The sequence below is a fragment of the Musca vetustissima genome, unplaced genomic scaffold (assembly GCF_032173495.1).
Source record: "Musca vetustissima isolate MV318-11 ecotype Yass unplaced genomic scaffold, APGP_CSIRO_Mvet_v1 utg5221, whole genome shotgun sequence".
Lineage (NCBI taxonomy): Eukaryota > Metazoa > Arthropoda > Insecta > Diptera > Muscidae > Musca > Musca vetustissima.
The window spans coordinates 211,969-284,057 of NW_026880300.1; the positions used below are offsets into that span (position 1 = coordinate 211,969).

At 34.6% G+C, this 72,089-nt stretch overlaps 2 protein-coding genes across 2 annotated transcripts; both read left to right on the plus strand.

Moving 5' to 3' along the window:
* The first annotated feature begins 9,537 nt into the window (after positions 1-9,537).
* On the plus strand, positions 9,538-38,029 carry LOC133325836 (serine-aspartate repeat-containing protein I). The gene is made up of 12 exons (XM_061534555.1): positions 9,538-9,652; positions 10,225-10,434; positions 21,178-21,273; positions 21,502-23,228; positions 23,508-24,197; positions 29,929-30,603; positions 30,850-31,515; positions 31,962-32,705; positions 35,663-35,984; positions 36,050-36,222; positions 36,280-36,735; positions 37,586-38,029. The coding sequence occupies exons 2-12, from the start codon at positions 10,374-10,376 to the stop codon at positions 38,027-38,029; spliced, it is 6,054 nt and encodes a 2,017-aa protein (XP_061390539.1). The 5' UTR covers positions 9,538-9,652; positions 10,225-10,373.
* A 25,497-nt stretch (positions 38,030-63,526) lies between these two features.
* LOC133325839 (ecdysteroid-regulated 16 kDa protein-like) lies at positions 63,527-64,065 on the plus strand. The gene is made up of 2 exons (XM_061534559.1): positions 63,527-63,608; positions 63,671-64,065. Exons 1-2 carry the CDS (start codon positions 63,527-63,529, stop codon positions 64,063-64,065), a joined length of 477 nt encoding a protein of 158 aa, XP_061390543.1.
* Positions 64,066-72,089: the final 8,024 nt, after the last annotated feature.

Genomic DNA, 72,089 nt, shown 5'->3' on the forward strand with positions numbered 1-72,089 from the left:
TGTTTTCTGATCTGTGGTATACAAAAAAGAACATCATATTTATAGAAGACATTTTTCAATGTTAACTAATGTATAGGGATTTTTAGTTGAAGAACTAAGGTAAAGAACTAGGGCGGTATGATAATGAATAGGAAACTGTATGGAATGCAATAAGAAACAAAATAATGAAATCATTTATATCTATGATGATGGTGCCAGTGTCAGAGCTATCAATCGTCACGACATTTTGCAAGTAGGATGAATGCTGGCAAAAGAAGGTCCCTATTGGTAATGATCGGTTCATATGAACCAAAAACGTTATTTTTGTCTGTTTCTATGGTCCCTCTAGAGGCTACAATTATGACCCGAACATCACGGAATTTTACACAGAGAAAGGGGTCTGACCATGGAATAAGCATACTTGTTTTGATAAATATCGGTTGATATTCGACCCAGACTTTTGTGTTAACTATTATATAACCTGTATTATACGGCGTATATGTTTACCCCTGAAGAACATAGATCTGAGAAGTTGCAAGCATATCAAAGAGGAGTGGGTTATCTTTAAATTATATTGTTGTGTGTACTTAGATTTGGGAGATTTACTTAAATACTTACAGGTGTCTACATATTCTGATATAGTTTAGTATTACCATTACAACACTAAAGGACAGGAATGTAGTGCTGATGGCTATGAAATTTTACATAAGGTTTCGGTTATGGTCAAGGACGACGTCTATAATAATTATTAATGATTAGATGATATTTCGGTGATAAAATGTACAGACATTTTTATTTTTTAAGGTTTTCTTGTCGCTCTAGATCCCACAAAAATAAGTCGAACGTCAACTAATTCGAATGATTGTCATTACAATGAATAGTCGTAAAAATTGAAATTGACATGATTCTCATTACAATGAATAGTCGTTGACAAATGAACAAAACTTTTTTGTGCAAAATAAATAGAATTTCCGTAAAAATATGATTCGGAAAATATACATCATAGGAACTGTTGTCCTCTAAACAGTCAAGAGAGTTCAAATATCACGAAATATTACCCAGGCTCGCAGTATAAACATTCATTTTACACCCTTAATAATAAGGCTATATACAGCCTGTCTGGATGGAGTGCACAATACATTGCGTCCAAACTTTCCACATCATAATATTTCTTCCAGTCCTTCCCGATTCGATTTTTATACGCTCCACCATAGTATGGAGGGTATATTAATTTTGTCATTCCGTTTGTAACTCATCGAAATATTCATTTCCGACCCTATAAAGTATATATATTCTTGATCAGGGTAAAATTCTAAGACGATCTAGCCATGTCCGTCCGTCCGTCCGTCTGTTGTAATCACGCTATCTTCTGAAGGAATTGAGATAGGGTGCTGAAATTTTGCATAGGGTTGTCTTTTGTCTGCAGGCAGGTCAAGTTCGAAGATGGGATATATCGGTCCACGTTTAGGCATAGCTCCCATATAAGGTTACCCGCCAAATTTCGGTATTTTGGGGCTCTTGAGCGCGTTTTTCAGCCGAATTCGCTGAAATTTGGTACCTTGGGTTATTATTGGATACTAAATGTCTCCACAAAAAATTATAAGTATAGGTCCATATTTTCTGGTCGCCCCCATATAACGGTACCTCCTAATTTTCAGTATTTTGGGGGTTTTGGTCGTATTTTCCCACCGAATTGGCTGTAATTTATTATTTTAAGTTCTTAATAGGTACCAAATCTCTCAACAAAAAAATTATTAATATAGGTCTATTTTTTCGGATAGCCCCCATATAAGGATACCCCCAAATTTTCGGTATTTTGGGGTTCTTGAGCGCGTTTTTCAACCGAATTTGCTGTAATTTGGTATTTTGTAGTCGTATATGGTAACAAATCTCTCTACCAAAAATTATTAATATTCGCCCCCCTTTTTGGGGTAGTCCCCATATAACCCCCTTTTTTATATTAAAATAGTTATCTGATTTGTTCCGTTTTGAGTTTGGTTTTAAGACTCTATTTATAACCATTTCACCTGCGGAGGATAGCGAGATAAAAAATTAGAACGTAAGGTTCGATAATGAACTATAGCCGCACTTAGACCTAGCCCCTGTGTTGAATTTTCAGAAGGAGTGGACCGATATTCCCAAATCTTCGAATTTGAATTATCAATTAAAATTTTCTGAAATCTGTATTGTGGTTAACATTATGGTTTACATAATCCGTTTTTAGACATGTCGGTATAGGTCCACTTTTTGGTATGTTCCCTATATTTTCATTTCTAGTACCTTTCAGTATATCTATGGTGGAGGGTATCCAAAGTTCGGCCCGGCCGATTTTTCACTTGTTTCGATTTTTTTAGAACTTCGAAAAAAACTCGGAACAATTTGTTAGCTAGGAAGTCACATTACCAGGTAGGTGGCAATGCCCTATCTTGTAACAATTACACCATGGCTCGATCCATATGTAGGTCGGGTGTATACATTTTACTACGGTAAAAATGTTTCCCATCGAACTATTGGTTTTAGACCCCATGACCAAATCCGTCTTAGACAATTTGGAATTAATTTACAAATGTCCGAACGTCTGCCTGTCAGGCTGGTGCGCACTATACCTTTGCGAAGGAAGTAATCGATTTCATTCAAACTTTGCAATATCCTAATATTTATTCCAAACTTAAATAAAATTCGAAAATGGGACTTCTCCTCCTTCGGGTACCTCCTCAACAAAATATTGCCAAATGTTGCTGAAAATAAATTTTTAATAACACGCGAACAACAACATCATATATTCAGGAATATAATGTTGAAAGATGGGTCATATCGGTCCACTCATTCTAGTACGTCCTCCACAAAGGGTCAAAAATTTGAAAATTTATATATCTCATACGAAGCGAACGGAATATTAAACTTTGCATTGTGTACAAAAATGGGACACGTCCCATTGTCAATACGATTTCCTACGAATTCATAACACACTTTTACCAAACCTAGATCAAAACCGAATATGAGGTACATCGGTTCACTTTTTTTGGTACTTTCCCCACAAAGGGTCAAAATGTTAAAAACTGTAAATTTAATTTGAAGCTAGTGGAGTAACAGATTTGATCCATTGGTTGCACATTGTCATATTTTACCAAACCTACGGCGATGTGGTCAATGGGGGCAACATCTACTGGTACCTCCCCACTGATGGTCAAGTCTTTGATAAAAACATATTTAAAAAAAACATACATATGAAGCGAATTGTGTGTATTTTCGTAGACAGCCGTAAACCCTAGGCTGATTTTATATGTCTATCGGCAACACCAACTGACACTTTTTTAAGGTCTGCCATCCAATGAGAACTCAAAATAACAAATTAAAACCAGTAAGGAAAGTAGTAAAGTCGGACGGGCCGACTATATGATACCCTTCACCACTATGGGTATATTAAACAGATGCATCCTCACAGACCTCGGATTATTATTATGACATTGGATGAACTAAAATATGTGACGACTTAGATCAATCCATATACATGTAATTCGTTTGTTACAATGGGACAAAAGTAGTAAATCGATTTCAAAACGAGAATATGTATGTGAGCTATATCCAAATCTGAACCGATTTCCACGAAACTTGGCAGACATGACTCCAGACCCCATTCAGAACGATGTGCCAAATTTCGTGCAAATCGAAAGATATATAGGGTCATGGATGCAACATTTAGATTAAATCGGACGAAAATATATATGGGAGCTATACCTAAATCTGAACAGATTTTCACGAAACTAAGCAGACATTATTCTACACTCAATTCAGTACGATATGCCAAATTTCGTGCAAATCGAAATATATATAGGGACTTTAGTGCACCATTTACCTTAAATCGGACGAAAATATATATGAGAGCTATATCTAAATCTGAACCGATTTTCAGGAAACTTAGCACACATTATTCTTGGCTTATTTCAGTAAGCTATACCAAATTACGTGCAAATCGAAAGATATTTAGGGACTTTGTTGCACCATTTACCTTAAATCGGGCGAAAATATATATAGGAGCTATATCTAAATCTGAACCGATTTTCACGAAACTCAGCACACATCATTCTAGGCTTAATTTAGTACGATGTACCAAATTTCGTGCAAATCGAAAGATATTTAGGGACTTTGGTACACCATTTACCTTAAATCGGACGAAAATATATATGGGAGCTATACCTAAATCTGAACTGATTTTCACGAAACTTAGCACACACCATTCTAGACCTAATTCATTAAGCTGTGCCAAATTTCGTGCAAATCGAGAGATATATAGGGACTTCGGGGGACCATTTACATTAAATCGGACGAAAATATATATGGGAGCTATATCTAAATCTGAACCGATTTTTCCCAATTTCAATAGGGTTCGTCATTGGGCCAAATAAGTGACCTATGCTAAATTTCATCCAAATCGGATCATAAATGCGACCTGTACTTTGTTCACAAAAATACATGGACGGACAGACGAGAGACGGACGGACGGACAGACAGACGGACATGCGTAAATCGACTCAGAAAGTGATTCTATCCATATTCTCAAAAGGAACCATGTGTCTATCTCGTTTCCTTTTGCCTGTTACAAACATATGCACAAAGACATAATACCCTGTACCACAGTGTGGTAAAGGGTATAAAAACTGGAAAACATCTCCTGATCATAGGCCGATAGTGGCAATTTAAAGTATGATGGGGGTAATAACAAAAATTCGATCAATACTGATCAATTATATTGAAATCTATAACTAAAAAATTACAATTTCACAATATAATTTACCAAAACTCCAAAAAAAGTAATTAATAAATTATGAGGACTACTGTATAAATTTGACCAATAGGGATCAAATTAAAGTCAATTTGGTTGAAAACGTGCCCAAAATTCCTAAAATCTTGAATATCACATTTTTAATACCTCAGCCTATGACATATCGCATGTAGTATACAGTAATCCTAATTTTTGTGGGGGAGGTTGGTATAAATATTAAGGTCTGTATGATTTAAATCACACCGGATTTACATATCGGTTTATATTCTGAATGTGGATGCTCTATATTTCTGTATTTCATATGACATTTAAAAATTCTACCTTCTGTGGGGGAGATACTCAAAGGAGTGGTTACCTTAAATATTAATAGTTCTGCCGTGATAGACGGTCATGAATAAATTAACATAGAATTTTACCTTTGAACAAGCATATTTGGAATACCCGGTGAATATTTCGAGGTCCCATAATCGAAGTGATGCCTCCCCACAAAAATCTCAACATTTTCTCTCAGAGCTCATGCAGAATACCTCGCAACTACAATTCAACTACGTCAACACAATTCTTTCAAATTACATTTTATTTCGCTGAGATTTATGACTACAAATAGACGTTTAACCTTTCGCCAAGAGTTTATTAGAGCTTGTGTAACGGCGACGGTGCTACTTTATAATGACAGCAAACATTAATTTTGGGCGTTGTAAACAAGCTGCAGTATTTGTTAAAAGTCAAATTTTGCATTTTGCTAAGAATTTTGCCTTCTTTTTTGTTTCGTATTTGCAGCAGTGTTATTTCGTATTTCCCTTCTTCCGGCGTCACATTAACAAAATAGAAAAAAAACATTTTGATAATTTTCACAAGAGTCCAATCATAAACGACAGCTGTTGTGTAGGTTTTCAATACGTTGTTTTTTTCTTGGGGTTGTTGTTGTTATTATTTTTAATTTGAAAATTAGAAATCTGTTTCGCTTTTCGTCGCTAACCACCTAAGCAGGCTATTTAGCAATTTCTGTGCAGATTTCTTTCTTTTTTTTGTTTTTGCTCTTTTTTTGACGATTTAATGTGACGTTTGTCGCGATGAAATTAAATCATTTGTGGCACATAACAAATCACTTTTGGGCTTTACCATGGGGTTCTATGTCGAATCTTTGCAAATATCTCAAATTTTTGATGGTAAATTGTCTTGTTCTTCTTCCCCAAAATTCAGCATTTAGTGTTATTTTGTTTTCACACTTTGCCATAGATATAAGTAACTCGGTCCAATGTCGGTGGACTTGAGCATTGCTGTTTTCAATTAAGAAAAAGCCATTCACGTCAAACCATTGGTAATGGTGGTCATTGTCGAGTGTACACCCCAGCCTCTTTTTGTCACTTTGTTTGCTCTTTTGTTTTTTGTTTTTGGCCAAGACGTTACAGCCAATATGTTGCTGCTGCCGTGATGAGTCCACGCAAAAGAAAACAACGAACAGAGAACTTAAAGAAATCGCTTGTCTAAATATAAAATTTGAGCAACAAGTGTATGACGGCAACAGACGACAAAAACAAAAATGTATTATTTTGAATATCTTTGAGAAAAATGTTTGCCCCAAAGAATTATTGTTCGAATATCCCTGAGTACTGAAATATTAGGTGGATCATTTTTATTGACAAAATTTAATATTACGATGTGCAAATTTTCGATGATATTGGATATCCCATTCGCTTCATATGAGGTGTACAAGTTTTCAAATTTTGACCCATTGTGGGAAGGTACCTGAAGAAGTGGGCCGACGGGTCCCATCTTCGGACATAATTTAAGTGCGAAAAAATATTAAATGAAATTGCAAAGTTTAAATGAAATTCCATATTTAAATGAAATTCCAAATGAAATTCCCTAACTTCATATGAGATGTAAAAATTTTCAAAAATTTGACCTTTGTGGGGAGAAACAGAGGGCCGATAAGCCCCTTTTAATGGTTAAAATATTAGGTTGTGCAAAGTTTAGTTCAAATCGGCTACTCCGTACACGTGATATTATAAAATAAATTTTCAGCAACATTTTTACCATTTTGTGGGGAGATACCAGAAGGAGTGGACTAGGAATAAGTAAATCGACTCTAAATTAATCCATTAATCGACTTTTTGTATTGAAAAGTCAAGGTCGACTTTTGAAATCGCAATGTCGACATTTTAAGATTTTCCATTTTCTTCATAACTATTTGCTTTATTATCACATACCCCAAATTGATTAAAAATTACACATTCCAGAATTTTATATTATCTGCTAACAATTCGTATAAAAAATCCTTGTAAAAGTCGAAAATCGATTTTGAACGGGTTTAAAAAAATCTATCAAAAACTCGACTTTTTAGTCAAAGACAAAAATCGACTTTTTGGCCTAAGGTCTAAAAGTCGATTTTTGGGTTCGACTTCGTATCTCAATAATGGGCCTTTGTCTTTTTTGCAATATTAGGTTCTCACTGAGTGGAAAAATTTCCTAACAAAAATGAACAAAATATGTATAGCTCCCAAATGTATAGCTCGAGATTTTGGTGGATGTGGATGAAATTTGGCATTCGGTCTTTGTGTGAAATTATTTTTCAGTCGAAAATTGTCAACATATGTTTATAATTTCATATAAAGGTTCAGCGGCATTTCCTGTATTTTCATGGTAATGGGCGCATTTTTGACTAGCTGAGTGTAATTTTGCATTTCGTTATGTATAAAAAATTAATTTGTAACATTTTTTTAAACACATACTTGTTGACTATTACCTCCAAATAAAGGCCTCGCCTGTGTTTAGTTATGTTGAAGGTTCTAGCGGAGCTTCTGTAATTTGGAATTTCATGTTCAGAGGATGAAGAATCGCATAAATATAATGACAAAGTTCTGACAAGTTTGGCCCTGCCGAACTTTAATATTTTTATATCATCCACCAATCTGTGGTACAGAGTATTATGTTTTTGTGCATATGTTTGAAATAGGCAAAAGGAATCGAGATAGACCTATGGTTCCTTTTGAGAATATGCATAGAATCACTTTCTGAGTCGATTTATGCATGTCCGTCCGTCCATGCATTTTTGTGAGCAAAGTACACGTCGCATTTATGATCCGATTTGGATGCAATTTGGCACAGGTCACTTATTTAGCCCAAGGCCGAACCCTATTGAATTGAACTGAGCAAATCGGTTCAGATTTAGATATAGCTCCCATATATAGATTCGTCCGATTTTAGGTAAATAGTTCACCAAACTTCCAATACTTTGAAACAAAATTTTGCACAACGTACTGAATTAGGTCCTGATTGAAGTATGTGAAGTTTTGTGGAAATCGGTTCAGATCTAGATATAGCTCTCATATATAGTTTCTTCCGATTTTATGTAAATCGGCCATCATACTGTCAGTATTTGTCCGATAGAGACAAAATTTTGCACAGCGTACAGTTTGATGTATATGAAGTTTTGTTGAAATCGATTCAGATTTAGGTCCGATTTCGTCCGATTTTTATGTAAATGGTGCATCAAAATTCCAATATTTTTTAGATTGAAACAAAATTTTGCACAGCGTACAGAATTAGGTCCTGTTAGATATTTGTGAAGTTTTGTTGAAATCGTTTCAGATTTAGATATAGTTGTCATATATAGTTTTGTCCGTTTTTTTGGTAAATGGTGCACCAAAATTTCAATATTTATTACGATGGAGACAGAATTTTGCAGAGCGTATTAAAATAGGTCCACATTGATGTATACGAAGTTTAGTGAAAATCGTTTCAGATTTCGATATAGCTCCCCTATACCGATTTTTGGTAAATGGTGCATAAAACTCCCAAGGATTATCCGATTTATACAAAATTTAATTTAATAAAATTGTGAACAGCGCTCTGTGCTGCAGCACACCAAACGGTATATGCCACGGTTGCTCAGTTAGGTCCACATTTACATATAGCTCCACATACATTATGTTGCTCGATTTCATACAAATGGTACACAAAAGAATCCGATTGACATAAAATTTTTCATAGATTTCAGAATGGTATGTGCATTGAGTTTTTTATTTGATTCACATATCTATGTAGATCACACATTTATTTATGTATCCAAAGTGGTGAAGGGTATCATATAGTCGGCTCCGTCCGACTTTTGAACTTTCCCTACTGGTTTATCTATATATTCTGAAGGACCAACATAGTTGTAAATGTGGTTTTGTATATAATAATAATAATTAAAGGAATAATGTAAGATATTGGCCTGGATCTTCTAGGAATGTATTTCAAAAATATTATAGAATATTTAGGCAATTTCACAAAGGCATAAAATGTGGTGTAGGGTATACAAATTATTGGCTTGTTTCGTTAAATATGGACTTATTTTTCTTGATATTGGACTATGTTTTCTGAGAGATGATCAGTTCAATAAAAATAGGAATGAATGAGTTATTATAATTTTTTTAAATAACATAAAACCACCCTAATATATTGTATTTGTCACTCATAATGCCAAATATAAAGTGACAAATTTGATGGCACACAACGACGAGCGCATCATCAACGAGCTCCTGCTCTCTATTCATTTAACCGTACCCCATTCTCCCCCATCGCCCCAACCTACAAACGAACATTAGATGTGAATACGAATGTTTGTCATCATCACCATCGCCGTGTGTGTCGCATACTTATTGAGTGAGTAGTGGCAACCAAATCGCTCTCAACGTGAAAATGCACTCAAAATGAAAATATATTTTCTGGTGCGGCTGTCGCTGCTATTGGTGGGGAAAAAATATCATTTCGACATTTCGTTTCGTTTGCTGCGAAAAAATTGAAAAAATTTTCGCGGTCACTAGGTAAATTTGTGGCGTCTCCTTGTTGTGTTACGAATTGGTTTTGGACCGGGAGAGATCGACTCGTATACTCGTACTCGTACATATTTAAATTTTTATTGTGAACAAGAATAAAAAATATATAAGAATTTCTATTTTTTATTAAATAGAAAAAAATAAATAAAATTATTATTCATAGTTTTGAGAAAAATAAAGAAAAAAATAGTCGAACAAAAAATATGATTACGCATAAAAAATATTGAAACAATGAGTTAAAAAACGAATTTGAAAATTTCAATTCAGTAAAATAAAGTTTTTCGAGATAAAAAGAAAAGAAAAAAATTTGACGAGCTATTAAAAAAAAAATATTAAAAATTTAAAATTTTTGTGTTGTTGTGGCTGCAGCAGTCGTTGAAAGGGACACCAAAGGATTAACCCAGAAAACGATTGTTCAGCTGAAATTTAATGAAGAAAAAATATTTTAACGAATTTTAAACGGATTTATTTTTTTTAAACGAACAACGAACGAAGTGAAATAATTTTTTTATTATAAAAAAAATATTAAAAATATTATTTAAAATATATTTTTAAAATATTTTTGTGATTTTTTGTTTTGTTAATAAAAAATAATAAGAGTGATTTTAATTTTATTTTAATTGTTTTTTCCCACAGAATACGAGAGTGTTATAAATAAAAATAATAATAAATTTAGATTTTAAATAAAACATAAATTATAGTAATTTATGAGGTGATTTAAAGTACTAACATTTCATTCAACTACAACTGATTCCTGGGATACTGGAGTTTTATTGTGAATTGTTATGGGGCGGATTACATTTTGGTTCCTATTGGGACTAACGTTATTCGCCGTCTCTACTCAGGGTAGGTATTAAAAAAATTAAAAATAATTTATTGTAAGAAATATAATAAAAAATATTTAGTTATAAAAAAATTAATAAAAAATATTTCTGTTTAAAAAAAAATATAAAAAATATTCCCCCCTCTTAAAGAAAACACCACACAATAATTATATAATCAAAAATTTTTAAAAATATCCATACACGATGGCTGGCCACTGCCGCCGTCGCAGCATCATCGGCCATAAAACCAGACAAGAAAACTGCCAAATCCCTTACGCGTAGATTGTGTAGCTAGCCTAGGCTAGCCAACGTTCTGCTTGTCTCTAAACATTTAATATAGTCTGCAGAAGAAGAAGAAAAAATTGCCTGTCAGCCACAACGGTTGGGGTATAAATATAACACCACCACCAAAAAAACCATTCAAGAACCAAAAAATAAAATATTATGTTTTTTGCTCATCTTCTTCTTCTCCCAATTTTTTTTGTCAAACTTATGAAAGAGCCAAAGAAAATTATTATGCAATTTTTTCTCGTTTGCTTTTGCTTTCGGTTGGTCCACCACTTCGTCCAACCAATTCATATTTTCTTTTGTGCGGATACTAAAATGCCAAGTAGCAAAAGAAGAAGATGAAGAACACCAGCAGCCATCAAAAGATGCCTCCCTCCCATTTCCCGCGGATACCTCATCATCTCAGTAGACAAACCAATGACAACAAAACTCAAAAAATTTTATTTTTGTATAAAAAAATATATTTTTTTGAAATATATACACACATGTATTTATGTGTGTACGTTAGCTGCTAGTACAAATACTTTAGACTTGTTCGATCATACTCATATTTTGCATTTTGAGTATATTTATATGTGTGGTGTTCAGTTCAGTTTTTTGTCTTGAGAAATATTGAAATTTCCTCTATACCACTGTCAAATAAATGTACGTTTGGTGAAAGTTAAGACCAATTTTTCTACACTCACACATTTATATATGTTCATTTTAAATATATATCTAAATATATATTATTTGTTTTTATCTCAAATCATCCATCTCGTTGAGTAGAATGTTGAAATAGCTCATTAAAAACATAATTTTAATATTATGAAAATTGTATAGAATAGAAAATTCTTAACCCTGAGACCAGCTAGTTTTTTGCGAATATTGAAATATAAGGATCGAACCTAATTCAATGTGTATGCGTACGAAATACCCATATTTTCGCCTAAATACGCAAGGCTATTATGTTTATTTTTGTCAATTGAAAAGGGAGGAAATGGAGAATTTTATTTAAATTTATCGAAAATTAGTCACTTTTTGAGGTAAATAAAAAATAAGCATACGATCCTTAAAGCTCGAACTAAAAATTATATTCCCCGAAATTCGTATGTCTAAATCTGAACCGATTTTAACAAAACTTCGCAGACATCAGTCTGACCTAATTAAGCACTCTGTGCACGATTTTGCCAAAATCGGTCAAATATTATGATTTTGTTGTATCATTAACAAAAAATCGGACGAAACTATATATGGGCGCTATATCTAAATCTAAATCAATATTGACAAAACTTCGCAGACATTAGTCTGGACATAATGCAGTACTCTGTGCAAAATGTTGTCCCAATCGGACAAATATTGGGAGTTTGGTGCATCAATCACATAAAATCGGATGATACTATATATGGGAGCTATATATAAATCTGAACCGATTTTCTCCAATTTCAATGCCAAATTTCATCCAAATCGGATCATAAATGCGACCTGCACTTTGTTCACAAAAATACATGGACGGACAGACGGATATGCGTAAATCGGCTCAGAAAATGATTTTACGCATATTGTCAAAAGGAACCAAAGGTCTATCTCGATTATTTTTGCCTGTTACAAACATATGAACAAAGACATATTACCTTGTACTGCGGTGAAGGGCATAAAAAGATATCAACAGACTGACATATATTCTCACAGGACATCTCAGCCTGCAGACACATTTACACAAGATTGGGTGTGAGGGAAGCAGCAGGTATAGAGTGTGTTGAGAACCCAATTATTTGGAAATGATGCTTCTCACGAACTAACCGAAAACAAGGTGTGAATGGAAACTATTAAAGGACAAGGTGTGAATAGAAACGCTAGAACGCAAAATTGAAGTGACCAATCTCAAGATGGTTTCTTCTAACTTTCTTTTCACTTTTCACTGCCTTAAGTGTATGCCCATGCGCATTCCTTGAGCAGTTCCTCATCCTCGGGTAAAATATTGTAATATTCGGGTCATTATTGTTATCTCCTGAGCGATCAGAAAAAAAAACAGACAAAAACGTTTCTAAGGTGTCGTCTTTGGCATACACGTAACATTGCGTGGCCAGATCGATTCAGCTAGCCGAGATATCGGTATAATAAAATGTTGGCCCATGACCAATATTCGCTGCGTTACAAACTCTTGTGTCTCCATAAACGTATAATAGTTTCACATCATATTTGGAGTAAATATGGTATAGTAAAATACAGTCAAATGTCAAAACCAAGATTGAATTAAAAATTCGCATTGCTGTTAATTTATCGATAAAATTAAATCAAGAATACTTATATGTTGACTTTATTCTCTAAGCGAGCTCGATCTAATACTCAATTTCGTAGAGATCAGCCTAAGATTATGACTTATAATTTGATAGCATACGTATATAGAATCAGTTATTTAATGGCCAGAAATTTTTGAATTAAAATACCGTTGCAGGATAGCAGTGTTGTGCTTAAAACTCATATGGAAAGGACCAACGTTTGATGGATATGACCACTTATGGCTTAGGTCCAAAGCTCTTAGTTTTAATACTATAATAAAATATACACACGACTCGGCCCTCTATGATCAACTTTGTATTGTTTGGAAGGCTTTAGCATTTTGGAATAAGATAAGAATAGAATGAATAGGATAAGAGAATTAATTGACCTTACCTATTTATTGAGCACAAACTGAGTTAGAAATTAAATCTCAAGTTCATACGATAGTTACATACGTACAAAAAATGTGTACAAATTTGGAAGGATTCGATAATTAGTTTTTGATTTATCGTGACCGCCATTTGTAAAACCACTGCTTCGAGAAACACGTGCTTAAAGTTTGAGAAAAACTTCTGCCGTCGCTTGATGCTGACACAATAAATCGGCTATATCTTCTAGAGGAACATTTTTGAATTAGTGTAATTTCGAAACAAAACCAAAATTAAATTTTGGAAACCGAAAAGTGGGGCCCCCTTAAAATAGTTTAAATCGTTTGAATTAAAGCGGTTCAAAAATCTGGATTATAATCTGAAAATCCGGTTCAAATCTGCCTCCCTCGTATGTTAACGTGTTCAGTATAATCAGATATATTGTGGAAAATTTGATAAAAGTGGAAAATGATGATGAAACATGCGAAAATCGACTTCTTGTTTTTTGAGATTAAAAAACTCATCTGGAGTTATTTACATTATGGTTGAAGAAAATAAGAACGAAAAAGAGACACAAGGACTCGAGATAGAGGAGAATTTACAAAAACATTCCTCCTTCGATTTTATTAAAGACATGTCATCTCAAAAATTACCTGCAATAGCCACAAACAAATATATGAGTGTTTTATTTTGGAAGTTGTTTAAGTCCAATGTTTCTGAGATATTTAAAGGTTTGGGTTTGATTTATTTGCCCTTCATAAAATAGCATATATATCGTAATATGTTTTGCAAATGTTTCAAGAAAACCAAAATTTGTATCACAACCTTTTCTGCGTTAGTTTTAGAGTTATCAGCAAAATACTCATTACGATATAACGCAAAAACTTGGCCTGTGGCTAATTTGTCTTTCTGGGCTTTCATCCCTTTAAGGATTTTTCCACCCCATGTATTAATTATCCATTTTTATCAAAAATCATTATCATTAAAAAAGATAGTAAACTTGGTTCTGGAACAAATGGTATAGCCCACATATAAAGGATTGGATAAGGAGCTCTAAAACCCAAATTTGGTCAAAGGATTTAAAGTATTGTTTTATCTCCCAAATTTGTTACCTCAAAATATCAGCATAAATAGTTTTGGGACAAAACGTCCTGAAATTTTTACATATTTATTTTAATTCAACAACACAATTTTAAAATCGTGCGTTGTTTGGGGCATTTAAGGGTTAATTTAAAAAATACAAAAATATCTCTAATAATGTTGTTGTTGTATTTTATTAAAAAAAAGAAAAGAATCACAAATAAAATAAATTAAAAATGACACGCATCGTCGACAGATTCGCATTTATGTGTGCATCAGTATTCGAAATCATCGCCAGTCCTTCTCGTATTTGTAATCGTTTATATTTAGATGGGTTCCTTTTTATATTTAAAGACATGTAGGTGCCTCCGGCTATTAGCTCTCATAATAAGAGAAAAATCAAGTAAATACATATATAAATTCTATCTACGAATATATATAATTTTTCCTATACACATATTAAAGGAGCTGAGGGAAAATGTTGTCATCCAACAAATCATCATAAATTTATATTTATGATGATCGCCTTTTTTCTGCAATACTCAAAACACACACACATATAATCGAATGCAAATTATTGTCTAATTGTTGTTATTGTACAAAACACGTCAATTTATCATTCACCATTTAGTATGAATTTCTTTTTTAAATAAACATTTTTCGCTTGGTTTATTTTTCTTTGTTTTTATTATGTATGCATGTATATTTTCTATATAAACATGTTTCGAATATGTAATGTAGCGATACGTTTTGGGGGAATAAATGGGCCTTGAAATTATTGTGCCCTTTCCGCAAACTGACAAGATTGTTGAACAGACACACGGAAAAGGGGTTCTAATAATCCCAAACAGGAAAAATGATTTTTAATGTTATAAAAATGATTAAACAATTTTATACTTTTTCATATACCCGATTTTCAATGGTGTATAAACAATTATTTTACCAGAATGTAAAATTAAAATTTTTGACTTCAAATAGTTAAGAATTTTTATATCGTTTTAAAGTTACATTTTGAAATTATATATTTCAAGCGCCCAGTGCGAGTGCAACCTTATACGTTATGTTATTACAGATCTGTCAGAACACGTGTCTATATATATTTGTTTATTTATATAAATTAGAAAATTGCAAATAATATACCCGTGTATATGGAGAAAATGTATATTTTCTTTATTCATGTTTATCGAATATAGATATGGGAGGTATTAAATATCGAATTTATGTTTAAGGGGACCCCCCCCCATTCTCGGGGTCAAAATTTTTTTTGATTTAATTCGATTCTACACTAATTCAAGAATGTCTCTGCAAAATTTAAAGTGAAAATCTCAAGAACTCTTGAAGATATAGCCGATTTATTGTGTCAGCATCAAGTGACGGCTAAATCTCAAACTTTAAACGCGTTTTTCTCTAAACATTTTTTTGCGAATGGCGGGCACGATAACTCCAAATCTAATAACCCAATCGATTTAAAATTTTTACACGTTTCTCTGTGAGTGTATACCTATCGTATGAACTAGGATAAAGCCAATCGGTTAAGATCTTCCTTTTTTTTTAACTTGGTTTTTGGTCAAAAATCGGCGATTTTTCAAAAATATTTTTTCAAAGGTCCGCCATTTTGTTAATTTTAGAGCGAAGTCAATAATCCTAGTTCATACGAGAGCCAGACATGTCCTCTTTCTAACACCGTTGGAATTTTCCGATTCCGATGTTCCAGTGAGGAGTTATCATGCCCGCCATCAAAAATAAGGACTTTTCTTTAATTACAAAAAACAACAACAAAACAATAACAAAATTTGTTTGTAAATTATTTTTCTTCTTTTTTAAATCTTCAAATATATATGTGCAAAGTTACAAACCTTAACAAGCATTGGTATTGATTTACCAGCCCATTGAAAATCTTGAAAAATTAAAATCGAGAATGGGTGGGGTTCCCTTAAAACATTTTTTCTTAATATAATTTTTAATTGATACAAATTATTTCGTTCGACATAAACAATCAGTTTTTTTAATAAATAAAAGGAGAAGGTCATAGTCGAACGGAGCCGATTATATTGTACCCTACATTACCTTGAGTGCACCTACACATCATATTTTAAAGTATATGATACATATTAGAGTTATACCTTGCTATGAACCTATATAATACACAATATACATAAAATTAAGACTCTTTATAATGGGGTTAATAGAAGAAGTGGACCAACACAAACTTCAGACGTGACCTAGAATTGGTAAACTTATTACGATGTGCAAATATAATTGGAGATTTCATCGCTAGACATTGGATTTACAAAATATTCAAAGTTTGAAGCCTTTTTGAGGGAGTAAACAAATAGTCTCTTGGACATGAGATTGTACAAATTTTGGGTAGGATATTTCGTTCGCGTGGTATTATAAATTTATTTCTCAGCTAAATTTTGACCATATTATGGGAGAAGTGCTAGAAGAAGTGGGCCGTTATTCCTTATCTACGAAAGAGTTTTCAGAGTTGAAGAAAAATACGATGTGATTGGTATATGTAGATCGACTCCAAATTGTTTTAAATGAATTTGGTTCGAAGACAATTGGACCCTCATTACGCAAATATGTTTTTACACAGACCATGGATCAGGGTCTCCACCATGAGCTGGAAATTACCTGTAATGTTTTTTATATATATATCGTGAGCTGTTTCATAGTAATTTATTGTAGGAAGATTGGACACACGATGAAAACAAAATTCGCGTAAAAATCCTAAAATACCGAATAAAAGCCGGTACCGTTATATGGGAGCTATCTTAAAAAGTGGTGTGACTGAAAACATATATTACCAAAAACGTACCAAAAATTCCGTATCGATACATTTTGTTAGAAAACTCAATGAACAAAATACAGCCAATTCGGTTGAAAAACGTGAAAAAAAATTCCGAGAATTTTGCGGTAACTTTGTATGGTATTTAAAATTAACTGTCTAAAGCTATGATTATGTAGATGACTTTGCAAAAATATTTTTAAGAACAACCAAGTTTAAAAAAAAAACTGTATAAAAGGAGAATTGTACGAAGTCGCTCCTTTAGCGAGCTCTGAACACATCAATGCATATCCAGGTTAAGATAAGCACATGGAAAGTAATTGAGTGCTTCGAAGGATTATTTGAAATATTGACCGCGACTTGGCCTCAAATGATCCATCCGCTCAGTCCAATTTTGGCATACTCTTTGCAACAGTTCGGCCGGTATCTCACGAAAAGTGATTCAAAATTGTTTTCCAATTGGTCAATTGAAATGGGTTTATCTGTACTTGTCTGTCTTGACATGTGCTTTAACACAAATATAGTCTAAAGGCGTAAAATCGCACGATCTATGCGTCCAATTTACCGATCCGAACATGAAACATGTTTATCGAATGGTCAAAAAAAAGTTGGGTATCACTATCAATGGTAGTGCTCTGCTTACTTGCTTACCCATTGAGCTGAACAAAACTTTTCATAAAATATTGGACCTTGGATTTTTGTCACGTTGGGGTAGACGGCGTGACCGGGCCGAATAAACAATTATCAAAATTTCCACTTCTGAAAGGCTTTAAACCTAAATCCTTGCACAAAAATTTCCACATTGTTGGGAAGAGAGGTTCAACAGCTGTTAACGGCGACTAATCGATCCTTGATCGATTATGATTATAGAATTCAATGATTAGCACGAATTGCTCGTCTATTAGGCCATTCGTGATTAACTTACAGACCAAACTGAAAATTTGTTGACAGTAAAACAAAATACGAAACATGCGTACGCTGTTTAAACTTCTATTACTCAAAATCACCCAATTTACCGGGTCTATATGCATAGTATAGCACACTTGAAAAGTCGCTAAGATTTACCCAAACTCGGAAATTGGCTCCGCTATTAATTCTGTAGAGTGTTATATGTTCAGCTATGTCAATGTAAACATATTAATTAATAAAATTCGATCTTCACATTCAGACCGACCAAACATAACCCTGATAACGCCAGAGATTTTATCTTTAAAATCTTTAATTTAATTTTAAAACTTAAATATTTTTAAATTTGTACTTCCAAATAGGAACACAAACTATAAAATTACAGCCGATTCGGATGAAAAACTGGCCAAAATGCAGAATATTTAATACCGGAATTGGGGGCTGTACGAAGCATGGGACCGATCAATCCGATTTCAAATACCTAACATCTAAGGTGTGATGGCAATGTATGTGCAAAATATATACTATCAATCTTAAACATTTCAAGCTCTAGCGTAATATTAACAAGCGACTGTCCGTCCAGGCAAAATAGGCATATCATTCTATTCTGATCAAGAATATAAATACTTTATGGGTTCTCAGGTTAGTATTTCTAGGTGTTGCAAATGGAATGTCAAATTTAATATACTCTCTTCCTTATCGTGGAATATATACCAAAATACCAATATTTAATGGCGCTGAAAGAAACAACACATGTAATCTAATAACAGCCTACTGTGTTAAAAATTAATTAAACTGCAGAAAAAATGAGCGCATAATTAATTATAAATAAATAAATTGCATAAACAATCATTAAATATGTAGAAAATAATTAAAATTCTATATTATGTATGACTTGGGATCTGCAATGAAAAAAAAAAAAACTATTCATTTTTTTCATACACACATACATTCCTAAAAAACCTAACTATAATTTGTATACAAAGCTTAAATTGACAACAACAAGAATAAATTTATATAAAAAAACATAACCATTAGATAAATGCACTAAACTTAGGTGACCTCAAAGTTCTGAGTGCGTGTGTCCGTTTAATTTCTTTTTTACCTAACAACTATTCAAAAAAATATTAAAAATTGTTCTATTCATATTTGCAAATGTGAAATAATGAACAAATGCAATAACAACAACAGCAGCAACAAACATTAGCCATGAAAGACTTACGCAAAAGAATCGAATAATGAAATGAAAAACAGAGATGTGTGGAAAGAAAACTGTGTAGGAAGTGATGGGCATAGAGCCAAGGAAAAAACAACGAAATGATCGTGTGCTGAAATAGAGAAGCGAGCGGGGAGAGAGAGAGAGAGCAGCAATAGAAAATTTTTAGATAAGTGAAACATCGACTATAAACAAAATATTTAAACAAACAATTTCAATGCAAATAAAAACATCTATAGAAGACATATGTATATACGAATGTATGTATGAATGTCTCTTCTTTTTTTATAATACCTATGGGAAAATTCATTTCGTACACATGATCTGAAAAATTTATTTTAAAATAAATACTTTCACATACAATACACATATATGTATGTATGTGAATTAACAATTTAGCGAATTAGTGTCAAGTTCGTATACAAAACAAACAATGGAAATAAATAATAAAAAATTGAAAAATATTTTGTCACTTGGTTACCAAAAAAGATGTATAAAAATGTATGAATGAAAAAAATATTTTTTCAAAAAAATTAAAAAAAAATAATTTTGAATAAAATCTATCTACCTTTTCAATGACAATTAAAAAAAAACTTAAGGGTTGTGGCCACATGTTAACAGGAACAGTGGGACTCCTTTAGCCGGGTATAGTAAATAATGTGACTGATGGAAATTATATTCTGTCGAAAAAGGTTTTTTATACGTTTCTATGGGCTCAGATGTTTGTAACATATCCCGTCTAGCTGAATCCATTACAGTTAATAAGTAAAGCACATACAGTAGCTTTTGAGTAATATATTCACAGAATATGGTTTATACCGTCAGATTATATACCCTAAGGGAGTAAATGATTTCACCATGCTTCGTACAGACTTAAATCATCCATGACAATGCGAAGAACGCGATCCAGAACATAGTAATGGTAATTGATGATTATGCGTGCGGGGTAACTTTTTCTCTCTTTTAAGGCAAACATTTTTTTTTTGTTTAAATCGAACCTACACTAATTCAAGAATGTCCCTATAAAATTTCATGTGAAAATCCAAATTTCCAAATGTTTACATGTTTCTCTGTGAGTGTATAGCTATCGTATAAACTAGGATAAATCTAATCGGTCAAGATCTTCCTTATGTTTTAACTTAGTTCGTGGCCAAAAAAAAGCGATTTAAAAAAAAAAATTCAAAGTACGAAGTCAATAATCCTAGTTTATATGAGAGTCAAACATGTACTCTTTCTAACGCCGTTGGAATTTTTGGATTCCGATATTCCAGTGAAGAGTTATCATGCCCGCCATCAAATATAAGGACTTTTCATTAATCTCAAAAAATACCAACAAAACAACAACAACATTTTGTAAATTATTTTTCTTCCTTCCTTCTCTTGGCAATGTGCTGCAGAAATTTTAGGCGTTAGACGACGTGTATTCTCAGAGTCATGCGACTCCGTTCACTCAACGGGGCTTCAACAATTGCCATGTTGCCTCTTGTCAGGTTTTCTTGATCTTTTTTACGTTAGTCATATTTTCCTCTGAGGCCCCAAAATTCCTGCATCTATCTATATTGCCTGGAAGAACCGAGAATGCTAATTTATATCCACTTAATTCTTCTGTAGATTTTTTCTCCCTCCATCGAGGGTTATACCAACACGTTAAACAATATATCCATAGGATGCGATTTTTTTCTACAATAAGTTTGTTTTTGCAACTCCGAAAATGTTCTATCTCAACTTTATTTATATGGCAACTACAAATATTTTCAATTGGGCGCCACTGACTGGCTGTAAAAATAATGAATTAACAAAATATGCACGCAATCGTTAACACATAATAATTTGTTATTTTTTTATTTCTTTCAGATGTGTTAGCTAGCTCTGATGTTGGACCTACTGAATCCGAATGCCGTCCTTACATTGAAAAGGCTATTAACGAATTAAAAACAGGTGATGACAAAGGTAAGGATTATTCATTTAAAATTGTAATCCTATATACCTATTTCCAAGATTATTCGTGATTAACCGGAGACATAAATTATACGGGAACGAATAATTGTCATTTTTGTTTCATAAATAGAAAAAAAAAATATTATTCCGCCCATCACTGATTTTCAAGATTTAGCTATGTCTTTACTCCTTCTTTCACAATCACCCTAACTAATTTCTCCAAAAATATATTTTTTTCAGAAACATTAATCCCTAGTCCCGATACGACTTCCGGTGAAGAAGAAACGAACAAAGCTAACGAACAATATGGAGAGTCCGGTGAAATGCAGGGAGATCAACCTGTTCATGCTGCTGATGAAAAGGAAACTGTTGAAATTGCCGATGTAGACTCTGTGGAAGAGGCTAAGGCCCCAATTGATTTGGATGGTGATGGCATTCCCAATGAACAGGACAGTGACATCGACGGCGATGTCATACCCAACGAACAAGATGAAGATATGGATGGTGATGGCGTCTTGAATGTCAATGATGAAGATATTGACGGTGATGTCATACCCAATGTTAAGGACTCTGATATGGATGGTGATGGTGTGGCAAATGTACACGACGCCGACTTGGATGGCGACGGTGTTGCCAATGTTGTTGATGCCGATTTGGATGGTGATGGTGTCGAGAATGTTGTGGATGCTGATATGGATGGTGATGGTGTGGCCAATGTTGTGGATGGCGACATCGATGGAGATGGTGTACGCAATGTCAGTGATAATGACATAGACGGTGATGGCATTCCAAATGATGAAGATGACGATATGGATGGTGATGGCATTCCCAATGATCAGGATGATGATATCGATGGTGATGGTATCCCCAATACCGAGGATGATGATATCGATGGTGATGGCATTCCCAATCATGAAGATGATGATATTGATGGTGATGGTATTCCTAACCATGAAGATGACGATATTGATGGTGATGGTATTCCCAATCACGAAGATGATGATATTGATGGTGATGGTATTCCAAACACTGAAGATGACGATATAGATGGCGATGGCATCCCCAATGATCAAGACGATGATATTGATGGTGATGGAATTCCTAATGATCAGGATAATGATATCGATGGTGATGGTATCCCTAATGATCAGGATGATGATATCGATGGTGATGGTATCCCTAATGATCAGGATGATGATATCGATGGTGATGGTATTCCTAATCATGAGGATGATGATATTGATGGAGATGGTATCCCCAATACTGAGGATAATGACATTGATGGTGATGGTATCCCCAATGACCAGGATAATGACATTGATGGTGATGGTATTCCTAATGATCAGGATAATGATATCGATGGTGATGGTATTCCCAATGATCAGGACAATGATATCGATGGTGATGGTATTGCCAATGAAGAGGACAAGGATATCGATGGTGATGGCATTCCCAATGAAGAAGATCATGATGTCGATGGTGATGGCTTGCCCAATGAGGAGGAACCCAAGAGTTTAGATGTCGACAATGATGGCATTACCAATGACGATGATCACGACATTGATGGTGATGTGGTCCACAATGAATTGGATGCCGATATGGATGGTGATGGTATTCCCAATACCAGTGACAAAGATATTGATGGTGATGGCATTCCCAACCCACGTGATGAAGATGCCTACGAACAGGCTGATGTCCAACCAAGCGCCAGGGCGAAACGTAGCATTGGTGACCTTGATAATGATGGCATTCCCGATGATGAGGATGAAGATCGTGATGGTGATGGCATTCCCAATAATAAGGATGAAGACATCGATGGTGATGGTATTCCCAATCATCAGGATGAAGATATTGATGGCGATGGTGTACCAAATCATGAGGATAGTGATGATGATGGTGATGGTAAACCCGATGAAGAGGCCAAAACCGAAGAGGAAGATACTAAGCCAGAAGATGAATTATTATGGGTAAGATTTAAATTTATGAAAGAAAGGACCTGCTTTAGAGCGCTTTGCCAGCTTGTAGAAAGAGATTAGTGCGTACTACATCCTGGATAATGGGGTCGATCGATTGATGTGAAGAAAACCGAGAAATTATTATCTGAAATTATTGGGAAGGGGATATGAACTTAAAAAGGGTTTGAAGGGAAATTTCTTTGAATTTTCAGTCCAAGTTTTAGGGTAGATTTTTTCCTTTAAATTCTTGTTCCACACTATAGTAAAAGAATTTGAGTATTATTATGGAAGGTTTCCGGAAAACGTGGAGATCCTAACGACATTGATGGCGATGGCATTCCAAACATACACGACGATGACATGGATGGTGATGGCATTGCCAATCATGAAGACAACGATATGGATGGCGATGGTATTCCCGCCGAAGAGGATACCGACATAGATGGTGATGGGACACCCAATCACCTGGATAATGATATTGATGGCGATGGCACACCCAATCACTTGGATGAGGATATTGATGGTGATGGCACACCAAATCATTTGGATGAAGATATCGATGGAGATGGTGTGTCAAATGAAAAAGACAACGATGTTGATGGCGATGGTGTGGCCAATGATGAAGATGACGATATTGATGGTGATAATACCCCGAATGATTTAGATGATGACATGGATGGTGATGGTATATCCAATGCCCATGACATGGATGTGGATGGTGATGGGGTACACAATAAACAGGATGATGATCATCATGATATGGACGGTGATGGCATCCCAGATCATAGGGATGATGATCGCGACGGTGACGGTGTGCCAAATCATCAGGATGATGATGTCGATGGGGATGGCATACCAAATAGATTGGATAGTGATATTGATGGTGATGGTATACCAAATGATCGAGATGCCGATCGTGATGGTGATGGTTTGCCAAATGAACGCGATGATAATGATGGTGAACATGACGACAAGAAATGGGTAAGAATTGTGGGTCATATTGTTGTTGATTCTTTTAACTTGACACACCTACAATGATCACTTCTATGGCACACAATCACTTATGATATATTTTTGAATGCACGTTCCGGCACTTAAACACGAGATTTGAGCAAGAAAAAAGAAATTTGAAAATGAAAATTCACTGTTAAACAATTTAAGACACTTTCTGTTCACTACTTCTTCTTACAATGGTTTCTGTTCGCACAAAATTACACAGTTTCACTGAATTATTTGAAATTGAAATATGAAAACAAAACAAAAAAATCGGAAATACTTCTTCATGATTACAACATTCTTCAGCTGCATACACGACTACCTACTTTTCATAAAGAATATATTTTTATTAAATACAAACAATTGGAAGGTTTCCAGAGGCAAGGACATCGACGGTGATGGCATACCCAATGAACATGACTACGACATGGATGGCGATGGCATTGTCAATAGCGATGACAATGATGTCGATGGTGATGGTATACCCACCGATGAAGATACCGATATCGATGGTGATGGGAAACCGAATGCCGAAGATGATGATATCGATGGTGATGGCATATCAAATGAACGTGACCGTGATGTAGATGGCGATGGTATGCCAAATGATCAGGAACCACATTCCTTGGATATCGATAAAGATGGCATACCCAATGATGAGGATAGTGATATAGATGGTGATTCGATACACAATGAATTGGATGAGGATATGGATGGTGATGGTATACTCAATTTACGTGATCGTGATATTGATGGCGATGGAGTGCCCAATGTCCACGATGATGATCACAGAGATATGGATAAAGATGGTGTTATCGATGAACATGATGCCGATATCGATGGTGATGGTATACCTAATGATAAAGATCATGATATAGATGGCGATGGTATACCGAATCAACAGGACACGGATCGAGATGGAGATGGTATACCAAATGTTAAGGATTCGCGTGATTATGAGGCGGATGATAAGAAACTGGAAAGGAAAACGAAACGGGTAAGATGGCAAGACACGAAAAACAAAGAAAAATAAATTTCACACTGATCCAATCATCAATGGTCCCATGACACTTCTGATTCTGGACTCTGCAGAAAAATTAAGAATTAACTTTTGATTTTTGGGAAGATTTCTAGAGTTCGTGCAAATGACATCGATGGCGATGGTATACCCAATCACAAAGACCAAGATATGGATGGTGATGGCATATTGAACCATGAAGATTCCGATGTAGATGGTGATGGTTTGTCAGCGGCCAAAGATTCAGATATAGATGGCGATGGCAAAGCAAATAGTGAGGATGAAGATGTAGATGGCGATGGTATAGCCAATGACCAGGATGAAGATATTGATGGTGATGGCATTGTTAATGCTGAAGAACCTCACAGCCTTGATATCGATAATGATGGCGTAGTGAATGATGATGATAGCGACATTGATGGTGATGATATACCCAATGAATTGGATGATGATATGGATGGAGATGGTATGCCAAATATACGTGACAAAGATATGGATGCCGATGGGATACCAAATGCCCATGATGATGATCATCGTGATAGTGATGGTGACGGTATCATTGATGAACATGATGATGATATTGATGGTGATGGTATTGCTAATCATAAAGATACAGATATTGATGGTGATGGGATACCAAATCAACATGATTTAGATCGTGATGGTGATGGTATACCGAATAAGAAAGATCGTCGTGATGGCGAAGCGGATGATAAGAAATCGAAACATAAATTGAAACGGGTAAGAAAAATAGGGGGTCATATTGAATTTAATTTTTTTCACCAATAATCGTTCAAAAACTATTCTGAATTGCAATCTAAAAAAAATATCTCTCAAAATCATTTCTAAAACTTAAATAACTACAAATACAACAGCATACGAAAGTCTTTCGGAAGCTATACTGAACCTCAACTCGAACATAACTAAAGATCTTTCCAAATCATTTATAAAAACTGGAATAAGTACAAATACAACAGCATATAAATCGAAATTAAGTACCAAAAATATTATACTAAGAAATATGGATCCCGATTTCAAGTAACAAATTAACGATCTCTCAGTTTCCACTTCAAAAAATAATACAAAGGATCTCTCAGACCTCATTTCACTAGATCTACAAAATCATCAAGAATTTCAACAGTAAATTAAGGATTTATCGATCTCTATTTGCAAATTAAATACAAATACAAAAATATATTTAAAAAAATGGCATAAATTAAAAAATAAAATTAAAAATGTCAACTGCCCTCCCTCTATCTATCTACACTACCATCCTGTTGTCCAGAGTTCATTAACACGATTTTTACGCCGACGACATGCCCAATTATTCATTTCTCAACCCATTTAAAAATCAGGAATTTCGAAAACAATTTAAAATATCGCAGACTTCATACCACAAAACCTACAAAATGATCCTGAATTTCAAAGACAAATTAAGGAAGCACGTGCAGACTACATGATCCAGAACTTCTATAACAAATTAATGATGTATCAGACCTAATTTCTATATAACAAACAAATACAAATCTAAATATTAAAAAATCTATCGATTGGTTTCCACTTTTAAACTTAAAAAAACCGACTCTATTCTATTTTCTGATTTTCTATCATCCTGCCCTGTTCCCTACATCTGAGGCCTCATTCCATGTATGTGTGTATGATTATTAAATTATGCTTTTCTGGAAGATTTCCAGAGCCCGTGAACACGATTTGGACGGCGATGGTATACCCAATGATAAAGACACCGATATGGATGGTGATGGTATTTTAAATCACGCCGATTCTGATGTTGATGGTGATGGCATACCCATTGGTCAGGATACCGATATCGATGGTGATGGTAAATTGAATAGTGAAGATGAAGATATCGATGGAGATGGCATTGCCAATGAAAAAGATGAGGATGATGATGGTGATGGAATGGCTGATAACGAAGAACCCACATCTTTAGATTTCGATAAAGATGGTATACCCAATGATGAAGATGATGATATTGATGGTGATGTTATCCCAAATGAATTGGATGAAGATATGGATGGTGATGGAATATTAAATATCAAAGATGTGGACATCGATGGAGACGGTGTACCCAATGCCCACGATGAGGATCATGATGATCTGGATGATGATGGGATATTGGATGAACATGATGAGGATATTGATGGTGATGGTATACCAAATGAGCGGGATGATGATATCGATGGTGATGGTTTGCCAAATCACAAAGATACAGATCGTGATGGTGATGGGGTGCCAAATGAAAAGGATTCGAGGGACGGTGAAAAGGATGATAAGAAATTGGGTGTTAAAGTGAAAGTGGTAAGAGGCAAAAAATGAAACCGTCGAAGTCTTTCTTGTGTTATTTATCTTTATCGTTCATATTTTCTTCTTCTGTTATCCTCAAATGTGAACTCTTGGGGTGTTGTTACATTACTTTTTCTACTTTCTCTTCTTTAAATCGTACATTTTATTCGGATCGCATACAAAATTTGTGGATTTGAAAATTTGTCTTCTCTCATTTTATCTCTTCTTGGCACCTTTCTGGTTGTTTGTTTTAAAAAATATTGACTTTTTGTTGGGATAATTCAATAGTTTTGTTCTATTTCCATTTTGTTTCTGGTTTCATTGGTGTTAAATTACAAATTTTTATGGCAAGACTTCCAGACGCCATGATAGTGACATTGATGGCGATGGTATTCCCAATGTCCATGACACCGATATGGACGGTGATGGTATTTTAAATCATGAAGATTTTGATGCCGACGGTGATGGTATACCCACAGATCAAGATTCGGATATTGATGGTGATGGTACACCCAATCATGAAGACGATGATATTGACGGCGATGGCATAGCCAATGACAAGGATCACGATGTAGATGGTGATGGCATGTCAAATGATGAAGAACCCAAAAGTTTGGACTTAGATGGTGATGGGATACCAAATGATGATGATGAAGATATCGATGGTGATGTTATACCCAATGAGCTGGATGAGGATATGGATGGTGATGGTATTTTGAATGTACGCGATAAGGATATTGATGGTGATGGTGTCCCAAATGTCCAGGATAAGGATCATCGTGATATGGATGGTGATGGTGTGCCCGATCATCATGATGATGATATTGATCAGGATGGTATTCCCAATCACTTGGACAACGACATAGATGGGGATGGTATTCCCAATGACCACGATATAGATCGTGATGGCGATGGATTCCATAATCATCAGGATGATAGTGATGGTGAGGCAGATGATAAGAAAAGGGGACAGCACAAGGCGACACGGGTAAGAATTGAAAGAAATGATCATCGACATGCCATGAACCCCAACACATTGTATCTGAAAATCTGGGACTATTTCGGATAAGAAACAAGGTTATTAAATAAAATCCCCACCAGTAATAACTATGGACCACCACACATGACCAGTAACAAAACGTTCTGCTAATCAAGTCACTACTCGAAAACCTGATTTCAGAATCTAAAAAAAAAAACAACATTATGGCATACAGACATTTTTCCCTTAACAAATTAGATTTTCCCAAGAAATAAAAATTCCCTGGAGTGGCAGTGGTCTAATATGGCGATCACTGTACCCCACAACAAATTTTTGAAAGAAGTAAAGACGCCTCTGTATTAAATCTTAACTTTTGGGAAGATTTCCAGAGGTGTCGCCGCTAGTGACATTGATGGCGATGGCATACCCAATGTCCATGACACGGACATGGATGGTGATGGCATCCTAAATCAAGAGGACAATGATGCCGATGGTGATGGCATACCCACTGCCGAAGATTCCGATATTGATGGCGATGGAACTCCAAATTTCGAAGATGAAGATATTGATGGTGATGGCATTACGAATGAAATGGACCATGATTTGGACGGTGATGGTATGCCAAATGATGAGGAACCGAAAAGTTTGGATCTCGATGGTGATGGTATACCGAATGATGATGATGAAGACATCGATGGTGATGTTATACCCAATGAAATGGATGAAGATATGGATGGCGATGGTATATTGAATGTACGCGATCGTGATATTGATGGCGATGGGGTACCAAATGTCCAAGATATAGATCATCGTGATATGGATGCGGATGGTATACCAGATCATCATGACGATGATATCGATGCTGATGGTATACCAAATTTGAAGGATGATGATATCGATGGGGATGGTATACCCAATGAGCGGGATATAGATCGCGACGGGGATGGTTTCCATAATGAACAGGATCACAGTGATGGCGAGGCGGATGATAAGATCAAAAAGAAACGGGTAAGATTTGACACTACAACGTCACCACCATCACGTCACTATCACGGTCAGTTACACGGTCACTCTCTCTTTCTTTCTCTCTCTATCTGTCGACTCATGAGACTTACCAAGTCTCCACAATTCGTACAATTTATTTCGTCCAATTTTACTCGTTCATTGTCTTGTTGTCTGGGTGGGATGACATTCTGGGTCTTGTCTTGTGGATCTGGAATTGTCATCACCAAAACAATTCCATATTTTTACAAGTTTTTTACTTTTCTACTTTACTCTGCACAAAAGTTTTCGTTTCTTTACACTATTTTTCTGTTATTGTGGTTTGGGGTGGATCTTGGATCCACTTCCGAACAGAAGACATTTCAAATGTTGTGAAAAATTAATTTAAGTATTAAATATCGACATTATGGAAGATTTCCAGAGGACATGGCAGCGATATTGATGGTGACGGGATACCCAATGCCCATGACACCGATATGGATGGAGATGGTATACTGAATCACGAGGATATCGATATGGATGGTGATGGTTTGCTAAGCCATGTTGATCCGGATATCGATGGTGATGGTACACTGAATCATGAGGATGAGGATATCGATGGTGATGGCATATTAAATGAAAAGGATCATGATGCAGATGGTGATGGTTTGTCGAATGAACATGAACCGACAAGTTTAGATATTGATGGCGATGGCATACCCAATGATGATGATGAGGATATTGATGGTGATGTGATACCCAATGAATTGGATCCAGATATGGATGGTGATGGTATACCAAATTTGCATGATAAAGACATTGATGGCGATGGTGTGCCGAATGCCCACGATGATGATCATCCTGATATGGATGGTGATGGTATACCCGATTGTCTGGATGATGATCGGGATGGTGATGGTATACCCAATCATAAAGATGATGATATCGATGGTGATGGTATACCCAATCATAAGGATGATGACATAGATGGTGATGGTATACCCAATCACAAGGATGTGGATCGTGATGGTGATGGCATTGCCAATGAGCACGACGATCACGAGGGTGGTTATGTGCATGACAAGAAGGCGGAAAAAAAGACGACAAGGGTAAGATATTAAAAAAAATTGTTGAAAACATGGAACATCGGAACATTTCAAACAAAGAAAAATAAATCTACACACCAGACAGTCAGTCGCCACATGAAGAAACGTAACACAGATTTTCCATGGGCGGGTCAATCAGTTCCCCATCATGATTCGCCTGCTCTTTTAAGCATTTGTTTTTTCCTCTCTCTTTATGTTGCGAATAAAAATTTAAAAAAATTGTTTTTAAAATATCCCCACCTACGGAAGATTTCCAGAGATCATGACATCGATGGTGATGGCATACCCAATGTCCATGACACCGATATGGATGGTGATGGTATACTGAATCATGAGGACACTGATATGGATGGTGATGGTCTGCCAAGTCATGCCGATCCTGATATTGATGGTGATGGTACCTTGAATCATGAGGATGAGGATATCGATGGTGATGGTACCTTGAACCATGAAGATGAGGATGTTGATGGTGACGGTTTGGCAAATGAACATGAACCCAAGAGTCTGGACATTGATGGTGATGGCATACCCAATGATGATGATGAAGATATCGATGGTGATGTCATACCCAATGATTTGGATGAGGATATGGATGGTGATGGGGTGCCTAATGTCCATGACAAGGATATCGATGGTGATGGTGTGCCAAATGCCCATGATGATGATCATCGTGATTTGGATGGTGATGGTATACCCGATCATCGGGATGATGACAGCGATGGGGATGGTGTACCCAATCATGAGGATGATGATATCGATGGTGATGGCATACCAAATCATTTGGACGTGGACATTGATGGGGATGGGGTGCCAAATCATCTTGATACTGATCGGGATGGTGATGGGGTGCCCAATGACCGTGATGATCATGATGGTGAGGCAGATGATAAGAAGCCTGGTGGTAAAGTTAAGAGGGTAAGAATTGAATGGAAATTGGTTCGTTGGTTGGTTGATTCGTTGTTGTTGTTCTCTATCCACCATTCTTATCATGAGTCATTCTTACTTCAAATGAAAAAAAAAACGCAAAACTAAAAAGGACGAATATTATTTCATTTTTCAAAACAACGTTGGTTTACTTCTATAGTCCAGCTCGTAAAAAACTGGTTTAAATGACAGAACACAGAGCAAAAATTACATTCGTTTCCCTTTCCGAGTTTTAATTATTTGTTATATGGTTTTGGTTTTTTAATCTAAAATGTCCAATCTGAAGCTTAACAGCACAATAGCACTTACTCCAACTATCCTGATCCCTAAACAAAAAAGACCCTATATTTTTAAGTTGTGGAGTTTTTTGTTAAAAACATTTCAATTTTTGAAAAAAAATAAATAAAAATAAAATTCATAAAAAATATCCTTGGAAGGTGGCCGGTGAACCCGACATAGATGGTGATGGCATACCAAATGCCCAAGATCCTGATATGGATGGTGATGGTATACCCAATCACAAAGACTATGATGTCGACGGTGATGGCATACCGGCCCATGAGGATAGCGACATCGATGGTGATGGCAAACCCAATACCATTGATGAAGACATTGATGGTGATGGTATTAACAATGAAAAAGATCACGACATTGATGGTGATGGCTTGCCAAATGATGAAGAACCTACCAGCCTCGATATCGATGGTGATGGTATACTCAATGATGATGATTCAGATATTGATGGTGATATTCTACTCAATGAAATGGATGCCGATATGGATGGTGATGGTATACCGAATACTGTGGACAAGGATATCGATGGTGATGGTATACCCAATGCTCATGATGAAGATGATCATGAACCCTCAGCTATGCAGGCAAAAGCCATTAAACGTGCCAAACGTGATTTGACTGAGGCAATCAAACAATCTGATATGGATGGTGATGGTATACCCGATGATTTGGATGAGGATAAAGATGGTGATGGAGTGCCTAACCATCAAGATGATGACATCGATGGTGATGGTATACCCAATTATCAGGATGATGATATCGATGGTGATGGTGTCCTCAATGAACATGATGTTGATCGTGATGGAGATGGTTTGCTTAACGAGGAAGATGATAGTGATGGTGAGCTTGATGATATTGAAACAAGGCCAGAAGATGAATTGCTATGGGTAAGATTGTAATGATGACAATGAAAAAAAAATGGACAAAAACTTGTTGATTTTTTTGATATCCTGATCATTCCCTTCTACTTTCACTGTAATTTATTTGCAATTAGTTCTATTACTTGATAATTATTGTTTGTTTTATTTTTAAAGTTTACAGGTTTTATAAGTTTACCTACTCATTATTAATTGGGAGTATTGAGTTGCCGACAAAAAACACATAGCATTCTCTTCACTCATTATTTTATATAAAACATTCCAAAAAACATTGAATTGTATGCCTAGCGTTGTTGTTATGGCTGCCAATATCACATTGTTGCCGATTATTAGAAACATACGTATCATTTATTACTTGATATCATTTTTTTCTTGAAGGTCGCACACAGCCGGATGATGGATTCGGAGGGAGAAGTATAGGAAGTACTTTACTTTTTCCTAAAATCTCTCTCCACTCTAAGATCTGAAATAAATTTTCTGTGTGTGACCAAGACATTTCCTTTCTGCCGATCACAGTTATTGATTTGAATATCGTTTTTTTACCTAAAATTAGTGTATTTTTTGCTAAGATCCTGGGTTATTATTATCGCAAATATCCTTTCTCAACATTCGATCGTTCCATTGCAGTTACACATATATATGATGGTGAACATTTTGATTTAATATTCTTAGAACGCTTTAATTTGCATGCCGAAAAATAAGCTTTAAATTTGATTGCAATTTAATTTTAAGTACCCGCTTATCCTAGAGTAGAAAATGTAGTTATTATCCTTGGAAATCTAAAAAAACTTTTTTTGGAAATTGTGTTAATTTTACATTGATTTTTTTTCCTTAAATATGGTTATTTTAAAAATTTGGAATACTTTTAACCTCATTAATTTTAATAATACTGACATTGTAGAAATTTGTTTAGATAGCTGGGATAGTTTGTTTGACACACCTTACACTTATATATAAAGCTTAAGATATGCTTTTGGCGCAACTTAATTCATAAAGAGATGTGTTTTTAAAAGTGGTGAATTGTTATGTTCCACCATGGGTATGACGTATGTCAACTGCTAAATGTATTGGAAACCTTAGGTTCGGCCGTGTTTAATTGTTTTTGGAGTGCGTATTTAAAATACAAATAACAGCTTATTCGATGAGAACATGGGTCAACGAACCGATATATCCTATTTTCGATCCCAAAACTCCTAACAATAGCAATAGTAATCAATATCGATATAGAATTTCATATAAACTGTATGAGATGTCCGACGAATATTTCGAGGTTTTGCAAACGTAATGACAAAGAGTCCACATTTGGGCAATACGGTGGATTAGGAAACGATTCAAAACTTTGTTAATATACTTCATATACGATCCATGCGTCTGGTGAATCGGAACCGTTACCCCTGTACAAACCAAAATTTCCAAGGAGATTTTATTACCCACTGGACACCAGGAATTCTATTTGATATTGATGGATTTTAGTAGGGAGATTTTCCACCGACATCTATGAACTAGAAAATCTAAATAACCTCCAATTCTGTCAAAAAACGCTTCTAAAACCGATTCGGGTCGTATTCAAACCATTTTCGAAATTGAACAAAATCAAAATTCTTTCGGAACATGGCGGACATAGGTTAATCCCATTAGGATTCAATCCGGTTAAGAATACATATTATGTAGTAAAAAGCGATGAACAGGGTCGTAAAATCTAATTGTGCCAAAAATTTCCAAGGAGATTTTATTACCCACTGGACACCAGGAATTCTATTTGATATTGATGGATTTTAGTAGGGAGATTTTCCACCGACATCTATGAACTAGAAAATCTAAATAACCTCCAATTCTGTCAAAAAACGCTTCTAAAACCGATTCGGGTCGTATTCAAACCATTTTCGAAATTGAACAAAATCAAAATTCTTTCGGAACATGGCGGACATAGGTTAATCGCATTAGCATTCAATCCGGTTAAGAATACATATTATGTAGTAAAAAGCGATGAACAGGGTCGTAAAATCTAATTGTGCCGACCATATGATTCCCTACACAACCACCACTGAGCTCTAAGTTTCTGCAGATTTATATTCCTATCTTGGGAAATATTTCGCGATATTTCCAATCTATTAATCGATTAGAGATCAACAGCTCCTCTGTGGAATCTTTTCTGAATCATGTTTTCCAGGAGTAAAAAATAATCCATAAGATTCAAATTTTAATATTTTACAAAAAAAAAAAAAAAAAAAATGCGTTCATTTGACCCGCTAAATATTAACCTTCATTATCATGACAGCCATTCATATTGGTTGGATAGATCGTCTTCCCTATAGAAATTTTGTTGTGCTTGCCTAATGAACAGATGACAATATCGACTCGCCAAACCGATATATGATGATCGGTATACTAAAATGTAAATCCAAGATCTATTTTTCGCAGCGTTACACAAATCTACAATACCCTTACAATATAGGTGTGTAGTATATAAAAAACGTAGACACCTACCAATATTTTGGTACAACTCCCATACCCTTTATATACATTAAAATAGTTGGTATTCATTTAAAAAATGTTAGTTTAGGGTCAATATTTTACGGCGTTACACACTCTTGAGTCCACACTAACGTATAATACCATAACATAATAGATGGGTAGGATATAATGAGGAATTACAATGGATGGTAATATACCCGTCAGTTCCCATTCCTTCATGTTGCAAATAATTTTGTCACCGAAGTCAACCTATAGAACCCTACCATTCAGAAATTCACATAATGATTCACATATAATGTAACATACTTTTAGGCTGCACGAAATAACTCACCTCCATTTCCAATCTTGAAGAATCCTTCAAATAATTAAAGAAAATTAACACAATTCCCAAAGAAATAGTACAGATTTCAAAGATTTAGTAAATATATCCCTATAAAATTATTACATATAAATTCTAATCAAAAATTATTCTTCCCTCCCGATATTATTAGGAAGGTGAAATTCCTGCTCAACGTCGTAGCCGTGATCATATCAATGAACTCCTGCAACTCGATGAACAATCGAATGCCCGTGAAAAGGCTTTGGATAATGTGGCTGAAGTCATCTTGCGTGACATTAAGCGTACCTATGAGAATGCCATTAAACCATTGGAAGTTATGTACAAATATCGTGACTTGAGTAATCGTCACTTTGGTGATCCGGAAATTTTCTCCAAACCATTGGTATTGTTTATGGGTCCATGGTCTGGTGGTAAATCATCGATTATTAACTATTTGACTGATAATGAATATACCCCGCATTCTCTGAGATCTGGTAAGTTTCGAATTGCAATTGAGTTTAGAGTCTATTTTGGTTTTCTCTTGTATATATTTTCAAAGGTGCCGAACCCTCTCCTGCCTATTTCAATATTTTGATGTGGGGCAATGAGACTGAAGTTTTGGATGGTACACAATTGGCTGCCGATTATACATTCTCGGGATTGCAGAAATTCGGTCAGGGTTTGGAGGATCGTTTGCGTGGCCTGAAAATGCCAATTAAATTGTTGGAAAAGGTAAATGTCAATTTTTAAATATTTTTAAAGAAAAATTAAAATTTGGTATTGTTGCAGGTTAACATTGTTGAAATTCCCGGTATCTTGGAAGTACGCAAACAAGTTTCCCGCCTCTTCCCCTTCAATGATGCCTGCCAATGGTTTATCGATCGTGCTGATATTATTTTCTTAGTCTATGACCCAGCCAAATTGGATGTTGGCCCCGAAACTGAGGCTATTTTGGATCAATTGAAGGGTCGTGAATATCAAACCCGTATTATTTTGAATAAGGCCGATACTGTGAAACCTGAGGAATTGTTGCGTGTTCAAAGTGCTTTGATTTGGAATATTTCACCATTGATGTCATCGGCTCAACCACCATTGGTGTACACTACCTCCTTGTGGGGTCGTCCCTACCAAGAGGGTGCTCCAGCTCGTTTGCTGTTGGCCCAAGAAAGAGCCTTTTTGCGTGATCTCCGTACTGCTGTCGATAAGAGAATTGAAAACAAAATTGCCAGTGCGCGTCGTTTTGCTGTGAGTATTGTCTTTTATTTTTCAAGGTCTATCTCAGGCCTGGATTTTTAGAAAAAATTATAATTTTTTAGAGATTTTTTTTTAAAAAATATTTTTTAGAGAATTTTTTTCAAGGCTTGGATTTTTTGAAAAATATTTTTTAGTGGATTTTTTTAAGGCGTGGCTTTTTTAAAAAATATTTTTTTGTAGAATTTTTTTTGAGGCCTGGATTTTTTAAAAAATATTTTTTAGAGAATTTTTTTGAGGCCTGGATTTTTTTAAAAAATATGTTTTTGAAGGCGTGGGTTTTTTTTGAGAGTTTCTTTATGGCGTGGATTTTTTAGATAGTTTTTTGCAAGGCGTGGTTTTTTAGAGAGTTTTTTAAAGGCGTGGATTTTTTAGAGAGTTTTTTCAAGGCGTAGATTTTTAGAGAGTTTTTTCAAGGCGTGGATTTTTAGAGAATTTATTGTAAAGGCGTGGATTTTTTAGAGAGTTTTTTTCAAGTCGTCGATTTTTAGAGAGTTTTTTAAAGGCGTGGATTTTTTAGAGAATTTTTTTAAGGCGTGGATATTTTAGAGAGTTTTTTAAAGGCGTGGATTTTTTAGAGAGTTTTTTTTCAAGACGTGGATTTTTTAGAGAGTTTTTTAAAGGCGTGGATTTTTTAGAGAGTTTTTTAAAGGCGTGGATTTAAAAAAAAAGATTTTTTTGAAGGTTTGGATTTAAAAAAAAGGATTTTTTTGAAGGCGTAGATTTTTTAGAGAGTTTTTTTTTCAAAGCGTAGTTTTTTTAGAGTGTTTTTCAAGGCGTGGATTTTTAAAAAAGAAATATTTTCGGTATATATTAATAACGTATTTCCCCCTCCACATTCCAGGTCCGCGTCCGTAATCACGCCAAAATGGTTGACTGCTATTTGAATACCTACTACAATCACAAGTCCTTGTTTGGAAACAAGAAACGTATTGCCGATACGATTATTGAAAATCCTCAAAACTATCACATCTATGAGGGTCTCTCCACATTGACAAATATCTCACGTTACGATTTACCCGATCCTGAGGTGTATCGCGATTTCTTCCGTTTGAATCCATTGTATGAATTCAAGAAGTTATCGGAGACTTGTTCATACTTCCGTGGTTGCCCTATTACCAAATTGGATGTGGCTATTGCCTACGATTTGCCCGATTTGGTTGGTAAATATAAACGTATGGCTGAGGCTGCCTTGGCAACGGTTGAACAAAAGGAAGCCGCCACAGCTGCAGGTGCTGCCATAGCGGATAAATCAGAGGCTGATAAGAATAAAAAGACTAAAAGTTGAGTTGATAGAAACAAAATAAATTAAAAACAACAACAATAAATAAAACAACCAACTAAATAACCAGAACAACAACAATATATACTTAATGATGATATAACTTTGACGAATTTACAACACCCCTTCTCCATTATTTGCCCGGTTCGCCCAACAAAAAGAAGAAGATGAAGAAGAATTAAATACAACTCTGCCAGCTAATGTGTTCTCTTGAGAGTGCGTTCTCAAAGAAAAGAGAGTGTGAGAGAGAGGATTTTGAATTAAAATAACCCTCCCTGAAAAAATATTGAGAGCCAAGTTTGTTTATTTTCCCCCCCAAGAGAGTAAGAGAGAGTTTTGAGATCCATGGGATACACTTCGGCTTTTTTGAAAAAAAAAAACATTATCACAAGAGCGAACTCAAATCAAATGAAAAGAGAAATATCAGCACCACATACCTGATAAAGGAGAGACCAGTCAAATAAAAAATCAGCAACTTTTAATTAATTTTAAATTCTAATTTCAAAACATAAAATTTACACAGAAAAAAATATCAAAACGAAATTCTTATTATTACTAACCCAAAAACCCAACTCAACAAGAAAAACTAAAATTGGAAAAAATTAAAAAAAATATATATTAAAAATTTAAAAATGAGAGAGCGATTGAAATCCTTTTAGTTTAGAAATTAACAAATAGGCACGATTTTTAATTAATAGAGCAAGAGAGTGAGATTGAAAAACTAAAAAAAAAGAAAATTATGAGAAATTACTTTGTTTCCCTCTTAGGCGCCAAACCTCTAACGATATTCAGAAACAAAAAACAACTATTTCTTCAGCTAACTAACCAGTTAACGATTAGATTTCAACTTGTTTTTCTTAGACGATTTAGACAGACTACCCATCAGACAGACAAAATAATTACTGCAGTAAACACAGACACAAGCACACCAATGAAAAAAAAACTTCACACGCACACACACTCAAACAAATTGTAGCTACAATTATTATTTAAAGCATTTAATTTATTTGTCCGTGCACGTCCTTTGGTGAGAGAAGAAAAAATCTGGGTCCCAGTTCTACAAAACAAAACCCCACACTCCGTCCGTGTTCAATGTTGTATTTTATTTTGAAATAAATCAAAGAAATTCATGTTTGGCATATTTCAAATAATTTGTTCAATTCTCCAACTTTAGAGCTTAAGATTGTAAATTTTTTTTTACTCACAGTCATAGTCCCACACTCGTTTTTCCCCTAATTTTTTGCTTGGTAAAACAGTGAAGACGTTATGCCAATCTAAGATTTTTTCGTGTGTATGTATATATGTATGTTTGTATGTATGTACGTACCTCTAATATTAGTTAAATAATTAGTTCATTCGTAGACCAAAACCAAAACAATATTTGTGCAAATACTTTAGTACTTGACAGCAACAACAATTTTTTTAGATAGTCACTATTTTTTTCTTTCTTTCGAATTTAGAAGATGTTGAGTCCAAAAACAAACAAACAATAAAACATTTTCGTGTAATTAAAGAAAACAAATTTGTAAGATTGTAATAATTTTTTGAATATAAATATGATGCGACTTAAATAAATATAAATAAATACATAAAAACAGAAAACCTAACAAAATTTGAATTTTTTTAGACGCTTCTCAAAAAGGTAAGTTATGACAAAAACTAGTATTGAAAATGTTAATAGACTTACCAGAATTTATACATCCACTATTCAATGTCTGATGTTGTTATCTGAAATTAATAATAGCAATACAATTTTGTTAATATAGAATTTATTATTTGAGAATAAAGTGTATATGAAGAATAAAGTGTATTGGAAGTTTATAAAAATCTCAAGCGTCGAATTTTATAAGTTTGTATTATCCAAGAATTGGAAACGGTTAGGTCATAGGTCTAGCTGAGTTAATTACATTACAATTTTTAAACAATATGCAGGCCACAGTTATGGGCCCAAGAAAGTCCGGTTCTAGGCAAAGAATACACATAATGTTTTTGGTTGTGATCCGTTAATATTTAAGGGATGGAATGAACCAACTTCATTAGGAAACCAGAAAGGAAAGTAGAAAAGTCGGACGGGGCCGACTTTACAGATGAATCCTGACAGACACGAATTTTTAAAGGACCTATATATATATATCGAAATCTAAACCAATTTCAACTAAACTTGCCACAAGTTATGTTATACTAACATTAGTACGTAGATATAACATTTTGTGCCGATTGATACATTTACATTAAATCGGACGAAAATATATATGGGAGCTATATCTGGACCCGTTTTAAGGAAACTTACAACACATCATTCTAGACTTAATTCATTAAGCTATGCCAAATTTCGTGCAAATCGAATGACATATAGGGACTTTGGTACATCATTTACATTAAATCGTACGAAAGTATATATGGGAGTTATATCTAAATCTGGACCGATTTTCAGGAAAATTAACACACATCATTCAAGACTAAATTCATTACGCTATGCCAAATTTCGTGCCAATCGAATGATATATAGGGACTTTGGTACACCATATACATTAAATCGAACGAAAATATATATGGGAGCTATATCTAAATCTGGACCTACTTTCAAGAAACTTAACAAACATCATTCTAGACCTACTTCATTACGCTATGGCAAATTTCGTGCAAATCGAAAGATATATAGGGCCTTTGGTACACCATTTACATTAAATCGGACGAAAATATATATGGGAGCTATATCTAAATCTGAACCGATTTTTCCCAATTTCAATAGGGTTCATCCTTGGGCCAAATAAGTGACCATAAATAAGTGATCATAAAAAAATCCACGCCTTATATAGGTCCCTGAAAATTTTTCTTTAATAAATCCACGCCTTATGTAGGTCCCTGAAAAAATATTCTTTAAAAAATCCACGCCTTATATAGGTCCCTGAAAAATATTCTTTAATAAATCCCAAAAAATATTCTTTAACAAATCCACGTCTTTTGTGGATTCCTGAAAAGATATTTTTTAAAAAACCACAAACAAAAAACCTTGTGCGGATTTAAAAAATCGTCGCTTAATGTAAGTCCCTGCAAATATTCTTAAAAAAATCCAAATTCGAATTTTTGTAAATCCATATTCTTGAACTTAAAATTTCTTATTTTATTTAACATGGACAGACAGACCGCCATGCATAAATCCACTTAAAAAGTGATTCTATGCATATTCTCAAAAGAACCATGTGTCTATCTCGTTCCCTTTTGCCTGTTACAAACATATGCACAAAGACGTAATACTCTGTACCACAATGTGGTGAAGGGTATAAACATACACGGGGAAACAAAAAATATTTAAAATAAACTTTTTATTATACCCTACACAACTATGTTGTCAGGATATTATACCATTGTGCAGCCCCAAGAGTTTGCAACGCCGTGAAATATTGTTCCTAGATCCACCTTTAAGTATACCGATCTCATATCTTGACAAGCTAAGTCGATCTAGATAAGTGTGTCCGTCCGTATGTTCATTATAATTAGTAAACATGATACAGGCCAAAGCTATGTGTTGATAAAGATCGATCAATATTTAGCGAACACACACTTTTGTGCGGAAAATGGTGAATTTTGCATTCTATGGCTTATATATTTACAACTGGAGGACATAGATCTGAGAACTTGATGGTATATCCAAAAGAAGGGATTTACCTTTAAATTGATACCAATTATATTGTTGTATATAGATAAACACAGGTGTCTACATATTATGGTATGATTAATATTAAAATTACCAGACTAGAAGGTGAAAATGACGCGGATCGCTATGTAATTATACGTGAGGTTCCGGTTATGTTCAGGGACGACACCTACAAATTTCGGTGGTGATCATATGATATTTAGAGGCCGTAGAGGCCTCTATTGTAAGCCCAACAAACTCCCGATGTTTATCCGATTGAGATGAAGCTTTGCACAGCGTACTGAAATTAGTCCAGAATGTCATGTTGTAAGTTTCGTTCAAATCGGTTAATTTTTAAATACTAGCATAGGCCCGTTACGTCGTAAGCGGATCTTATTATAGTTACACTAAATAAACTTTAATTTAGCTACACACTATAACTTAATATGGATTTATAACTTTCTAAGTATGTACTATAAACGAATAATAATTGGTCCTACATCTTCAATTAGTCACTTAGTCAGCATTTCTTTCGAACATCGGTTATATTATCATTTGTTGCCGAATTTGTCTTTACCAAGTCTATAGCATGTTCGAAGATGGGACCCATTGGTTCTGGTTACTCCCCTACAAATTGTCAAAATATTCAATATTTATAAATCCAATATCAGGCGAATGGAATGTCCGATTTGAATCAAACTTTACTTAAATTATTATCTTTACCAAGCCTTCGCTTTCCTTTGGTCCCTCCCCCAAAAGGTCAATATTATACAAACTTGTAAATTTTAGCGAATAGAATGAACGATTTCAATAACATTATATAAACCCCTTTGATAAAAACATATACCTTATATAAAGCTAAAAATAAAACCGGTGTGTAACTCCGATGATCTCCGCACTAAACATGCTGAGGGTATATATCTGTCGGCAACACCGACTGATATTTTTCAATTTTTAGTACAAATATTAGAAAAATATTTTAAAACAAAGATATTATTACAAAACAAAATGGGAAAAGCTTTATTTTCATAGAACATTTCAGAATTCTATCTTACCCTTACCAGTATACGATTTGTTTTAGTTTTACTACATATAGAAATATTTACTGCAATAAGTATTTAATAACTGGTTCCTAGTCTTACCCGTTCTACCATACAGCATATTTAGTACTTATTAGTAACTGTAAGAACAATTTAGTACGCTGGGAAAATTATATTTTTATTTTAGAAGCCACATACACGAATTCCAACTCTGCCACTTCTAATCGCTCAATACTAATGTACAATATTTAGTAGTTTCCATGTCTTTTAAACCCCATTTAATATAAAACTTTATCAATGCACTATTTTTTGCGTACAAAAGTTCCCCACAAATATTTAGTATGGTTATATTTTTTACAATTCACTGTTTACCATTTAGTACTAACTTCAAAAATATATTAATACATAGCATAGTCATTGTAATAGTGAATTCTACCGCGTTTCTGATTCTCATTGTAATTTTTATTACCGCTTTTTAGAACTAATTTTCAAAAAAATATGTTTCCCCATTTTTCTAACAACTTAAATTTCACATATTTATTTTAACTTCTTCCATTGTAATAAAATTTCATAGTTCTACTTCCAACCGTTCCGGAGTAATACAAGTTTTAGTACCACTTTAGTACTAATTTCCAAAAATATGTGTGTACAACATTCTACTAAACTACATGTCATGTTTCAGATATATATACCTATTTGTTACATTGTAATAAAATATTTAGTACATTTTAGTACCTTCAGTACTAATTTCCAAAATTTGTTCACAAATATCCCCTTCGCTTATCATTGGCAGAGCTGCATACCAAATTTAGAGTTCTACTTCCGACCGTTCGGGCGTAATATAGTATTAGTACTTTTTAGTACTAATTTCCAAAAAATATTTTTTGCACCTCATTCTATTGGTAATAGCTTGAGCTCCACACCAATTTCAGATATGAATCTTTACCGTTTCCATTCAAATGTAATGTTTAGTACTTTTTAGTACCTCTTCGTACTAAATTTCAAAATTTTTTCACACACTCCACTTGACTTATCGTAGGCAAAGCTGCATACCAAATTTCAGAAATCTATTTCCACCGTTCCGGCGTAATATAGTTTTAGTACTAATTTCCAAAATATATTTATGCACATCATTCTATTTGTAATAGCTTAAGCTACATACCATGTTTCAGATATATATCCCCACCGGTTCCATTAAAATATAATATTTAGTACTTTTTAGTTCCTTCTAGTACTAAATTCTAAACCTAGCCGTTCCCCCGTAATACAGTTTTTAGTACTTTTTAGTACGATTTAGTAAGAATTTCCAAAAACCCCGCCTTATCACACGCTTACTCACCAAACCCCACCTATATTCTAAATTTCAAGTTTCTAGCTTCAGCCGTTTTGTCTGGGCGTTAATGATCAGTCACTTATAACGCAATTCTTTTATATATATATAGATAACTCGCATATATATGTTCGTTCGTAGTACGTTCAAAAATGCGTCGTCAGGTATGATGCATCTGCTAAATATACTCATAGTGGTGAAAAGCATCATATTTTTATACCCTCCACCCTATAAAGTATATATATTCTTGATCAGGGTAAAATTCTAAGACGATCTAGTCACGTCCGTCCGTCTGTTGTAATCACGATATCTTCTGAAGGAATTGTGATAGGTCGCCAAAATTTTGCATAGAGTCTCTTGTCTGCTGGCAGGGGGAGGAGGTTAAACGCGTTTTAAAATCGATCGGATACCAAATTTCTCCACTAAAAATATAGGTTCATTTTTCGGTTAGCCCGCATATAAATGCACCCTCAATGTTCGTTATGTTGGGGTTCTTGAGAGTGTTTTTCAACCGAATTCGCTGTAATTTGGTATTTTGTAGTCGCATATGGTAACAAATATTCCTACCAAAAATTATAAATGTTCGCCCCCTTTTAGGGGTAGTTCCCATATAACCCCATTCTTATATTAAAATAGTTAGCTGATTAGTTTCGTGTGTTGGCGTTGTCCCCATGTATGCGTATTCTACGATTGTATAGTTGATAGTCGTTATTAGAAATAGTCAGTTTTACCCTACAAATTATGGATTTCTATCGTGATAAAACAACTCAAACCTGACAATAATGAAATATATCGGCCAGCATTTAGGCATCTCCCCCTTATAATTATACCTCCTGAAGGAAAGAATTGAGACACAAAACAAAAATATTGGGTTAGAAATTGACATATGTCGGTCATTAATTAGGCATAGCCCACATATAACTATAACCTCAAATATTCGCTAATTCCTACAGTATGTATTCTAACTTTGTAATCTAAATTGCAGAAGTTTGAGGATTGTATATTCTACCATGCGTTATTAGTATCAGTCCACGCATTAAAAAATTCTGAAAAATTGTATTTGGTGTACACAATGATTCACGTAAACCGGTTTGTAGAATTATCGGTATAGGTTCAATTTTTTTGTATGTTCCCTATGTTTTATTTCCATATTTTCCAAACGAACTCCTACAAATTATTGTAGTTTTCCAATCCAGAAATACGTGATATTGATCATTATTTAGTTACAGATTAATTAGTTAAATTATTGAAACAAATCTTTAAATTGTCCAGAGCCTAGTTATTTTTTCCGACTCAGACTTCGCCACCAAAGTCTTAACCACATTGTCTAACTGTCCACTTCCTTTATCACTAATACTTTGTCATCTATACATGCAATTTCATATTTCCCACGTTCCAAATGGAACTGCTTCGCTAGTATTCGAATGTGTCACATGTTGAAGAAAGGGTACTTTTTCTATGCACCATATATCACTTTATTTATAAAAAATTCAAAAAAATAACCACATTTCACTATTATGACCCATGACTTGCATCTACTTGAGAAATATTTTATGAACGCATAAAAATGTATTTAATTATTATACCTTTTTCACTAGAAAAATACAATTTTACGCTACAAATAAATAACAATATTATAAACTTAATTGACCATTTAAATTTATGTATACATTGTAAGTGACAACAATTATTTTATTAATGTGTCAACAAGCCATAAATGTTTAAATATTAAATATTAATTAACATTTAAGGTTTGGTAATTATTTAATTAAATATTAATTAAATCTTAAGCTTTCCATATAACTATTCCATATATTTTCAATATTAATATAGTCAATTTCTCACTTTATGTTGCACTGTGTAAGTTATTTTTATTTTAGTTTAAAATATCAATGACTTGCGAAATGTCAACAATTTACAAAACGCCGGTCTCTGATGGAAGTCTAGACGTTTTCTTGGTGTGAATCCCAGCTATGAAAACTTGTTTTGTTTTTTGCTTTGTTTTTAGAACAAAGTCTCACCCGGTGTGTTGGCCATTGGAGTGGATAATGATCTATAAATCAAGGTAAATTTTGGCTTGTAATGTAAGCATGGTTAAGTAAAACCTTAAAAGCTAACAAAAGACCGGAAATCTAGTCTTCAATTATTTGTAAACTGGATGTTGAATGTATGACGACAATAAAATGCAATCATCATTCACTGCAAGTACCTGCATCTGTTGCAGTTTAGTTTTAATTGTCGTTGTTGTGTTAAACAAAAACAACACTTTACAATTAGCCAGAATGAATATGTGATTCGACTCGAACATGTCACTTTGTTGTAATGACAAGAGATTAACTAGTTCGGAACATAAGCTCTGTTGATGATACAGTCTGGAGGGAAATAAGAGCAGTAATTATTGTAATTTTCTTCTTAGCTGGCTTGTGACAGAATATTTGTTCCATAAGCCGAGTTTAAAAAAGATTTCCAGGCGCTTCGGTCTTGCGCGCAGCTCTTCCAATGTGAAAGACCATGTTTCGAAATTTTCTCTTCCACTTTATCTTTCCATCTAATTCGTGGCCTTCCCTTCTGCGTGATACATCAGTTGGTTCGCTTTTATAGGCCTTTTGTGCTGGGGCATCCTCATCCATTCTCACAACATGACCTAGCCACCGTCGCTGCAGCTGGATGCGTCTGTCAATGTCGATGTCCGAGAATGGATAGTACAATTAATGGTACATTCGACGGCGATATTCACCGTCAACGCAGATCATTCGGTGAATTTTTCACTCAAACACTCCAAGAGCTGCCTCACCTTCTTGCGCAAATTCTTCTGATCCATACAACAGGACGGGTAATATCAGTGTGTTGTGGAGGGTGAGTTTGATCTAGCGGGAGATGACCTTGTTTCTAAACTGCTTACTTAGACCATCCGTTGGCCAAAACTATCCTTCTCCGAATTTCAAAACGGATGCCATTAGTTTTATTTATGACGGTACCAAGGTATATAAAATCTTTGACTACCTCGAAACTGTAGTTATCAAGTTCAACAGTTGATCCTAGTCAACTGGACGTCTTGTGCGTTGATACCACCTTGGCCATTCTCACAACATGACGGGTAGTATCAGCGTCTTGTGGCACTCCAAGAGCTGCCTCACCTTCTTGCGCAAATTCTTCTGATCCATACAACAGGACGGGTAATATCAGTGTGTTGTGGAGGGTGAGTTTGATCTAGCGGGAGATGACCTTGTTTCTAAACTGCTTACTTAGACCATCCGTTGGCCAAAACTATCCTTCTCCGAATTTCAAAACGGATGCCATTAGTTTTATTTATGACGGTACCAAGGTATATAAAATCTTTGACTACCTCGAAACTGTAGTTATCAAGTTCAACAGTTGGTCCTAGTCAACTGGACGTCTTGTGCGTTGATACCACCTTGGCCATTCTCACAACATGACGGGTAGTATCAGCGTCTTGTGGCACTCCAAGAGCTGCCTCACCTTCTTGCGCAAATTCTTCTGATCCATACAACAGGACGGGTAATATCAGTGTGTTGTGGAGGGTGAGTTTGATCTAGCGGGAGATGACCTTGTTTCTAAACTGCTTACTTAGACCATCCGTTGGCCAAAACTATCCTTCTCCGAATTTCAAAACGGATGCCATTAGTTTTATTTATGACGGTACCAAGGTATATAAAATCTTTGACTACCTCGAAACTGTAGTTATCAAGTTCAACAGTTGGTCCTAGTCAACTGGACGTCTTGTGCGTTGATACCACCTTGGCCATTCTCACAACATGACGGGTAGTATCAGCGTCTTGTGGCACTCCAAGAGCTGCCTCACCTTCTTGCGCAAATTCTTCTGATCCATACAACAGGACGGGTAATATCAGTGTGTTGTGGAGGGTGAGTTTGATCTAGCGGGAGATGACCTTGTTTCTAAACTGCTTACTTAGACCATCCGTTGGCCAAAACTATCCTTCTCCGAATTTCAAAACGGATGCCATTAGTTTTATTTATGACGGTACCAAGGTATATAAAATCTTTGACTACCTCGAAACTGTAGTTATCAAGTTCAACAGTTGGTCCTAGTCAACTGGACGTCTTGTGCGTTGATACCACCTTGGCCATTCTCACAACATGACGGGTAGTATCAGCGTCTTGTGGAGGGTGAGTTTGATCTGGCGGAAGGTGACCTTGTTTCTAAATTGCTTACTTAGACCAGAGTAGCATCTGTTGTCAACACTATCCTTCTCCGAATGTCAATACGTTGAAATTATGGCGGTACCGAAGTATATACAATCTTTGACTATCTCGAAGCTGTAGTTCTCAAGTTTCACATTTGGTCCGAGTCTACTGGACGTCTAACGCGTTGATACCACCAGATTGGTCTTCTCGCCATTTACTGCCAGACCCACTTTGACAGACTCCTTCTCAATTTGTTCAAAGGTAGCAGTTACATCTTGCAATGTTCGACCAATTATATCGATGTCGCCGGCGTAGTCGAATAACATATGCTGTTTGGTGTACATAGTGTCATTTCTGTTCGCCTTTCGCTCTCGTATGCCCTTTTCTAGCAGGATGTTGAAAAGATCACACGACAAACTGGCACCTTGTCTGAATCCTCGCTCGATATTAAAGGGCTCCGATAGATCCTTTCCGACTTTAACTGCTGACCTTGTGCCAGTTAAAGTTATCCTGCATAGCCGTATTAATTTTGCAGAGATGCCGAACGCAGACATGGCTTTAAACTCCTCTGAACAGATAGGACTGTCGAATGCGGCTTTTTGTCGGGGTTTTCCAGGATCTGGCGCAGAGTGAAAATCTGGTCAATGTTAGATTTACCAGGTCTGATTCAGCATTGGTATGGTTCAATAATGTCATTAACCATTAGCTTCAGTCGTTCATATGCGATGGGAAGGATTCTTATTCCTCTATAGTTTGTACATATCTTCTTCTCTCCGTCTTGGTGCACGGGACACTGGTTGGTGAGGTTCCAATCATTGGGCATGCATTCCTCTAGCCAACTTGTACTAATCAGATGGTGCGTGCTCCTGACCAGGATCTGACCACAGGTCTTGAATAGTTCGGCTGGTAACCCATCGGCAGCTGCTGATTTATTATTCTTCAGCCGATTTGTTGCTATTCTGAGCTCATCATGGTTAGGTGCTATACACTCTATACCGACATCGCTCTGTATCTGTCACCAGGATTCCTTCTTCATCTCTACTGGAGGATATGTCTACACCGAAGTCTTCGGTTTTGTGTTTTACTCTTAGGTAAAATGTCGAGACATCGTTCTGACTCCTGTAGATTTCGATTTGCTCACACTCACGTGTTTCTTGTTCTTTGTTCTTTTTTTTCTGAAAAAAAAGATTCTTCTTCCTCTTTTCCTCGACATAATTCTCTATTGTATTATGCGTTGCTATCGTTTGCGGGGTTGCCATATGCGCTTCATTTTCCATATCAGTAGCATTACGACTTTCCTGATCTACCACGGATTTATTGATGGTGGTCTTTGGTATCCAGTGTTGCTTTTGCTGCAGTTTGTAGAAAGTGGGCAATTCTTTGCCATTGAGCTTCGATATTATTATCGGTGCTTTCGTCAAGCAGGTGGGTAAGTTGAACGGAGTAGGCTTCTGTTGCCTGTTGTGTTTATAGCTTTTGGACGTCGAATTTTCGTTTTGCTACATTAAGACGTGTGGGAACCTTGGGTGCTACAAAGTAGTGGTACGATATTCGATATTCGCTCCTCGGATCGATCGAACGTCTAAAACACTGGATGAATGGCTTCCTTCTATAACAACATGATTTGATTTTACGTTGTTTAATCGGGAGAAATCCAGGTGGCCTTGTGTACATCGAGTCTGGTGTTGCTTGAATCTGGTATTGCTAATTACTATATTCTTGGCTGCCGCGAAGTCAATCAACCTCATGCCGTTGTTTGATGTTTCTTCATGAAGGCTGATTTTCGAATTTTGAATCGAAATTATGTTATAAGGAAAAAATTATTTTTTGAAAAGTGGGAGACTCGAATATCGACATAGACCTATGATTCCTTCACCAAAGTTGCTTAGAATTGTCCATAAAATCATCCTAGGGGCTGGATTTAATCAATAACAAATTTGTCCCGCCCTAATGTATATATTATATGCTTTACGTAAAGTTCTCCCACCCAAGAAGTTTGGTCCCATCTAGGAATCGCGTTCGCATAACTTCGAAGTCGACACCCAATGAGGAGACACTAGTCTATTTAAATATAAGGTTTGGTGAAACATTATTACTGAGCTAACTTTAACCGACAAGAAAACCACCTTAAAAGAATCCGCTGCAGCGCAAATTGCTCCACCGATATATACCTACGATATGGTAATTATTTGTAGCGCACTGTTACTTTTCCTTGTTTGTCAATCACACCACGTGCCTGACTGTCAGTCATTCATTTAGTTTTTTTAGAAAAATAATTCCGCCTTTAATTCTATGAATGTCGAATGACAAATGATTAATTTTAAACTGGATCAATTTCATAAAAATTGATTGATGTAATCTCCAGAGTTAGGGTAATTTTACCCAAGAATCTATTTGGGAATCGTTGAGCGTACAACACTTTCTTTTTTTCTGGGGTTTTCATTATTTTTCACTTATTAAACAATGAAACAAACGTCTAGATGAATAAACATAATTTGAAATGCGTAAAGTGTACGACGATGTGATAATCGGAATTTGGTTGGCGGCCTTTATTGTTAGCCAAAGTGTCATGCAGCGCATTTTTAATAACATTTAATGAGAGAATGAAAAATATATGCAGCAAAACATTTGTGATTAAATAAAATTTGTGCTCTAGGGGAAGAGAATGAAATACAATTTGGTGTTATTTGAATAAAAAAAAAATAAAAACATTAAAAAGGTGTATTGATAAAATATATAACAATTGTGACAATGTGATTGAGATAGATGGAACTTGTTTAATATGGAGTTGCGTGTTCTTAATGGAAATATTTAGTTTATAAAAAAATGGAATATATTTTTAAAACAGTAGTAGAAGTTGAGGGTTTTTAACTAAATATATATATTTTTTGTATTACATATATAATTTCATTAACGTATGTTTTAATATACCGATATCATCGTATTGTCGTATGGATTCTTATAAATTTCTGCTCTCTATTTATAATCTTGTATTGATGCTTATTTGAAAATATATTAATTATTAATCTAATTAATGACTGATCTGAAGCAGTCAAAGCTTAATTGATTCTTAATTAAATAATTATTTTTTTATTTACATTTCAACAAAAAAAAAAAACACAGATGATAATTTATAACTGTTTATGAATCAATTATAATTTAAATGAACTGCATTAATTTATCAGTCATTTGAGACGTAATCTCATTTAGAAATGACATCAATTTAAAAAAAAAACAATACATACAAAGTAAAGTGTATGATGGTACCAAATGTTTATCATTTGTGGCCGAACCTGAATCTAGATGTATTCTGTAGAAATAGGGTATATTCGAAAACCGGTGTAATTTATGTATTCCGCTGGCTGCTTACTATTACGATTGACGTCAAAAACACCCAGTTCCAGTGCCCTCTGAGATGTTTATTCCCCTATGTATAATTTTTAACACACTATAGACATTGTTTTATGTCTTTGAGCATATGTTTGTAACATGCAAACCTACAATTAGTTTTTAGACCAATTTGCAGACCAATTACAAATTATTTGAACCAACGACGAAACCTGAAACGTACTGTATTGGGTATAGAATAACGTGTGCTAAATATTGTTGAAATCGATTCAGATTTAGATATAGCTCCCATATATAAATCGCTTCGATTTTATGCAAATGATGCACCAAACATCGAATACCAATATTAAGATGAATGTTACGTGTGTTAAGCTTCGCTGAAATCGGTTCAATTGAACGAGGGTTCAACAAGGTGACAGCCTCTCGTGTGACTTTTTTAACATCCTACTGGAAAAGGTCATACGAGAGGCAATGGACTGAAATGACACTCTGTACACCAAACAACACATGTTACTCGCCTACGCCGATTACAGGAACATAATGGGTCGAACATTGCGAACGGTAACATCCACCTTTCAACAAATTTAGAAGGAATCTGCCAAAGTGGGTCTGACAGTAAATGGCGATAAGACCAAGCTAATGGTGCAAGACGTCCAGCAGACTCGGAACAACTGCGGAACATGAAAACTAGAGATAGTCACGATTTTATATACCTCAGTTTTGAAATTCGGAGGAGGATGGTGTTGTGTGTGAGAGAAAAATTCTCCGAAAGATCTACTGTCGATCTGCGTCGACGGTGAATATCGGCGTCGAATGAACCACGAGCTTTACCATCTATACATCCAGATCGCCAAAAATTTGCACAGAGCCGTCTTTTGTCTGCAGGCGAGTCAAGTTCAATGATGGAATATATCGGTCCACGTTTAGGCATAGCTCCCATATACGGGTACCCCCAAATTTTCGGTACTTTGGGGTTCTTGAGCACGTTTTTCAACTAAATTCGCTGAAATTTGGTACATTGAGTTCCTATTGGGTACCAAATTTCCCCACTAAAAATATAGGTCAATTTTTTTCGGGTAGCCCCCATATAGGGGTACCCTCCAATATTCGGTATTTTGGGGTTCTTAAGCGCGGGTTTCAACCGAATTCGTTGTATTTCGGTATTTTGTAGTCGTATATGGTAACAAATCTCCTTACCAAAAATTATTAATATACGCCCCCTTTTAGGGGTAGTCCCCATGTAACCCCTTTTTATATTAAAATAGTTAAGTGATGTGTTCCGGTTTTTAGGTTACCTCCATATACCCGTATTCCACCATAGTATGGTGGAATATTGCCCGAAATTGCCCGTGTAAAGGTATGATTTAGTCGATTTATCCATCATTTGTAATCATTTTTCCTTTGGAGGATATCTAGATAAAAAAACTAGTAGGTCAGATTCGAGAATGACTATTTCGGCCCGCTTTTGGACACATTTCCTATATGAAACCAATCGGCTTAAATTTGGGTCTTTGGTGCACTATTTACCTAAAATCAGACGAAACTATATATGGGAGCTATATATAAATCTGAACCTATTTTCCCCATTTTCAATTGGGTTCGCCCTAAGGCCAAATAAATAATCTGTGCCAAATTTATCCTATTTGGATCATAAATGCGACCTACAGGTTACAATTTAGCATGGGCAGACAGACGGACAGACATACAAAAATCGACTCAGAAAGTGAGGTTCCTCTCAAGAGGAAACATGTGTCCATCTCGTTTCTTTTTGCCTGTATCAAACATATGCACAAAAACGTATTAGCTTCGAAATTGAGCTATATCGGTCCTTAATAAGGCATAACCCTTATATTATAAAAGCGCCAAATATTCGCTAATTCCTACACAATGTTGTCAATATGTTCCCCATATGTTAATTTCACGTAACTGTAAGTATTCCTATTGTGGAGGGTATCCAAAGTTCGGCCCGGCCAAACTTAACGCTTTTTTCACTTGATTAAGTTCGGTTTGTGGAACAAATTTCTGTCACAAGCCAGCTAAGTGAGTATGTAAGAAATCGATATATAAATAAATGTAATTGCAAAAAATAAACCTTTTCCAATTAGATGCAAAAGATGGAGAGGTTCGAAGGGTCCCATCTTCCGACTTTGTAAAGATAATAGGTTGTTCAAAGTTGGGTTCAAATCAGACATTGGATTCGCCTGATATTGGATTTATAAATTTTGACCTTTTGTCAGGGAGGTACCAGAGTAAGTGGACCAATGGGTCCCATTTTCAGACTAGATCTAGGCTTGGTAAAGATAATAGGTTGCACAATGTTTGGTTCATATCGGACATTCCATTCGGCTGATATTGGATTTATAAATATTGAAAATTTTTGAGCAGAAGGGTACTAGAAGGAGTGGGCCAATAGGTTCCATTTTATGACCAGATGTAGTCTTCGACTTCCCAATTTCATATAGCCTCCACCATAACGTGACTAAATTCCTCATTCCTTTTGCAGCACCTCGAAATATTCAACCCCGTTAAGTAAGTATACATATTATTGATCAGAATCTGAAATATCTGATCAAAGTATTGCTAGATGACAGTTTAGTTATCGCCGTCTGCCTCTCTTACTCGGTTGACTTCATGTTAGATATCTCAATAATTAAAGAAATGCATTGTAATTTTGACAGAAAATGTTATTACTCCTAGGCTGTATGGCATTGCAATAGGATATATCGATCAACGTTTTGGTATAAGTTCCATAAAATGGTATTGCACGATTTTCGGTATTTTGAATGTCATTGCGGCATTCAAAGCGAAAGGGTTGCTATTGGACATTTCGAGTTTTTGAAAACTGGGATCCATTTAGGAAGAAAATTATCAATATAGGGAAATTTTTACCTAACCTTAATGTAAAGACCCCGTTAATTCGACGTTTTTGGTCGAAATATTAACCGATCAGTGCCAAAAACTACATTATATAGTGTCTGTAATGGACAGACGGAAGCACACATATGGCAATATTGAATATATATTCGAGAAATAACGACCGGTGAGTCTAGGAGCAAAATCCCCTCACAACATAGTAGTGTTGGGTTTAAAAACCTCAAATATATTGTATTTATTTTGATCAAATTGAAAACTAATAATTTTTTGTATTCGACGCACTCAATAAAAATACAACTACTTTATTATTCACAACTGTAATTGCAGGCGGGTACCCATAGTCGTATGTCTACTACAATAATTGATTGACTACGTCACAAAACAACCGAAATTAAATATATTAAATATATATACGTCACGTACCACCAAAACAAGTTGGCTGTTCACGAAAAAATACAAAAAAAACTTTTTATTATTGTTCAACTATAAAAGTCGGGTGGGCAACGTCAGACACACGCCTGCTGCCGGTACCTCAATTGAGGCGTCACTTATTTAAATGTGAAATGTGAATTCAAAGCAGCAAACACACACAACTAAATTTAAAATAAAACAAATTATCATAAATCGGAAGCATAAAAACTATTTTTGTTGTTGTTATTTCTCTTATTGAATTAATTCCTGGATTATCATTTTGGTCATAGCCATCCCCATGCAAGTACATTTCTAGTTTCTCATAGTTTCCACGTTACAGACAAAGCAGGAACGAAAAAAAAACAAAACTAAAATCCAAACAATTGAATATCATCGATTGGCCTTTGTTTGTCTTCTCATAGTTCGTAGCAAGGTGTTAATTAATACACCGATCATAATAATTGTAAATATTTGTGCAAAAAAAAAAAAAATAAAAAAATAAAAAAAAAACGAGAACCTCTACAGACAAGAATCGTTATTTATTTAACAGAATGACTTTGAAATGTTGTTAGCCGAAATTTAAAAGCGAGTTGCGCGAAAAAAAGAATATTTGTTAAAGATCATCATTAACCGGTACTTGCTGATTCTAGTTGAGTTATGAAAAAATGAAGGTCATGTTACCACCTCACCTCGAACATATTCGTATTTCAAATGTTGGAGTGTGTAAAAGTTAATAAATTATAAACAGCGGGATACCATTAATTAAAATGTAATTATTTTGTATATATAATTGAAAAATATTTGTATGATCGTTAATTAATGACATTTGTTTGGGGCAAAAAAATCACCGAAACTGGCCCCATGATTTCTTCCCCTAACCAAAACTGAAGACGCCAATGAAAGGGAAGCGTTTTACTGCTATTGAAAACACAAAACAGGAGCTGCATTACATGGGGGAAAGCAACTGACCAATGATGATGGACCTAGATATTTATGTGAAAAATTACATAATGTTCATTCTGTGGCATATGTCCATAGAATTTACTAACGCTCCAGCTGTAACTGTATAGCTTGAAACACGGCCGCCCCGCTCGACTCTACTGCTCTGCTCTTTTCTTTTCGTCAGTCATTTTTAATGATCTCTCAGTTACGCTCTCACACATTTAACGTCATTTTATTTCTGTTCAACACTGTTTAAGACCCCAAATCCGTTTCAGACATGTTAGGTTCGTTTTAAAATGTCCTCACTTAAACTCTGGAAGGAAGTAACCGATTTGGTACATAATATGTTTATTACAATATTTTCGCAAAACGAAAACCATCAGTTTACTCCTTCGCGTGCCGCCCCCCGAGAATTGTCTACATTTTTAAGAAAAAAATAATTCAAACGATGTTTACAGTAATATTTCCCCGAAACCTTGACCACTTCTTCTGATACCTCCCCAACAAATGATCAAAATTTTGAATTCCATATTCACACATGCTTTACCTAACTTATCGATTCACTAATTTTGGTAACTCTTTAACAATGGATCAACATTTTGAAAAAATACATCTAATGTAGCGAGTGGACTCCCTAAGTGGTAATGTGGTAATGTCAGCGATATTAAATAGGGTTTGAGCTATGTTCATTTTATGCTCAACGATATGTCGATATCCACAATACTATCATCATTTCATGTTGCGTCCTCGGATGACCAGAATCTTGTCGGACTTCTTTAAACCAGCTATACGACAGTTGATCTTGTGTTCAGCTCATACTAGACTAGCCAAAAACTATATTCGACATATCAAATATCCTTCCGAAGAGCGCATTATGTCTTCCAAATTTTGTCTTCCACCGAATTCGCGGCCTTCTGCATGAACCATCAATTGGCTGGCTTTTATATGCCTTTTGTGCTGGAGCATCCTCATCCATTCTCACAACATGGCCTAGCCAGCGTAGTCGCTGCAGCTCGATACGTCTGACTATGTCTATGTCCCAGAATAGATGGTACAAATCATTGTTCATTTGACGGTGACATTCACCGTCAATGCTGATCGGTCCATAGATCTTTCGGAGAATTTTTCTCTCAAGCTTGCGCAAGAACATGTGCTTCAGATCCATGTAACAGCACATGTAGTATCATCGTCTTGTAGAGTGTGAGTTTGGTCTGGCAAGAGGTGGCCTTGTTTTTGAATTGCTTACTCAAACCATAGTATATAATAGTCTTCTCACCATTTACTGTCAGTCTCACTTTAGCCGACTGTTTCTCAATTCATTTAACGGGGCTGTTACCGATCTTAATGTTTGATCCAATGTTCGATGTCGTCGACATTTCTGTTCACATTTACATCATGTATGACCTTTTCCAGGAGGAGTGTTATTAAGGTCACACAATAAACTGTCACGATGTCTGAATTTTCGTTCGGTATTAAAGGGCTTCAAGAGGTCCTTTCGACTGCTGATCTTGTGTCAATTAAAATTATCCTGCACAGCCGTATTAATTTTGCAGAAATGTCAAACGCAGACATGGCCTTAAACTCCTCTTAGCGGATTGGGCTGTCGAGTGCGGCTTTGTAGTCGACGAAAAGATGGAATGTGTCGATGTATTTTTCGGGGATTTCGCCAAATTAGGTTTGGTAAAATTAATAGGTTTTACAATGTTTGGTTCAAATGGGTTAGTCCTTTCGCATGATATTATAAAATTAATTTTGTGTAATTAATTAATATTTTGTACCAGATTCGGCCAGACAGACGGACAATTGTCTGAAACGGTTTTGGTCCAAAGATAAAGAGGCAAAGGCCAAACCAGGATCTCGAGATAGAATGACGAAATGCACTAAAAATACTCCTCATTCGAGTAGAAATCGTTCTCTTTAGCGATTTTATCTTTCTGAGTTAATTAATATATTCTCCAAGGGCTTTCATCCCCAAAAGAAATATTCAAAAAGATAAACGGAAACGGAGTACACTCATAAGAGGAAGTATGTGTGCAATAGAACTGTATGTTCCAGAATATACTCGTATATTTTTAAGTGCATATATTTTCATCGTGTCAATAATTTCCAGAGAGACTAGGTTCGTCCCCTCTCTTTCAAAAACTTCCCTGAAAATATTTTGTGATTCAACATATTTTTTATTGCAACATATTTTCTAGACATCTGCATTATTATTATTAAATATTCTATAAACATACTTATTTCTATCTTTCTTGGAAATCAGTTGTAATATCCCAGCAACAACAATGACACCGAGTAAGCCATAACTTTCACAAAGTTGATAAATTAAAAACTATATAAAATCTGACTGAAATCTATTGTATTTTCGTTTTAGTATAAATCGTGATTGCATTTTCATGTTTATCAACAAACTTATGAAGCATTTTAACTGACTTTAATGATCGTTTGTGTGATTTAGCTGAAATGTGCCTGTAATAACAATTAGAATATTTGAGAAAAAAATAAAAAAAAAAAAATGAAACAAAACTGATTCGCAATTGCAACCCGTGTTAGTTAAGGAGAATTTCAGGTTTTTTCCATTTGAACTTTCCTTAGGGAATGCAAATCAAAAAAGGTGGTCTCAGAGGTAACCTATAACGTTAAGGGTCAGTTGCGATTAAAAAATCGTTAAGAGAGTGCACGATAATGATCATCAGTGACTTTGTTGGTGGTGATGATGATGATCAGTTTGGTTTGACCAGTTTATTGGTTGGTTAGTTGGCTGTCTGGCTGGTTGCTAGGTTTGTTGTTTGGTCAACAACCAACCAAAAAGTCATCTAGCCAACCAACCATCCGTCTGAGAGAGACTGGTCTCTTTACTTAGCTTGAGTAGCATTTTTATTTGTGGCTATCTCACTTGTTGTTGGCTCGAAATGTTGGTCATATAAATATGGAGACCTAGCATTTCCCAGCTTTAGTTAAGTCTGAACGATCGTTGAGTTTAAGTTTGTAAGCGAGAACAATAAAAGTAATTTCGTTTTTTTTTAATTCGGTGTTGTAAATTTTTTGTTTATTGGAAAACTGGCCGCTTGACTTGGTTTATTTGTGAAGACCAGTTTATTTTTTGTCTACTTCTTCTTTTTGTGGTAAATGCAAGAAAACTTAATATTTATTTTTGAAGTGTTTACATTATTGTTGTTATGCAATAATTAATGATAATTACATGTTGATCGCCATCGTGTTCTCCTTTATTTATTTCTGCAAAGAGCCAAAAAGAGTTTTAAATTCTGTTTTTTTTTTTCTTCTTTAAGTCGTGTGTGGTGCCATGTCCAACTTAGTTGGCTTGTAATAACAATAAAAAATACAAAAACTATGCCAAGTGACCAAGAAGGTCACCCTCCACATGAATCTATCAAAATCATCCTAAATTGTTGTTTTTACTTTTGTGACGATCAATCTTTATTTGAAAAAAAATCAAATTAAAAAAAAAAATAATAATAATAATACATAGTCATGCGATCATGATGATAAATGATAAGAAAAAAATTAATTTAAATTTTAATGTCAATCAAATGCCATGGTAATTTGCTACTAATTAGTTATTCTCATGTTTTAAAATACGTTGGAATAGAAAAAATAAACATAAATAAAAATAAAAAACATGTCATAATGCAAAACATAAACATAAGATGACCGGGTTCATCAATTCAAATTAAAACAAATAGCTGATGTTATTTTAAATTTGTCTCAAGGTGTAGTCAATAAAATGTGTATGGGGTGGAGTAGAAAATTAATTTATGATAATGTTTGAGACACTGACATTCTTTAAATCATAAATATGACAACCAGGGAAGACTGTCGTATAACAATTTCCAAAATGTTCTAGGCTTTGTGAATGAGAAGCAAAAAAATCTAAAAGAAATTATAAATTATTCATAATTTGCAAATTAAAAAAAAAAAAAAAATAATAATATTGAAAAGCAGGCCCATAAAATATGATTAAGTCCAAAGGGTAAAATTAAAAAAAAAAAAAATTAAGGAAATGTAGTTAAGCAAGTATGTCAATTATTATTTTTTATTGAGCCTGACTAATTACACTTCAACAAAATATGGACGCATTGGGATTTCCCTTTACCAAAAATTATAAAAACGGAAGACTTAATTCGTTTATTATCTAATTATAATAAAATGAATATTAAAGAAATTTAAAATTAGTGGTAGTGTAAAATAAAATGTCCAACCTATGGCCTTCCCACGTAAGATATTTCGGACAAAACTGACAGTTCTTAAAAACCTACAATTTAAACAAAATGTATTGGTGTACATAGATACAATGTATTCTGAGCAAAGATCGGATAAAAGAGGAAAGGAAAATGAATGCCTGCGAATATGGTGATCCTTTATAGAATCATATGTATGATATTTTCGTTTAATATATGGATGTCTCTCTTCTTGTGCTACTTAGTTTACAGTCCAAGGCAGAAAAGAAAGAAATATACGCACAACGCCTCGAAATAGAAAGATGGTATGTCTTAAAAAATTATTCCTCGTTCTATTTGACGAGGCCAACCATATGATACCCTACACAACTTCCACGAAAATTATACTTTCTGCGGTTCTACATTCTGAGCTTGGGCAATATTTCGCGATATTTGCACCCTCTAGAGGTCAACAAATATTACTAATATTCAGTAAATCCCTTCTATTTACTTGTCCATATTCCCTTCAATGGGAGTTGTGTTCTGATGTTCGACTTTAGATTGTGGCATATAGATCGACTCGAAAAAATACAAAAAATTAAGTGTTCAGTCCAATTCATATCATATTTATTATCTGGTTATCACCGAAAATTATAGGCCATAATTGGATCCTCATGGAAAATTTCAAAGCGATCAGCTCTATAATTCCGCCCTCTAGTGTGGTAATGGGCTACTAAATAATATATGAATACGTAAGCACCTCTAAATATTTAAGTTTAACTCCCACATCCGAGTACATATGACAATATATTTGGTATAAATTTAAAGGTCAACTACTCCTCTTGGTACTATATCCAAGGGGAGTGGTCTATATCTTCTCGGGTCTATATCCTTCAGGAGTAAATATATACGCCATAGAATACAACTTTTGTAATTTTTCACACAAAAGTCAGGGTTCATTTGACCCGCTAAATAATGTCCGATATTCATCAAAACAGGCATGGTTATTCTTTGGACCGATCCCCCTTCTCCATGTAAGATTTCGCGATGTTCGGGCCATAATTGCGGCCTCTGGAGCGTCTAGAAAAACCGACAAAAATTAAGTATTTGGTCCATTTCATCCCCTAAATGTTATCGGATCATTACCAAAAAACAATAGGGGTCTTCTTTGGCCAGGACCCATCCTATTTGCAAAATTTCGTGAAGATTGGTGGCCTGTATCGTGTTTACAAATTATAAGGGAAAGACGGACGGACACACATGTTTAGATCGACTCAGCTAGTCGAGATATGACGATCGGTATACTTACAAATTCTTGGGGCTGCTCAAAGCTATAATACCCTAACAACATAGTTGTGTAGAGTATAACTAGAAATCATGCTGCCTAAGTATATGTGGGACAATACATCCATTTGATATCCAAATGAAATATGAAGCGGCCGTCGCAACTTTAAGTCTTAACGATATAAACGGATGTATTGAAAACGGACAAAATATATATACACAAATTTAGTACAGGTTACAATCGGATCTTCAATCAGTAGTCAGAGCGAATACCAGAAATAAGATTAGACACATAATGTGAAACTATGATACCGGACAGAGTCATGGGATTACGGAACAGTAGCATGAATGCCCTCTGGCAACTGTTGTTAAGGGAACCCCACCCATTCTCGATTTTAATTTTTCAAGATTTTCAATGGGCTGGCAAATCAATACCAATGCTTGTTAAGGTTTGTAACTTTGCACATATATATTTGAAGATTTAAAAAAGAAGAAAAATAATTTACAAAAAATTTTTGTTGTTGCTTTGTTGTTGTTTTTGTAATTAAAGAAAAGTCCTTATTTTTGATGGCGGGCATGATAACCCCTCACTGGATCATCGGAATCCGAAAATTCCAACGGTGTTAGAAAGAGTACATGTCTGGCTCTCGTATGAACTAGGATTTTTGACTTCGCTCTAAAATTAACAAAATGGCGGACCTTTGAAAAAATATTTTTGAAAAATTGTCGAATTTTGACCAAAAACCAAGTTAAAAAATAAGGAAGATCTTCACCGATTGGCTTTATCCTAGTTCATACGATAGCTATACACTCACAGAGAAACGTGTAAAAATTTGAAATCTATTGGGTTATTAGTTTTTGAGTTATCGTGCCCGCCATTCGCAAAAGAGAAAAACGCGTTTAAAGTTTGAGGAACCCTTTAGCCGTCACTTGATGCTGACACAATAAATCGGCTATATCTTCAAGATTTCTTGAGATTTTCACTTGAAATTTTGTAGAGACATTCTTGAATTATTGTAGAATCGAATTAAATCATAAAAATTTTTGACCCCGAGAATGGGGGGGTCCCCTTAAACAAATGGCTCCCGTCTCGCAGGAAAATAGGGACTGGGACTTCTTATTGAAGAGCCGAGCACAATACGGTCTTACAGGCGTTGGTCCAAACTAAAAAAATTCTCGCGGCACGAATCAAGTCACATAGGAATGAGAAGTGCTACTGACTGATCCATTACAGAGGTAAACCACGTCAAACCTTTTAGAAAAGAGATCATGGGAAAATAATACTATTAACTAAATAATAGACCTAATCAGGTGTAAATGGAAAAGACTGAAGAACTTCTCTAAGAACACAGAATTCCTTAAAGCTAAGGGAGACAAATACCAAGATAGGTTTGTTTCTAATTCTATTTCCTTTCTTTTAACGTACCCTAAACCATTCTGATACGCGCTCCTTTTTCGAATTTTCTTTTATCTCTACACGTTGCAAAACGTTTTTCTTTCATTGTTGTCTTCATTTTGGAAAAAAAAAAATAAATGGTGCGGCTAAGTCCGGTGAATACTGTCGCTAAGGTATGAGTACTATTTCTGGCCAAATATTAAAACAGAAGCATTGATGAGTGAGTTGATGCGTTACATGGTGCACAATCCATGATTCAGTTTTCCACAACTCTATGGGTTTCTGACGAATTGCTTCGCCCAAACAGCACAGAACTTGAAGGTAGTATTCCTTATTGACTTCAATACTTTCATTGTTTGCCGACGTGAGGACGAGCCCATCTTAAACCGTTTATATCACAATTGAACTTGTGTTCTGCTCAATAGTATACTCATAGTCAACATTTAAAATGTTCTTGTTCATTTACAGTTTCTTTCACTTATTTTTTCGAATAGTAAAAAATCATGTAACACCTAACCATTTTATCTCGTAAAAACAAAATGAAATCTAAAATTGCTGTTGACAAATTTTCTGTTATGTTGGTATGATAAAATTTAATATACGTAACTAACAAATTTTAAAATGAAGGTTATTTTTTAATCAGACCTCGTAGATCAAAAAATTGGTATATAGGTTTCAAAAATCCAAATTACAACAGAATCCATATATCTATTGCTAAAATATTTAAATTCAAGATTTGAGGGAGTATTTTTTAGAGAAAAAAATTTGAACCAATATTGAAAATTGTGTTTGCGAGGACTTCAAAATTCTATTTTACCGACAAAATAAAATAAATATATATTTTTACATTTTTAGATACATAACATAAATAGCGATAATTACCCCGAATTTCCAACATGAAGAGTTTCATTTGTGTAGCTGTTGTTTTGGCCCTAGTTGCTGTGTCCAGTGCCACCACTGTTAAAAACTGTGCTAAAAGTAAGTCAACGAAGCAGTTCCCCATTAAAAAATATTTTTAATTTTTTATCTTTCCATTTTAGCCAAGGCACGTCTATTGGAGAATGGCGATGTTACCATTTCAAATTGTCCCAAATCAAAGTGTACGCTGAAACGCAACACAGAGCCGGAAATTGAAATTAAAATCATACCAAATCGTGATTTCAAAGAATTAAATTCGGACATTCAAGGTATTCTTTTGGATGTGCCGTTGCCCTTCCCCGGTTATTATGGTACCAGTGCTTGTCCTCACATCTACGATGCAGAGGGTAAAAATCAAGTAGGATGCCCCCTGAAGGCTGGTGAAACATATATCTACAAGAACAGCTTTAAAATTCTGCCCATTTATCCAACTGTCAGTTTGACAATTCACTGGGGTTTGGGTGACAAGGAGGGTGATGCTGTTTGCTTTGAAATACCAGCAAAAATTAAAGCTTAAAAATGTGTTACACCGATAATTGTTAAGTTTTTAATTTTAAGTAGTAGTTATAGATCTCAAATTGAAAAGTTTATTTTTTTGTATCATATTCTACAAAATCCTGATTACTGAACTAGATACAAGATGTGTTAGAATTCTATCGAATATTCCATATTGGATATTTAACAATTAATCATTTTTATTGCCGTAAATTGTCTAAGCAATTAATTAAATGGGTAATGCTGACAGAATTTGTCACAGAAATTACAATTTTAAAACCATTGATGGCATTCCCTCACGTAATATTTTGTAAATTTGCCACCCATTCGGTAAGAAAAACCGTTAATACTATTTCCTAATTGTTTTTATAGGTATACCTTCAAACATCTGTTTTATATTTGTATATTGAAATAAACTTCCATATAAGCTTTATATTATTTTTATATAAAATTGTGTTTTGTATTAATTTTAAATTCATTTTTAGGATATACGTTTTTGGTAAAATACTTAATCTTCACAAATATTATGTTGTTCGAACTATGTTCAAAATCCGTAAAGCCTATTTTATTGGGGTGAATAGATATGTATTTCCAAAAACTTAGTATTGCTTAAAAAATATTGAACAATTTAAAAATATCTAATTTTGGGGACAAATTGTGAGTTTCTGGATATTCGAACTAAAAAACTAAAAAAAATCGAAACTCATATATTGACTATCCGAATAGTGTTAGGATCTTAAAGTTTTCTTTGGGGATCACTATTGGTGTATAGGGTTTACATAAATTAAAATTGTACGAAAATCAATGGATAGGAAAAAATTGTGTATTTATGTTTGAAATTTGGTACCAAAATGCGGGGTTTGGAAGTTCGGAAAATTGGAGTTGGAAAACTTGGAATTAGTTAGTTATTGATGAATAGAGAACGGTTCGTTCTTATTTGTTTTTCCACCATAACGCTTCCTTTCTGATCAGACCTCGTACCTATAAGTTTAATCAATTAACCTAACCTAATCTGTCGGGAATTTTATATGGTTGCAGTACCATAATAAATTTCTGTCAGGTTCCAAAATGTGATATTTAACACTCCGCCTAATGGTGTGATTTATAACAACAAGGACTTAAGATAGATTTGACTGAAGAAAAGTCATTTAAAAAATAACATGCAATAGCCGAAAAAAGTGACATAAAGCCCTTTCTCCATAAACTGTAGAGTTACAAAAATATCACTACGCCATAATACAAAAACTTGGCTCATGTACTATAGTCCCAATGACAGGTTTCTGAGGCAAAAAGTATTTTTTTGGAGTCGTATATTTGAATAAAAAAGTTTCGGAATTAGATTCACAACACTTTGGACTACTCAAAATAATATCGTTTCAAAATAGCAATGCCTCATCATGACATACTGATCCACCGACGTCGCCAGAGAGGGGAATGTTAACATTTACATGCCACCGCACCGATATCGCCACCAAGGGCAGAACTGCCGTGATTAATGGGGAAAGCAACGAAGCAACTGATTGTTAGCGAACTGTTAGGACTGACATTTCACTTCGCAATGCTACTCTACGGGCGGAGGTTCAAGCGGAGTATTTAAACTTGTTAATTTTAAGAAAGCAGGAGGGAAGGCAGCGAAACGTTGAAATATGCAACTGTTATGCAACAATTCACGTTCTAAATAACCGAAGTGGGTGTAAATGGAAACGACTCAACAGACACATATCATTATTTAACTCTCTTTAGCTCTGAGAATGCTCAAGTAATTAAAGAGAGGCCATTACATCCAGAAAAACCTACGTCTTTGAAAACAACGATGGAACTACTGTTAACGTCTATTGTCGCTCATTTGTTGCAAGACAGGCATATTTCAAAAGATGTGATTTTCGAATTAATTATGCACGATTGTTCGCTATAATAGACCTCTAATTGAGAAGCTGTAGAAGTTCGTCTGTCCCATAAAAAGAGTGAGTAAATTGAAAACATAAAACACATTTTCTGCAAAATCGTTTTTTTTTTTTTTTTTGAGTTATGCCTGTCTTGCAGCTAATGTGCGATATGATAACCAAAAAGACTGTGCGATATGTCACACAACACGACCCAATATATCAAAAAAAAATTTTTTTGTTATTGGACTTCGCTAAGGACACTGATTCTACAGAATAACATCCAATTCAAATTATCATGTCGTTGAAAAACACATCAACAAATATATATCATGAAAATAAATATGTTATATGTATGTGTTTTATTTAAGTTTATTTTGACACCACCATGGAATGGATGATCCTGTATAATTAACATATATAGTTAAAGGTCAAACCATTATCAGTTCCAAACTAAGTATCTTAAGAGCAAATGTATTGTTTTTTATAAGATACCAGCGATTAATGAAACAATTTCATTACCTCAATGACGATGTTTCATCACATCAAAGAAATCAATACGTAAAATTAATGAAAGTGTTTCATAGTGTCAAATATGTTAATTGAGGCAATGAAACAATATCCTAAACTCTTAAAAAACTGTTCAGTTCAAACTGTATCATAACATTTATGAAACTATTTCATTACACAAATTAAGAAGTTTCATAAAATCAATACAAAATAGAAATGAATGTGATTCATTGTGATAATGATATTATTCATTGGGTCAGGAACATTTTATTCAATTTCCTTTGACTAATCTGTGCATTGAAAGTCTTTTATTAATTTTCGATATTTCTTTGAGAGTATTTTCTTTTTATTTCACATATCAACCTTTGTTTGAAAATGAAAAACTAACTATTTTTTATTTTTGCCTTCTTTTTGGATGGGTTTGCCATGTCACAAATATTAATATCTCCAGCCTGGGACATTAATAAATGTGACAAGATTTTCTTTTAAGATTTATTTATGAATTCATAATACGTTTTGTTCCTTAAATGATATGTTATTAAAAAATGAAAAACAAATCTTTTATTTAAAATCAAAAAATATTTAAGAAATACATGGGCTGATGTATAGCTAGATTTTTTTACATACAAATATTTTTTTTTATATAATAATTTACGTGTATAGTTGTAGTAAGTGTTTATCATTTAAATATTATAATTATTTATAACATGCAAATATTTGTTTTTCTTCTTGATTTTTTTTTTTTTTTGTTACATTTTTTCACGGTTGCTGACATTTTTTTACATTGAAATTGTGGAGTCGTTTTATTTTACAAAAAAATAGGCGATAAATGTTCTTTTGTTTTTGTATTTTAGGGGAAATATCTTGATGAGTCTTTTTTTCACAAAACTTGTTAATTTATATTTTATGTTTAATAATATAAATTACGTTTTATATATAATCATCATCATTGTTGTTGTGTCCGGTTTGTTCCCTTTCCAAGTCATTAAGCCAATTATCGTTTGCCATTTGAAAATGTCGAAAATTGTAAATGGGTAGACGGCGCCATCTATAATTTACATTGTTGACATCTGCATTATTTTTTGTATTCCTTGAGTTTAGGTCATTTGGAAATTGTTCGGCCATTTTTTGTTTTCCATTTTCTGATAATCTCTTCAGTAGTAAATTTTCCAATTTTAATATTTTCTCATTGTTGACTTCATTATTGAAATCCGTTGAGGTTTTAGATGTGTCCAGATTTTTGGGAGCCCCAGAATCATAAGTGGATTTCACATTATCCTCTGTACTGTCATAGGGCTAAGGGAGGAGAAATGTAAAAATTTATAAAAATACTTTTTTAAACCCATGATCAGTCCTCACCTCCTTTATGGCATTCAAATCTGCAAAATCAACTTCGTTGACCAGTTTTCTGTCAACATGTTGTAATTTTGTATTTCCTGAACGTTTGCCGTGTGCTAAATATAAAAAAATGTTGTTTATGAGCCGATTATGAACGTGATCCTGTTTCATACTTACCACCCCAGCAAGAGTGTCCATATTCCAAACATGATCCTATTTTGAAAAATTAAAAATATTTTCAATATATTATTTTGCTTATAAACTTTTTTTGAATCCCCAACATGTTGCACCAAATTGGTTTAAGCTTTTTACATTAAAAAATTTAATTGAATTTGCAAAAAAAAAAATTCTAAAGTTTAATGTAGATGGCGCTAAGTTGGATTTGTTTTAGAATATTTTTTTTTCAAGGATCGACACAAGGCGTAGATTTTATAAAGAATATTTTTTCAAGGACCAACCAAGGCGTGGATTTTTTAAAGAATATTTTTTCAAGGACCAACCAAGGCGTGGATTTTTTAAAGAATATTTTTTCAAGGACCAACCAAGGCGTGGATTTTTTTTTAAAGAAAAATTTTTGGCGAAGGCCAGCAAGGCGTGGATTTTTTAAAGAAAAATTTTTGGCGAAGGCCAGGATATTTTTTGTCAAAGGCCAGCAAGACGTGGATTTTTTTTTAAAGAATATTTTTTGTCAAAGGCCAGCAAGGCGTGGATTTTTTTACAGAATATTTTTGGTCAAAAACCAGCAAGGAGTGGACTTTTTTGAAGAATATTTTTTAATGGACACAACAAGGCGTGAATTTTTTTAAAGAATATTTTTGGTAAAAGGCCAGCAAGGCGTGGATTTTTTTTAAAGAATATTTTTGGTCAAAGGCCAGCAAGGCGTGGATTTTTTTAAGGAATATTTTTTGTCAAAGGCCAGCAATGCGTGGATTTTTTTAAAGAATATTTTTTGTCAAATGCAAGCAAGGCGTGGATTTTTTTAAAGAATATTTTTGGTCAAATGCTAGCAAGGCGTGGATTTTTTTTAAAGAATATTTTTCGTCAAAGGCCAGCAAGGCGTGGATTTTTTTAAAGAATATTTTTGGTCAAAGGCCAGCAAGGCGTGGATTTTTTTAAAGAATATTTTTGGTCAAAGGCCAGCAAGGCGTGGATTTTTTTAAAGAATATTTTTGGTCAAAGGCCAGCAAGGCGTGGATTTTTTTAAAGAATATTTTTGGTCAAAGGCCAGCAAGGCGTGGATTTTTTTAAAGAATATTTTTGGTCAAAGGCCAGCAAGGCGTGGATTTTTTTAAAGAATATTTTTGGTCAAAGGCCAGCAAGGCGTGGATTTTTTTAAAGAATATTTTTGGTCAAAGGCCAGCAAGGCGTGGATTTTTTTAAAGAATATTTTTGGTCAAAGGCCAGCAAGGCGTGGATTTTTTTAAAGAATATTTTTGGTCAAAGGCCAGCAAGGCGTGGATTTTTTTAAAGAATATTTTTGGTCAAAGGCCAGCAAGGCGTGGATTTTTTTTAAAGAATATTTTTGGTCAAAGGCCAGCAAGGCGTGGATTTTTTTAAAGAATATTTTTGGTCAAAGGCCAGCAAGGCGTGGATTTTTTTTAAAGAATATTTTTGGTCAAAGGCCAGCAAGGCGTGGATTTTTTTAAAGAATATTTTTGGTCAAAGGCCAGCAAGGCGTGGATTTTTTTAAAGAATATTTTTGGTCAAAGGCCAGCAAGGCGTGGATTTTTTTAAAGAATATTTTTGGTCAAAGGCCAGCAAGGCGTGGATTTTTTTAAAGAATATTTTTGGTCAAAGGCCAGCAAGGCGTGGATTTTTTTAAAGAATATTTTTGGTCAAAGGCCAGCAAGGCGTGGATTTTTTTAAAGAATATTTTTGGTCAAAGGCCAGCAAGGCGTGGATTTTTTTAAAGAATATTTTTGGTCAAAGGCCAGCAAGGCGTGGATTTTTTTAAAGAATATTTTTGGTCAAAGGCCAGCAAGGCGTGGATTTTTTTAAAGAATATTTTTGGTCAAAGGCCAGCAAGGCGTGGATTTTTTTAAAGAATATTTTTGGTCAAAGGCCAGCAAGGCGTGGATTTTTTTAAAGAATATTTTTGGTCAAAATTTCGATTTTTGTTTGTTTGTTTTCTGCAAATTTCTCAATAAATTCTCCTTTACCACAAATAAACAAAGGCTATGGCGGGAAAGTTTCTCCATGTATTCCCACAGAGCATTTATGTACCTTCTCCGAACTTTTCCAATAAACTAAGAACACATAAATAATAATTTATGAAAACTTTAAGACAGCAGCGTTACATGTTATAAACAACCACCTGTGGAGTGTTTGAGTCGCGATAGGTCAGACTATGTAAACTGTTAAAAAATACACCATGGTGTTAACAGCTTAATGTGAACATTGAATTTCATAAACTAGCTTCGTTTTATGTTGGTGTTTGAATTCTTTATTGAGAAAACTTTTTTTGTGTTACAATTTGTTTTTTCAATAAAAATGTAGATTTTCTATTGTCGTAAATTATCAACTTTCTATGTGAAACAGAGCTTAAAGGTTGTTACATAAAAAAGCATCTAACATAGAAATTCATCATAGAGATTTTTCTGCAAGAACTGAAAATATGCAAATTCATCATTGCAGTATTTATGTGATTTTAAACATGTATAATCTTTTGCTGTTTACACCATGAAACTAATCCCAATTAAATATTTTGCGCGGAAACAACATAAATATGGAAAGCGAAAAGAAAAATGTTCATAACTAACCTTAGACAAAAACACAGTAACTACCACAAAATGAATGTTAATGCAGTACCATAGAGCCGGTAACAAATCTTAATAATTGTAGTGACGGTAGCATGGTAGAAGTTTATTTTCGTCCTTTTCACTGAAGGCGAAAAATATGCAAAGACTGGAAGCAACAGCGTTAGCAACCTAAATAAATACAATCACAATCAAAAAAGAAGGGGGAAGACATATGCGATGTCCTTGGTAAGACCCTGGTTCTTCCATTGTGACAATATGTTCTCGTGTACCTCAGCTATACAAGCATTGTTCTTGTCACTAAAGATGTGTGCCAGTGTGTGAGAGAGAGCGGGCGTTAGGATGAGTAGAATAGAATATTATGAATAGTTGTTACACGGGTCATTTCATGCAAATTGTAATAAATACAGTCGGTTTTAAAAGAAGGATACGTCTTATTATGAATTACCAATGTCGTGGATACACAGATACTAAAAAATGATGTTAAAAATTTAACAAAATAGCCAGGGCCGACTATATATATACCACGTTAGGTATACGCAGGAGGTGATTTAAGAACTCAAGCCAACAAGGTGTGGATTTTTTAAAGAATATTTCCTTCAAAGACCAACAGAGCGTGGATGTTTTTATATAAAACATATTTTCTTTCAAAGAACAACAAGGCGTCGATTTTTTAATGTGAATTTTTTTTCATGGGTCTTTAAAGAATTCAATTTGGACTTAACACAAAACGAAATTTAAATGTGTATCGGTATAGTCTGACTTAGCATATCCCATTATTAACCTAACATGTATATGATAGTGTCATCTTGATCAAATAAATGTAAGGTTTTTTGCTTAATTTGCATAAATCTGATGAAATAATGTGGTTACAATATCAACATCTGAATATTATTCACGTGAGGGGTGCCCATTCTCGATTTTAAATTTCGACGATATCTAAACGACAAATTAACAAACATTATTTTGAAGGCTTGTTTTTGGAATGACAAGTTCTTCTTTTGGCAGTGGCTCATTTTAAACCATCAGAATTCCAACGGGGGTTGAAAGATTTCATGCCTGCACAAAGCACTAGATATGGACCAGGAAACCAATTTTTTGGCAAAAAGTCAATTTCAGGTAGAAAAGAAAAAATGTTATATTTTAAATCTGGTGATGTTGAGCTTTACACAAGCAAAATTTTATATTTATGTGACATTAGGTCAAGATCAAAAATTTTGACCTTGACCTAATGTCATTTGTCATTTTGACTCATTTTGACTTTGGGACCTACACCGAGACATAGGTCAATATTGATGGTAGGGAGATTTTCTACCCAAAAATGGTGTTTTTGTTTATCGTCAAAGTTCACACCGGCCACATATAATCACAATTCGCAAATATTATAATAAGTTTCAGGTTTTTATACCCTCGCCAGTCTTGTGGCTAATATTGATTTTAGAACCCATTATTCTTTTTACCAAATCCGTTTTAGACCATTTAAAGTCGATTTTCAAATGTCTGTCCGTCTGGTGCGCATGATAATTCTCGATGGGAGTTCCTAATATCATCAAAACTTT

Coding starts and splice junctions, on each gene's coding strand:
- LOC133325836 (XM_061534555.1), top strand. CDS start 10,374: ATGGGGCGGATTACATTTTGGTTCCTATTGGGACTAACGTTATTCGCC. Junction 23,229..23,507: donor CAGAAGATGAATTATTATGG/GTAAGATTTAAA, acceptor TTATTATGGAAG/GTTTCCGGAAAACGTGGAGA. Junction 30,604..30,849: donor CGGAAAAAAAGACGACAAGG/GTAAGATATTAA, acceptor CACCTACGGAAG/ATTTCCAGAGATCATGACAT.
- LOC133325839 (XM_061534559.1), top strand. CDS start 63,527: ATGAAGAGTTTCATTTGTGTAGCTGTTGTTTTGGCCCTAGTTGCTGTG. Junction 63,609..63,670: donor TGTTAAAAACTGTGCTAAAA/GTAAGTCAACGA, acceptor TTTCCATTTTAG/CCAAGGCACGTCTATTGGAG.